Source organism: Heterocephalus glaber, unplaced genomic scaffold (genome assembly GCF_053883595.1).
Source record: "Heterocephalus glaber isolate CG9 unplaced genomic scaffold, H.glaber_assembly_v1.0 deba00001673, whole genome shotgun sequence".
NCBI lineage: Eukaryota > Metazoa > Chordata > Mammalia > Rodentia > Bathyergidae > Heterocephalus > Heterocephalus glaber.
In genome coordinates, this window is record NW_028258410.1 from 2,807,354 (window position 1) to 2,879,442 (window position 72,089).

At 35.3% G+C, this 72,089-nt stretch overlaps 2 protein-coding genes and 6 pseudogenes across 3 annotated transcripts in view; 3 read left to right on the forward strand and 5 right to left on the reverse strand.

Moving 5' to 3' along the window:
- Positions 1–3,891: 3,891 nt before the first annotated feature.
- On the forward strand, positions 3,892–6,271 carry LOC101714007 (olfactory receptor 1165-like; annotated as a pseudogene).
- A 7,207-nt stretch (positions 6,272–13,478) lies between these two features.
- LOC106009071 (olfactory receptor 5D13-like) lies at positions 13,479–14,428 on the forward strand. Its single transcript, XM_087197550.1, is given in 2 exon segments — positions 13,479–14,205; positions 14,208–14,428. Coding segments are annotated over 2 exon segments (948 nt in total).
- An 8,313-nt stretch (positions 14,429–22,741) lies between these two features.
- On the reverse strand, positions 22,742–28,861 carry LOC101714690 (olfactory receptor 5D3-like; annotated as a pseudogene).
- A 1,030-nt stretch (positions 28,862–29,891) lies between these two features.
- Positions 29,892–33,278, reverse strand: LOC147822088 (olfactory receptor 5D3-like; annotated as a pseudogene).
- A 3,628-nt stretch (positions 33,279–36,906) lies between these two features.
- LOC101715046 (olfactory receptor 5D3-like) lies at positions 36,907–37,850 on the reverse strand (annotated as a pseudogene).
- An 11,281-nt stretch (positions 37,851–49,131) lies between these two features.
- On the forward strand, positions 49,132–55,844 carry LOC101704949 (olfactory receptor 4P4). Its single transcript, XM_004874758.2, is given in 3 exon segments — positions 49,132–49,281; positions 49,283–50,047; positions 55,809–55,844. Coding segments are annotated over 3 exon segments (951 nt in total).
- A 5-nt stretch (positions 55,845–55,849) lies between these two features.
- On the reverse strand, positions 55,850–56,845 carry LOC101705317 (olfactory receptor 4P4-like; annotated as a pseudogene).
- A 13,391-nt stretch (positions 56,846–70,236) lies between these two features.
- The window catches only part of LOC101716100 (olfactory receptor 4P4-like), a 9,344-nt pseudogene continuing 7,491 nt past the window's right edge, over positions 70,237–72,089 (reverse strand). The window contains exon 2 of the transcript XR_015446014.1: positions 70,237–71,284. The product of XR_015446014.1 is annotated as an olfactory receptor 4P4-like (transcript). The remainder of the gene's footprint in view (positions 71,285–72,089) is intronic.

Sequence of the window (72,089 nt, forward strand, 5' to 3'; positions counted from 1 at the left end):
TCCTGGTATAATTTTACTGAATTTAAAGTTATATATTTAAACATTATGTTATATATAGTATTTAATGGTTTTAAATTGAAATGTTGAATGTAAGTCTTGGTCCCCTGAAATTTAATCAACTCATAAAAAATAGGATAAAAGGCATAGTTATAAATGACACATGAATAAAAACTTTGCAAATCATTTTGTAAATATAATGATATAGGTGCAAGGAAAATGGATTAGGAGAAAAAAAAGTGATATTTGTAATATCCAGAAATATTTTCTAGAAAGAGCTATATAGGAAACTTATTTTTCAAAGAGGATATAATACAAAGTACTAGAGAGAAATGGGACAATTCCAGTGGATTAGAAAAAATAAATGTTTTACAGAATAAAATTTTAAAGCGATGATGTTAATTGGGCATTATATTAGTGACAAAATATTTATACACTACCTGAATGACATTATAGAAACTCACATAAAACATATTTCAATTGCAATCAATGGTGTTGGAGTGCTGCCACAAGCTCTTACGTTACAGTATTCAAGACTAACGAAGAGTCAGATTGATGCATTGTGAGGTACTAAGGACCACTGTGTCTAAATGATGGCTGGTAACTGAGGAAATAGAGGAGAGGGGCTATTTTGAAATTTTTTATTGTTTTTCAATTTTCTGACCATAACCTCAGATTATTATAACCACAAAGAACAAGATAGTGATGTTATATTGATAGGAAAATGAAGACAACATATCACTGCATTCAGTATAATCAATTTTGAAATTAAAAAATCAAAATTAATTCATTTAAAACCAAATCTAGGCTGGGGATTTAGCTCAGAGGTTCCGCCGTATGCCTTGCAAGCACAAGGACCTGAGTTCAATCCCCGGTACCAAAAATTAAAAAAAAACAAAAAACAAAATCTAGGGCTGGGCATTTAGCTCAGTGGCACTGTGCCTGCCTTGCAAGTGCAAGGTCCTGAGTTCAATACCTGGTACAAACAAACAAACAAACGAAGCCAAAACTATTGTGGAATATAAACTATAAGATATCTTTTTCCTTTTCTCATGCCATAAATATAAGTATAGCTCAAACCCAGTATTCTCCATGCTACACAGGTTAAGGAGCTCCAAATAACACAATGACTGTTTTTATTAAATTATCATCATGACATTATTTTAGCAATTACTGAACTCTGTTTGCATTCTTCAGTACCTTTCCTAGTTCTAAAACATGAAATATATGGTGAGGACTTTGCTTTCCACATTGAAAGATACATAAAAAAGATCATCTTTAAATTCTTTGAACTCATTTTTGAATTATTTGTACTTATAAATTAAAATCATATGCTAACTACACTGTAATTTTCTAGAGAGGAGAAGGAAGGAAATTTAATAAAGGATCAACAAAATGCCCAAATCATAATGGTGTAGATAACAGCATAATGGTCACTAGAGTAACTGAATATTTAGAGTAACTGAAATAACAGTGAAAGATTCCAGCCAGAGAGCAATGTGATCCATCCAATTAGGATGAAAGGACATTTGATCAGCAATTGGAAATGAGAGAATCAACCAGGGAATGACATGTAACAGCAGATGCACAATCTTTACCTATGTCTAAAAATTGTAAGCATATAATCATAGAGTGCATGGCTTTTCAGTAATCCATGGAAAATTTTTCCATAAATTGAGTAAAGTACATTGAGCTAACTTTATAAAGTTAACCTCAGATTCTAAGTCAGAAATAAAGCAAATAACAGCATTTAAGTGAGTTCATTCTGTCTGAAGTTGGAAGATTTTCTTGGAATCCAGAGCCTGGGTCTTAGTACACTGGTATCTCAATTTACAACTTGATTTGCTTAGGATTTTGGGGAAGATGGCAGCATTAGTGTTTGTGCAGGGAAGGTGGCCATGGTCATATTTTTCACATGATACAGAGCTTGTGAACTGAAGTAAAATTTTTCCAAGTGCTTTTGTTTATGAATCAAATTGTTTGCAAACAGATGCTTTCATGAACCAATTTGCTTCATCAGCTCAGAAAGATGAAAGTTGTGCCAACATGGTGTTCCAATAAATAGACTTTGCAAGATAATTTTTAATCATGGTAAGTCATAAATGACAGAACAAACAAAAAAGTCAACATTTTACCAAAAAGGAAGCAGGAGGCCAAGACAAATGTCTGAAACTCTTGATACTCTGCACTGTGAAAGTAAAGTATGCTTTAAAAAAAGCAAAAACAAAAACAAAAACTTCCCAAACATAGGTTCCAAGTCCTAAACTTACAAGGAAATTCAATATTATTGACAAAACTAAAGATAAACTTTCCAATATAGAACTGTGATTATGCTGTGGTTTCTTTCAAAGATTATTAGATATACAGAAAGGAACTTTAATGTATGGAATGGACAATACAGATTTTGCTCATCAGGATTGAACAGAAGACCTATAAAAATATTTGGAAATTCTTTCCTCTCAAACTGTGCCCAGTCATATGGTTTAGAGGCCCTTAGAATTGCCACTGTATTAATATTAATACAGGATCTGATTGTTCAGAAACTCTGTCTCCATGCCAACTAGCAGAGCCTTACTGGTGCCAGGGATCCATCAAGGTTCCTGACAGTAGACACAGGTTTTTGCCACATTCTCAACCCATGTGGCTGTAGCCCAATTAAAGCAATCTAAGTACCTGAATATAAGGACAGGACTTCTTTTATCAAAACAAATGACAAACCGAGTAACATTCACAAAGGTCCATCTGATCCCCCTGCAATCGATTGTGTGATCGGGGAGCCAGTGCTCTGTAGCTGGGGATGGTAGTGGCAGATTTCACTCACAGGGACTCTCAATTGCTACAGACAAGGCCACACATTGTGTCAGTTCTCAGATATGCCCAAGACAGACACATCATATCTATTGAGTCTTCAAAATCACTTGCAGAATCAGTGATTTATTCAGATGTGAAAGTTCTAATAATCAGACTCCTGGTGGTGTACGAAACCATAAAACTTATATATTTCAATGATATATACTTTCATTCATGCTTGACCACCACACCCAATCTTGTAACATGAAGAAAGATATTGGTTGTTTTATAGGAGATGTTAGTATAATAACTCTTTATATAGTTTATGATGTCTCATAAATTGTTTATTTCTGCTTAATATTATATGGACTACTAGCCAACCACAACCAACAGAATGTGATAAATATTAAGCTTTTAAGGACATCTCCAAAATAGTTCGTTACATTATAATATTTTATTGAATATTTAAAGCCTATCAGTAATCATACAGTAGATATAAAATTGAAGTAATATCAATATTATCAAAAGTATTAAATAAAACACCTGCAAACCCTCTTAGGAAGATATTTTAAGAGTGCTTTATAATAGTATATGTCTAGAAAGGGTGAAAATTCATTATATCCCTACAGACCTGGGAATATCTAACAAGATATATTTGTCCCCCCTCATTATTTATCATATTTTTACATGTATTAAAAATATTTGATCTTTTCAAAGACTCCATATCTATAATCATATGGCTACTATGATTGGCTTAATATCTGAGTTTGTTCTATGTCTCCTCTGATTTCTTCAAAATACATTTTACCCTAATACTCTTAAATACTACTTATAATTATTATTTTATATATAATAATGTTTATAATAGTATCTTATTATAGAAAAGAGCAATAAGTTGCTGATGAACAAAGCTAATTACCTGGAGCAAAATGTGGCCAAATAACACCCCAAAGTGATGCAGAACCTTTGTGGATGCCAGCTGACCGACCACACTTATTTTCACTGGTTTATATTGAGCCTCTGCCCAGATTCTGCCAACTCATTTTCTCAAGTTCTGCTGCTCAGTTTTTCTTCAACTTTATCTCCTTTTCCTAATTAATTATTATGGTGCTTCATTTGAGAAATCAGAGCTCTGTAACCCTGTTCAAACTGGTGGCCTTCTCAGATTACCCTCCAGCTCCAGGCGGCCCTCTTCCTGGTGTCATTGACCATCTACACGTTCACTCTGGTGGGAAACTTGGGAATAATTGTGGTCAGAAAACTCAATCCCAAACTTCATATCCCAGTGTACATTTTCCTCAGCCATATTTCTTTTTTAGATACTTGGTATTCGAGTGTGTTTACACCCAAACTCTTAGAGATCCTAATAATGGAGGAGAGAATGATCTCCTTCAGAGAGTGCATGGTGCAGTTTTTCTTTGGCTGTGCCTGTGTGCTCATGGTGATGTTCATGTTGGCAGTGATGGCCTATGAACAGTTCGTGGCTGTCGGTAAACCCCTGCTCTACACAGTGGCAATGTCTCCTAAGCTCTGTGCTCTCCTGGTGGCAGTAACTTACATGTGGGGTGCACTCTGCTCCTTGACAATCACATATTCTCTTGTGCAGCTGTCCTACTGTGAGTCCAACATCATCAACCACTTCACCTGTGAGTACTCCGAGGTCCTCGCTGTGTCCTGCTCTGCAGCCAGATGATATGTTTAATAATTTCTCTACTGAGTGAGCCCTGCAGCCTCCTGACCACCCTCAACTCCTATGTTTTCATTTTGGTGACTATCATCAGGTTGTCCTCCAAGGGTGGACTCTGAAAAGCCTTCTCCACCTGCACCTCCCACCTGATGGCCATCAGCATCTTCCACAGTGTCATCCTTGTCCTCTACTCTACTGTGTGCCTAACTCCAAGAGCTTCTGGGGACTAGTCAAAGTGGCCACTGTACTTTCCAGGCTGAACCACCTCATCTACAGCCTGAGGAACAAGAATGTGAAAGAGAACATCAGAAAACCTCAGTTGCCCATGAATTAGCACAGACAATCAACAAGTGGGATCTCTTCTTATTAAAAAGCTTCTGCACAGCAAGAGAAACCACCAGCAGTGTGAAGAGGCAACCCACAATGTGGGAAAAAATCTTCACCTGCTCTTCCCCAGACAAAGGTCTACCATCTCAAATCTATAAAGAACTTAAAAGGATCAGACCTCTCAAATTTAAAGACCCAATCCGAAAATGAGCATCTGAAATGAACAGACATTTTTCAGACAAAGAAGTAGAAATAGCAAATAAATACATGAGAAAATGTTCAACATCACTGGTCATTGGAGAGATGCAAATGAAAACAATGCTGAGATTCCACCTCATTCCAGGAAGAATGGCTCCTATCATGAAATCAACCAATAACAAATGCTGGCGGGGCTGTGGGGAAAGAGGAACACTGCTCCACTGCTGGTGGGAGTGTAGACTGGTGCAATCACTGTAGAAATCATTATGGAGATACCTCAAAGAACTAGGACTGGAAGGCCCATTTGACCCAGCTATTCCACTGCTGGAGATCTTCCTCAAAGAATTAAAAGAATCATACCACAGTGATATATGTGCACCCGTGTTCATAGCAGCACAGTTTGCGATAGCTAAAACTTGGAAACAGCCCAAATGCCCATCAACTGGAGACTAGATAAAGAAAATGTGGGTTTTTTTATAAAATGGAGTACTACTCAGCCATAAAAAATGAGAAATTAGAGACCTTTATAGCTAAGTGGATGCATATTGAGGCAATACTCTTAAGTGAAATAAATAGGACACACATGTATAAATACCAAATGGTTTCTCTGGTGTGAGAAACTGAAAGTGTAAATAAGGATTAAAATGTATAATAGGTAATATGAAATAGGAAGAAAAGGGGCAAAGGGGAAGGAAGTGGGAGGGCTATGAGAAAGGTTAGAAGGGAATGGGATTAATATGAGAAAATGGAAAAATAGGAACAAAATTTTTGTAAATAGGGAGGAATGGAGGTGTTGAAGGGAGGGCTGGGCAAGGGTGAAAAATAAAAACCAAGAGAGACAATGTAAAGTTGCAAATTTCCAATGATGAATGTCATTACATTGTATACCTAAAATGTACCGATGATTAGAATGAATAATCAATAATGCAAAATAGGAAGAAAAGGTCCAAAGGGGTAGGGGTAGTGGGAGGGGCAGTGTAAAGGAAAGAAGGGAAAGGAAAAATGCTGAGAAATGGAAAAAATGGAAATGAAGTCTTTGTAAATAGGGAAGGGTGGAGGGCATGAAGGGAAGGCTAGGAATGGGGAAAAAATAAGAACCAAGATGCATTATATAAAGGTACATTTCCCAATGAGAAATGTAATTGTGTTGTATACCTACAATGAACCAATAAAATAATTTAATAAAGCACAAAAAAAATTAAAAATAAATAAATACACAAAGAGACCGTCAGGAGGCTAATCAACTCCAAACTGAGTTCTCAATCCATGTAATTCAAATAGATCCTTGCTTATTTATGTATTAATCATATCTCATATTTTCATATTCCTTATTGTTGATACTTTAGCTTTGAGTGAATTTTTTATTGTACTATAACCAATTAAATTTTTGAATATGTGATGGTCTGCAGTGCTTAGAAGGAACTCATTTTTTTCTCTGGCTTGATACAGTATAATGCACTCTTATCAATTTCAACTGAATTTCTGAATTAGTTAAATTTCAAAATTTCCCAACTGGACAGTATGGATACCATGGACACCATGAAGAAATGTGGATGTGGGAATTCACTCCTTATGTTACAGTTCTACTCTGAGCTGTGCTTCATGAAAGTTCAGGGAACACAGAAGATAGCTGCCTTTACTGGATTCATACTGAAGAGCACATATCTCATAATTTTACTCAGCAAATTTCAGAAAACACAAATTTCAGTTTATAGTAATGCTATATTTACAATCAAATGAATTTCTTGGGCCTTTATTATGAAAAATTGGCCTGAATTTCAGCAAACCAAGTTTGAAAATATTAGCTACTATCCATATGTGTCACTCAGTTTTTTCTTATATTTCAATAATAGCTGTTCAAGTACTGCTGATTGTCAGGTAAAAGGGCTGAAGACCAAGACCAGACCAGGCCACAACAAGCCTTTATTAGGGGAATAGATCTGCCAGGCTGTCTCTGAACAAAGGAGAGACAAAACCAATATGGCCGGGGCAGGGAGAGTCTTTTATAGAGACTGGGGTGGGGTTTGTAGGGGCAGAGGTGGGGTTGAGTGAGGTAGTGACTAGGCAATGGAAGAGCCCATGATGTCACTAGGAGGTAAGAGGTGAGCGAGTATTAGGTTACTTTTGAGGCAGGAACAGGAGCATACTGGGAAGAAGGGTTTATTCTTTGGTGGGAGCAACCATCTTGGCATGATGTCACACAGGGGAGGGGGCAAGGCACCATAGGAAGAGGGCAGCTACTATACATAATAGCTGCTGAGGTGGTGGCAGACCTATCACTGATATGCATGGATAAAATTCAGTTCACTTTGCATTATACTTATGCTAGTAATTAATTTACTAACACGAGACCATAATCACTTAATTTTGCCTTTTATCCCACATTCTTCTCATGAATTTATCTACTCTTTATCAGTAAGTGACTTTCATATCCCCATATTTGCTTTAACAAAGGAGAAACTGTTGTATATAATCCATAGCTTCTCACAAGCATATCACTAAGTCATATTGTTTACATCTACAAAATTGACTATTTCTTCATGTTTCTGTTCAGTGAGCCACATAATAAAGTTGATCCAGAATAGTCCATCCAAAATTAACCTATTAGGGCCAGGGATTTAGCTCAGTGGTTTCGCTGCCTGCTGCACAAGCACAAGGACCCAAGTTCTATCCCCAGTACCAAAAAATATAATAATAATATCCATTTTCACTGAAATTCTGTAAATAATAGTAGATTATCCAATATATTTTTTAAAATGTAATATCCGTTTATTTCTCTCCCTAAGTTATTATTGTTTCTATTTAAATAGTTACACATATGTGAAAATAAATCTCACTGAAAAATGTGAATTTGACTAACATTTGGTGTCATCACTTAAACTTTAAGTATATTTTAAAACATTTTCTGAATGATCATTTCACTTTCAAGTAGATCAATAGATAGGAAATTTCTACCCCTCCAAAACCTAAGTATCACTTGCCTCCATCTCTCAGCAATAGCCAAAAAAGATTTTATATCATATTAATACATTTATTTATCTAAAGATTTTTCTACCGAAAATGTCCATCATTAAAAGGCACTTACTTGCTATTGACAAGCTAATGGAATGAAACACCTACTATTTCACCTATCATACTGTATCAATTATCAATATGACTTTATTAAAGTTATATATATTTCATAGTGACATTAAAGTTTCTCCTGTTTAATATTTCATCATATAAGTATTCCAGAGTCTCTTAATATGATTATTTTTAATTATTAAATTTTGGTCACAGTGCACATAGGTATTGTTGGATCACCTGTGGGTATATTTATCTCTCAATTTTTAAAAATTATTGTATTAATTTACACATATTTACACACAAAGTTTTAAAGTTCCAAAGTTAAGATGTATTTTTCCTCTTCAAGATAATATTATCAGACCATATTGGATTTACTTATTTTCTAATTGTAGCATATTTCACTGTAGCTTAATTTTGATATTTATTGATTTGTGTCTTTAGTGTGTTCATAAATTTTTTCTTTTGTGATAACTTTAGAAATTACTTTTGAAGATATTTGCAATTTATAATTATTTAAAATTACTTATAGATTATAGATATTATATATTGGTTGTTATATATAATGAAAATGTTTTCATATTTGCTTTACTTTTCACTCAATGTCCTTTGATAAAAAGCAAATTAAATGTCATATTAAACATGTACATTACTCTTCTAATGATTTTATAATTGATTATCCCTATTTATCTATCCCTGAGGTCAGGGAGATAGTCTCTGTTAAATTCAAGACTTTACTTTTTAATAACATATTTCAATTCATCTTTGTAGAAGGTGCCAGGGTTGAGACTATGACAGGGTCCTATTGTTTGGAATTATTGTACCCTTGTCATTGTGGTGTTTCCTGTAGGCAGACAGAGGATTTTCTTCAGACAGTGCACATTGAGTGAATGTGTGGTGAGTCACTGCATGTAGCCCTTTAGAATCATGACATTCAACACGGTGCTGCAGTTGGTGTCTAGAGAAGACAGCCTGACTCTCACTGTTACATGCATTAACAGTGCCTTGAGAAGATTCAAGAACTCAAATATCTATACGTGCACCTGGAAGAAGGAAGGTTTTGAGCAGTTGTTTTGCACTTGAGGCAATCACAAGAGTAATATCTTCAGACCTCATTTCAGTCACCTCAATAGTTTCCACACTGACTGTTTCAGGAGTTGATCTTACTGCATTTCTCATGGATACCCACATTATACCAAAGAGCTAGTGATTAGAATGAACCATTAGAAAATATATGTATATATGTCAAGCACAAGTACAGTAGGCCATGTTTGACAATAAATAATGTTTCCATAGAGAGGAGGATATTTCCTTCAAATGTTTCCATAGAGACTCTACAGGAAAAATGCATCATTTATTAAAAAATACTATTATCTCACCTAAAATGTATGTGGATTGTGAATTTTAATAAATGAAACCATTAGAATAAAAGTTAAACCAAAAGGACACCATACAAAATATGTCTGCAGTATGATCCTGATCCAATTTGAGAAATAACCAGAAAAAACTCCTCAGATATAAGATATAAGTACCTTTTAAATTTGGGAAAGTTTATATTTTTATAAGATACCCAGCAGAGGAATGGTTTAAGTGAAATAAATAGGACACACATGTCCAAATACCAAACAGTTTCTCTGGTGTTAGAAACTGAAAGTGTAAATAGGGATCAAAATGTATAATAGATAATGAGAAATATGAAGAAAAGTTCCAAAAGGGAAGGGGAAGTGAGACAGGTAGGGAAAAGAAAAGAATGGAATGGAATAAATGTGAGACCATGAAAAACTGAAAGCAAAGTCTTTGCAAATAGGATGCAAGGAGGGGAGTGGTTGAAGGGAACGCAGGAAAGTGGGGAAAAAATAAGAACCAATGTATAGCATGTAAAAGTGCAAATTCCAAATGATGAAAGTCATCATGCTGTATACCTAAAATGCACCAATAAAATTAATGAAAAAAAATCTAAACACTGTTACTACAAACAAGTATTAATAAAGATAAAATTATAAGTAAAGTTAATAATAATTATTTAAAAAGAAATACAATAGACATTTCTCAGAACAGTACCAATAGGCAATAAATACATGAAAAAAATATTTAAAATCTCTTACCTTTAGAGAAACATAAATTAAAAATAACAGTGAGATTCTCTCTTACTCCAGAAAGAATATCAATCATGTCAAATAATTACAGTCTTGTGAGACTATGAGAACAAAGAATCCTCTATATGTGCTATATATACAACAGGATACTACTCAGTCATAAATAAGGACAAATTTATTTGTAGAAAAATTCATACAACTTAAGACAAAATTTATTTAAATAAATCAAACACACAAGTGTAAATGCCATGGCTTCTCTAATATGAAAAACCCAAAGTGTGAATAAAGACCTAAATAAGTGGGAGGGGTAGGGGAAAGGAAAGAAGGGAAAGGAAAAAATGTGAAAAAAGGAAAAATGCAAATAAACTCTTTGTAAATAGGGAGGGGTGGAGGGGTTGAAGGGAGGGCAGGGGAAGGGGGAAAAAATAAGAACCAAGATACATCATGTAAAGGTACAAGATCTCAGTGATGAGTGTAATGGTATTGTATACCTAAAATGTACCAATAAACTTACTGAAAATAAAATAAAATAAAATAAATGATCAAAAATAGGAAATAGGAAAATAGATCTTTGGCAAATGAAAAGGGTACCAACAGACAGAGGGAGGAGGAAGAGAGTAGAAAAGTGGAAATTAAAAATAACTAAAATGTGTTAAATACATTTACTAACTCTCCATTATGAATATTATCATTGTGTACTGTAAACATGTACTAATGAAATTTTTTTATAAAACTTTTTTAAATCTCACACAAAGAAGGAAAGAAAGATGGAACAAAGAAAAAAGAAAGGAAGGAATGAAGGAAGACAAGCAAAAGCATGAGAAGCATTGGTACATTGCTATCACCAGACTTGGGATTTTATTTGGGTTTCCCTGCATCTTGGGAGGGGAGGCTGCCCCCTGGGGCCATCTTGCTTTTGGGATCCCGAATCACACCACCACATGGCTTGTAGACATTGGGTCTCCATGGTCCTCCCTGGCCTGGAACAGTCTCTACTGCCTGGCTTGTCTGCCCCATCTGAGGCAGCCTTAGGGAATACCAGCTGTATATATCCCATAGAGCATCCTCTATCAGGATTTTCTTGGTGCTATTATCATACAGAACTGGGATTATGCTTGTTGTAGGAAGAATATCAAAGAAGGAAATAACTTTCTTACCACACCAAATAAAGGGGTACATTTCAGCCATTTCGTGTCAGTAGCTGTGGTAACTTTCATCCTTTGGTTAATGTAGCATTTACCAGAATTCTCCACTACATACCTGAATTTGAAATTTAAAAGGCAGTTATTATAAAATATCTCTAAATTCTTGATGTTGTCTGTCATTTTTTCAAACAATTAAGTCGATTATTTTCTTCAGTGAGTCAAAATGAATTATTTCAATAATTCAATATGTAAAAGCAATTAATGGAATAAACATGGTAATATAATTATTTTTTTACTGCCTCAGAAGAAAAGCATGTATCACAATGACACAAGGGACAATGTTACAACTAACTACATATTTTCCAGCCCTCTGAGGGAGCTCCCATTTTAATTCTCTGATGTTTATATCTCTGTAGACATGAGAGATATATTAATACCCAGAGTTTGCCAGAGTAAATCTGTAGATTCAGTGGTCAGAGTTTTCTTGGTAATCCTTAAGATTTCTTCAGTCCTGGACATAAAATGTCACTTTTGTGGCACACACATTGAAGTCACTTCCACTTTGGTTACAAATCTTAAGTATAATGCTATCATAAAGAATGGGAGATTACTATGAATAATAAGGCCTCATGTTTGTTAATCTTAAGAAGACATTCTCAGTCAATTAATCAAGAGCTTCTGGTTTTAGGTCAGTTCATTTATCTTTCAGTATCTTCCCACTCAGTTTGAAAATGTTGTGTCCAGCTGATAAAGATTAATCTAAAGATGAACTAGGTCTCTTATAGTCAGGGAAAACTATTTTCAGTAACAGGAAAAGGAGAGTTTCTCAGAATTGATTTTATGTGTTGTACCACCACGGGGCAATAGAAAAGTCAGAGTAAATTTATGAAATTTTTTCTTGGTGTTGAAGTCTTTTAGACCAAGTTTTTATTTGAGTACAAGTCTCATTCCAGCTCATTTGTTCATATAAAATCCATTGGAAATTGGTAAGGTTTATAACAACTTTTTCAGAATAACTCTTGTTATTGACCTAATAACTGTGCCACATATACAGAGCCACAGTAATACATTTTCCTAGTATGTTGAAATGTTTATTGAAATAGTCTGAAAAATAATAGAGGTTTCATATGTGTTCAGCAGGACATGTGCTATTAGAAAGAATGCACCCTGTTGGATGCTCCATGTCTGAATTTGTGTGTGGATCCTGTCCAGGTAGGACCTCAGAGAGCTGAGTACATAGAGTGGTGCTTCTTCTAGGTAAAGTTGAAAATCCAAACAATCAGAGAACCATTTCTCCTATAGCCTCATGTCTATATCTTCTTTCACTCTTCTCTTATTTCAAGGCTCCTCCTTTTATATCCTTACTGCTTTTCCTTCCCTATCTACTCTAAGACTGTTTCATCATAAGAGAGAGATAAACTTAATTGGAAAATCATAATAAATTACTAACAGCTGAATAAAGTGTCAATAAAAGACCTATAAAAATACTCCAGGAGGCAGTGTGGGCATGGATGCAGATACAGATTTAGTTATGTGAATATATCAGATGAAACTCTGAAGCAAATGCTAAAGTGTTAAATGGAAGGCATAGACTAGGTATACTTTAATTCTTTTTTAACCTCTCAAATTCTATGGTCATTTAATTCTGTATCATGCCTAGAAAAGGTGAATAATACATATTATTAATACTTATATTTACATTTCATCAGTTGTTGTGTCAAGTCATCTCTACAATCCTTATGCAATTCTTCAGACCATAACAAAGCACTCTTCTGGTTTTTGTCTTCCATTTATATAATTATTTTATGACTTAAAGTTATATTTCAGTCCTATGTTAATAATTCTAACAAAAGCTGTCTATTAAAAGAGTGATTAATTGCTATTTTTTACACTGGTGATTGTCACATTTTAACAATCATCAAAATCACTTGGAGTCTGATAAAACACAAAGTGTGGATATCATCCTAGAATTTTTGATTCAGAGATTGAGGGTGAACCTGGAGAACTTGCAATACTGAGAAATTCCAAGGAGAAGGTACTGTTGTTGGATTGCATGATACTTGGAAGAAAAACAGTACTATATTACACCTGACACCAACACATAACAACTTTTGTTTTTCCTTTCAGTTCCATCTGCTATTCAGGAATAATTTTCTTTTTAATACAACAAGGATCATGATGTCACCTGTAAGAAATCAAAGCATCAGGCCCACCTTTATTCTCCTGGGATTTTCAGAGTACCCAGAACTGCAGGTTCCACTTTTCCTAGTTTTCTTGTCCATTTACACAGTTACTGTGGTGGGAAATGTGGGAATGATCGTAATCATCAAGATCAATCCAAAATTCCACACCATCATGTACTTTTTCCTTAGCCACTTGTCCTTTGTAGATTTCTATTTTTCCAGTGTAGTGACACCTAAACTGTTGGAGAACTTGGTTGTGGAAAATAGAACCATTTCTTTCACTGGTTGTATTATGCAATTTTCTTTTGCTTGTATTTTTGGAGTGGCAGAAATCTTTAGGTTAACAGAGATGGCCTATGACCATTTTGTCGCCATTTGTAACCCTCTGCTCTATGCCATTACAATGACTCAGAAGCTGTGTACTCTTCTGGTGGTGGGGCCCTACATGTGGGGCATAGTGTGCCCCCTGATACTGACATATTTTCTTCTTTCACTATTTTACCATGATTCTAACATCATAAATAACTTCATCTGTGACCATTCAGTAATTGTTTCTGTCTCCTGCTCAGACCCTTATATCACTCAGATGCTATCTTTTATCATTGTTGTGTTTGATGAGGCAAGCAGCCTGATGATTATTCTTACGTCTTACACACTCATTTCCATTACTGTTATGAAGATGACTTCAGCAACAGGGCATTGGAAAACCTTCTCCACCTGCGCTCCCCCCTGACAGCCATCACCATCTTCCATGGCACCATCCTGCTCCTCTTCTGTGCTCCTAATGCTACAACTTCTTGGGTGATAGTAAAAGTGGCTTCCGTGTTTTACAGGGTAGTGATTGCCATGCCGATTCCATTGATCTATAGTCTTAGGAACAAAGATGTAAAAGATGCACTCAGAAAATTCGTTTTCATAAAATCTCTTTGTCATGTGACCTAATATCTCAGACTTATTATTTTATCTTTGAAAAATTGATTTACTATACTACAAACATATCGCCCAACTATTACAGTGCAACACATGATTTAAATCATTTAATCAATAGGCATTTCATTAATATGTCTGCAGGAGCATATTTTATGATAAGTTTTGCATACAATAGTTAAGAAAATAGTTTTAAAACACATGTAAAACAGAAATTTTAAGACTTTAAATCTTAAACTGTTTGTTGTAATATTTTTCTCTTTCATGAAGAGCTTTTGATAAACCAATGAAGGATAACCAGGGGAAGGCAGGTGCCAGAGACTCCTGCAGTAAGTCTCTAGTCCCCTCTGCATACTTTGCAGAGTCAAAATCCTCTCTGTGCCTAGCAGCTTGCTGTATTGCCTTTTGATACTGGGTGACAGTGCTGCTCAATTGCAATGTCTCCATCAGCAAGGCAGGCTCCAGCAGCTCCTGGGGTGGAGGACAGAGTTCCTCCTCCTGCACATGAGGGGCACTAGAAGCATCCTCTGAGATCAGCACTTCCCCTGCAAGGAGCATGTTTGCTATGCATGGAATGCAGCAAGTTTGGTGGATGTTTTAGAAGTTATCAAGCTAGGTTGCAAAGGTGCCAGAATGGAGCACACCAGAGTCCCAGAATGGAGCACACCAGAGCCCAAGTTGTCTCTGGTGAAATAGTTTTTCCTCTCTGTTGAGCAGCATGGAAGTTTTCTATCACATGCTGCCAAACCTATAAATCTAAGGTTTCTGGTTTCTGCCCACCAGGATCCCAAATTGTATTCCCAAACATCTTTTACCATTTTTTCAATGCTGTGGACTGACCCAGTATAATATGCTTGTTTAAAAAGAGCATGGAGCACATGGATGTAACTTTGTTGCTTGACTGAAAAAGATTGCTCCATATTCTTTTCTCTTTCTCTTTCTTTCTTTCTTTCTTTCTTTCTTTCTTTCTTTCTTTCTTTCTTTCTTTCTATCTTTTCTCTTTCTTTTCTTTTCTTCCTTTCTCTATTTTATTAAAACCCAGTTAATTATAGCACTTACTTCTTTTCAAGGTTTATGCTCCATGGATGTCCTTTGATGACAGGAGCCACTTGGTTGCTGATTTCTTTTCATTCTTTTTCATCCTGTGTAGCTTCACTGAGCAGATGGTTGCTTGTGTGTCAAGGCCCATATTGGGTACCAATTCCCAGAGACTCCTGCAGTGAGTCTCTCATCCCCAACTGTCCAGAATGTGACCCAAGTTTGAAGAAAAATTTAAGGCAGAATTAAAGAGAAAGTGTGAACTGGAATGGGCAATGCTCCTTTGGCAAAATACACTGGCCCATCTCATCCAACGAATTTTATTATTCATCAATCAGGATAAAGGTGCATGTATAGATGTGCAGTATGTGAAATTGCCATGAAAAATAATGCAGGCAAGCTTTAAAGAGAAGTTAAAGCATTTTCAAATTAGAAGCAAGATAGACAAAATATATGGTTGTAATTACAGCTTTGTCCTTCAAGATATGAAGGCACTAATTGTGGGTATGAAATTTGGGTATGATTTCTCTGACCTCAGCTATGGGTGTTACCTCATATTAGCCCCACAGCTTTGTAGGCCATTACTCTGGCCTCAGCTGTGCCCATTAGTAGGGAGGTCATGTTAATCTACACACTACCACAGTGTTCATGAGATGCTTCTGTGAGTCACGTAACTTCAGTCAGGCTCAATTCATAAAGAAAGCAAACTGAGGTATTTCACTCTTTGCAGCCTGCATTGCTTACAGCATGTTGGGGACACAATCAATATTGCAGGCTATGGCATTTCTATATTTATAATCAGTACAGTCAGTCAATAAATGACAATAAAACATGAAAGGATACTAAGTGTATCACAAAGTGTATCACCCTTTTTCCCTAGTCAAGAATATTTTAAAGATGTTAGACTGAAGAATTATCTGGGTTTATTGGAATTTTTCAGAACAATTGCATCTTTGAAAACTCTTGGATTGGGCTGGGTTTGAGAAGACACTGGAATTGCCTAGACAATTTGGGTGCACACATTGCTTAAGCCTTTGTGTTGTTATATCATTTTTATGCACACAAATTTTCATTTACTCATTTTGTGCTAAAAATAAATTAACTGAATTAAGACAAATACAAAGGAATATATTATTGTGACTTACAGTCACTAGCAGACTTCACTACACATGGGGAAATCTATGTGTCTTGAGATGATTTATACTAATATTCTTCATGTGCATAATAACGATCAACTTGGGGCCGGAGATGTAAGTCAGTGGTTCCGCCGCTTGCCTTGCAAGGATCTGAGTTCTATCCCCAGTACCAAAAAAATAAATAAATAAATAAAGATCAACTATTGGAAAACACATGTTGCTTTCAGGCAAATGATTTCAAGTGAAAAGCCAAATTCTATTTATTTCAGAAATAAATTTGTGTACTGTTAATAATATTTGGGAAGTGCAGGAAATGGGAATAGTCTATTTATCCCAAACTTGTTTCTTTCCTTCTACTTTTTATTAAGTGTCTCCTTAGCTAACAGCCTGAAAATATTTAACAACACATATTTACAGTTCCACTGCTATTGCAAATCTGTGTTCTAGGGATTGTGTGAATGCAGAGACATTCATACATGGTAATTTAAGAAAACACATAAGAAAGAGCATAGTAGGGGTCATGGATAGTGCATAGTGCAAAATAATTGAGATTAATGTGTTTGGAATTGAGTTGGGGGAGAGGAATCAGACAATGATTAATAAAAAGTCATCATGGTGTAGTGCCACACTTCCAAATGGGATAGGAAAGAGTAGTGTTTAGAAATAAACATGATAAAGAAACAAAAGGACACCAAATGCATGAGGTCGAGGATGTGCTTCAGTTTCAGTAGATGTCTAGTTTCACTGGGAAAGGGTGCGATGCATGATCTGGTCGAGTTTCTCACAGTGATCAATTCAGTGACACCAGGGATGAATGAGGACTTTAACCTTTGCCAAAGTTGTTACAGGATTCCCAGGGCAACCCTGAGACAGGAGGGTAAACAACCACGTCTGAATCACAAAATTCACAGAAGTCAGGGACTTATGAGATTTATTTCCCAATAGGAACTGGGTAAAAATAAATGCGATCTGTGTATGGTTAAGGTAACAGCGGTGAGTACTGAATGTCTTTGTCAACTCATTTAGGCTTTTCAGTGACTATATTGAAACAATACAGGAAAAGTAAAACATTACTTTTTGGGAGAAAGAGAGGAATTAAAATTGAGACATGTGTTAGTAAATGATTTAATGCTTGCTTACTCAGTTAAACACATTCGGCAACCTAATATCCAGTGATATTTTATTAGACTTATGTGAAGTTGACTTCATTTTTCATTTGTTTAAGCACTGTGAAGTTTTCACTTTCACAGTTTATATATAAACAATTCCTTTTCAAAATCTTTCTACAAGTAGTATGCTTCATGTGAATGTAAAATTTGTTCTTGTTTTATGGAAGTGAAAATAATAGAGGCAACATATTATATGTACTAACATATACCAACTCGTCCATATAGACTGCACCTGTAGTTGTTAATCTAGAGGAAAGATGAGCTCGATGATTTCATGAATCAGTAAGATACACACGCACACCAAGCAACATGTACACAGAAATGTGTATAAGAACATATTAAACTGAGGCTACTATGTCACAGGAACTTGCACTATTTCTTTTCTCATTACAATTTTTGTGAAAAATTCACTTAAAAGCCAACAATAAGCACAGGTGCATGTTGCAGACTGTTGTTCCACTTCTTTTTATTCCTTCCTTTTGGCTTTTCCAGGGATTCGTCCTTGGGAACTGGGTAAGTTACATGAAAATCTTCTAAAAGTTCTGATATGACATGGATGATTAGGAGCCAAGTGGTCCAATTAAACATGTTACTTTTCAGTGAAACCTAGGGACACCAGGGAGTACCATAATAATTTTCTCTCATTAGCTTATATTCAATATGATGTCAGTGAGAAAAAGTACAGTTTCTTAGGCATTGTGATCCATGCAATCACTTTGGGAACTGCAAGAGATGCTTCCTTTTACCTTCTGCCTTGAAGTTCTAACTTTGGGAACTGCAAAAGATGTTTCCTTTTACCTTCTGCCTTGAAGTTCTAGCTCAGGGGTTTGTTTCATGACTTTCGATCTGGAACTAGCTTTTAGTATATTCAAATTAGAGTCTGAGAATGGATGATGTACAAAAGGCAATTAATAATTATACATGTTTTGAATAAAATTTCATCGAACCCTCTTTGTAGATATAATGTTTCTTTTTTGATATGATATTGCTTCTTTAGATGGTCACTTGTTTCTGCTGTTTCTGAGGATAAAGAAGACAACTGACATATAATTCACATTCTGTTTCATAACTATTACAGTTTGGATATATAGGAAAATAAAATCCTAATATAATTTCTCTTTATTTTTCTTAAAATTTAGAGGAAGGACAAAGAAAAATGGATGAAGGAAACTGCTCCTCATTAACTGAATTCTTTCTCCTAGGAATAACCAATAACCCTGAAATGAAAATGCCCCCATTTGCCACATTTTTAGTTGTGCATCTCATTAATGTCCTGGCAAATCTTGGTATGATCTCACTCATCAGAGTGGAATCCCAAGTTCACACACCGATGTACTTCTTCCTCAGCCACCTCTCTTTCTTTGACCTATGCTATTCCAGTGCAGTTGGGCCCAAGTTGCTGGTGGATCTATTACCAAAAGCAAATCAATTCCCTTTGTTGGCTGTGCTCTGCAATTATTCTTCTTGTACCTGTTTGTAGATGTTGAGTGTCTGATTCTGGTGGTGGTGGCCTTTGATTGATTGGTACAAGGCCATCAGTGACCCTCTGCTCTATGCAATGGACATGTCCAGCAGGCTGTGCTCTGTACTTGTGGCCAGTATCTACCTGTTGGGAGTTGTAGATTCTTACATACATCATTGGCATTCCACCTGTGTTTCAGTGGGTCTAATGAGATTTATCATTTCTTCTGTGATGTCCCTCCTCTCCTCTTAATATCTTGTTCAGACACACAGATTAATGAATTAGTGATATTTACTATTTTTGGTTTCATAGAACTGAGCACCATCTCAGCTGTTCTTGTCTCCTATTGTTATATTATCTTGTCAGTCTTAAAAATCCACTCTGCTGAGGGGAAGGTCAAAGCTTTCTCCACCTGTGCCTCCTACCTAACTGCAGTTTCCGTTTTCCAGGGAACCATGCTCTTCATGTACTTCTGCCCGAGTTCTTCCTCCTCCTTAGATCAGGACAAAATGATCTCACTGTTTCACACCCTAGTGATTCCCATGCTAAACCCTCTGGTTTATAGTCTATGGAACAAGGATATGAAAGCAGCCACAAAAAGTTTGAAAAATAAAAATTTTCTTAGGTTAATTAGTATATACTTAATTAATTAATTAGGATAGAATTAATATGTGTTCATATACACACAATGTGTATGCTTGGTTTCGTCACATTATATTTATAACAGATAGTTTTGTCAATAATCTCCAGTATACCAATATATAATCTCTAATATATCTATATCTATACCTGTCTATCTATCTATCTATCTATATGTTTAAAATCCCCTAAATTTTTTATCCATTATTGTATTTATTCCAAAGACTTGGAGATATTTATTTTTGTAAATATTTTCAGGCTTTTTTTTAATGTGTAAAAGTGTAATTAATTTGATGTGTACTGTTGGCATTGATTTTATTGTAAGACTAATTGAGTGTTCAGTAAGTGCCCATTTGTACCTGTGTGTTCATTTAATTCATGGTGAAATGAGTGTCACGCTATGGAACCCAATAATGTATTGGCAATTAGAACATTAAATAGCTAAACATACAAATAGTAGATAATAAAGTGTAAATTAGCATGAAGTAAATTCAGGACACTTTATGTGAAAGTAAAAATATCTAAATTTGGTCTGTAAAGAATAAAACATTCTGTGAAATAGGGACACTTAGTTACAAAGCTAAACAATGAATGAAGACATAATGGAGAGGTGCTGGGAGAAGAAAATGCTTTAGGTGACAACTTGGATGTTAGAAACTCTGAAATGGTCAGGAAAATGCCCTGAGAAGGAAAGAAAGTCCAAGTTTCAAGACCAAAAGGGTTGAGTAGATTTTCCTAATGTTTAGTAGGTTGAAAATGTCTTTATATACTTCTGCACAATTTAAATGTCTTCTTTTGAGAAATATCTATTTGGATATTTTGTACTCTTTTTTTAAACAAGTATTTGTTTTGGAAGGATTTTTATTTTCGTTTATTATTACTTGAGTTGTTTTGTGTTCTAGGAAGAAATGGTTCTACTGCATGTCAGGATGAGTATAGTAACTCATACTATATTATTTATTTTTATATAAATATAAGAAACAATTTTTATTCTTGCAATGTGAAGAAATGATAAATATTTGAAAGGATGGATTTCTCAATTACCCTGATTATATCATTACATAATGTATATATTACTATTCATTCCACCCACAAAATTGAGTAAATTTGTAACTATTCAAATGAATCAAAACAAAGCATAATTGAAAAGTGTAGGGCCCTTGTAAAGTCTACTCTACAATTCTCAGTGGAGTCATTTCTACTCTGTTTTTTCCACTTTTATTGTTCATATATCTTGTTTTAATTTCCACCTTTGTGATTCATAAATAATATTCTCCTGAAAGCATTATTCTACCTATAACTCTATGTTAAACGATCTCTGCATACTCTTAAATGAAATAAATAGGACACATATATGTAAATACTGAGTAGTTTCTTTGGTGTGAAAAACTAAAAGTGTAAATAAGGATCAAAATGTATAATTGATATTGTGAAATAGGAACAAAAGTTCTAAAGGAGTAGGTGAAGTGGGAGGGGTTGGGGAAAGGAAAGAAGGGAAAAGAAAAAAATATGAGAAAAGGATAAAAAACGGAAACAAAGTCTTTGTAAATAGGGAAGGGTGGAGGGGGTGAAGGAAGGGCAGGGGAAGCGGGAAAAAATGAGAACCAAGGTACATCATGTAAAGGTTCAAGGTCACAATGATGAATGTAACTGTATTGTATACCTAAAATGTACCAATAAACTTGATGAAAAAAACACTATGAATATTCTGTGATGGGCACAAAGTTTTCTGAATTTGATTCTAGCACCTGAACTGTGGCTGAGATACAAATTGAAAAAGTAAATTAGAAATTGAAATAAACTCTTGTAGAAATATTTTCAGGGGTTATCAAATGGTCAATAATAATTAACTAAGTGCATGACACGCATTTTGAATATAATTCTGGATTCTAAAGTAGTCAGTCTACAAAGATGTGCACATTATTAAATAAAGAACATTCATCTAAGTATCTAATCAATATTTAGTTAATCATCTGGCTGCACTTGAATTTGCAATGGAAAAACTCTAGAAGAACCTTGCTGGGCATATATAGATATTACCATATATTTCAGCAATGATACAACATTCTGTGAAAATGTTAATTATCTATTAAAACTGTACAAGTTAAAAGACACTGAAAACTTTTGTTTTGGTGTGTGCAATTACGAATAAATCATCCTTGTGTGAAAGCATCACATAAAGAAAATCAAGTCTGAGAATCTCTGTTGGTTTTCACAGTGGCATTTTTAGACAGAGTTGCAGGTTTGGGGAAATTATGATGATCCAAAAATGTACAGGGAAAATACTTCTAGAGACCACATTATAGGTTTCTACTGCCACATACTCTGAATTTACACAGCCCTTTTGTTGAGCACCAGGACAATGGAAACATTGTTTAAAATAAAAAATTCAGGTAAATTGTAGGGTTCATGTGTCACCAAGCAATCCAGGATTCTTTTGCATAATTTGAGTAGAAAGCATGAATCAGCAAACTGCAGGTCTGCTTTGGGCCCCAAATTTTAATTGCTAATAGCCCTGGGACTTCAGTGCTCTGGGTTCCTGTAACCCACAGCTCATAATGGTAGAGCTCTGGGCCCCACATTTCCAGCTCCTGAACTGTTGTCTGCACTGCTGACTGATGCTGCCAGTTGCTATCAGTCCATGCTGGTAACCTGGTCAATGCTACCATTTACTGTCACTCACAGGTTGTCAGTGGTCGTCACCACTGGCCACCACTGCTGGGTACTGCAATATGTATCATTAGGTTAATATGGATTCATACACTCATCATGGAAAACAGTATGGAGGTTCCCCAGTGCGTGACAATTATAGTTACTATATGACCCAGCAATCTCACTCCTGGGGCTATGGCCAAAGGAAATGAAATCTATATGTCTAAGAGACCTATGTCCCACCACATTTATTGCAGGACGCAGCTACAATGGCACTGTGGGCACATACAAAGTTATGTATGAACTTCGTCCCACAAAAGGATAAGGTCAACAAAATGCATATGAATATTAAGGAACAGACTACAGCCCAAGAGTATGAGGCAGCTATCTGCAAAGAACACAGCTTTGTGGACATCACCACTGTGTAGAGGAGAGGGTTGCAAACTGCCACAAATCAGTCATAGGCCATCACTGCCAACATGAATGTTTCTGTCACCACAAAAAGGCAGGCTAAGAACTGTAGGATGCATCCTGCGAATGACATGGCTCTGTCTTCCACAATCAGGTTTTCTGGTACCTTGGGAGTCACTATGCTGGAGTAACAGAAATCAACAAAGGACAGGTGACTGAGGAAAAAGTACATGGGGATGTGGAGTCTGGGATTGACCCTGATGGTCAGGATCATGCCCAGGTTCCCCAGCACAGTGATGGTGTAGATGGCCAGGAACACCAAGAACAGTGGCACCTGGAGGACCGGATACTCAGAGAAGCCCGATTTTCCTGGGTCCTATGGACAAAAGAGAATAGTTCTTACAAAGAAGTGAGAGCCAAGATTTGTAACTGAAAAGACGAAGAAACAATGGCCATTTTAGGGCTCCATTGAAGAAATTGGCAGAAATTCTTGTTTTCCTCTTTTAATAGTATTTCAAAAGATAATGTTAACTTCTCACATATATATATGACTTTTTTAATGAATGAAATAATAACAAAGCTAAGTCAAGAAAGATTAAAGGGAAAGTAGCACGCTGTATTTGAAGGTACAGGACTCAGTAGCATCATATACACTTGGCGTCATAGAATGGCCACTCATTTTTGCCTGACTCAGATTAATAAAAATACTTTCACTAGAGAAAATGCACATAATAGTTCCTACAGCTTCCCTCTTGATGTATTTTTTAATCTGTGAGAATTAACTTAGAACATTCAGAAGTTGTATAATATAATCGTCTTTACCAAATGGTGACTGCAACTTTTTATTGGTTGTTTAATTTTTCTTTTCCATGTTCTCAATTTTCTAGTAACTTAATACTTAACACATTCTGCCATTATGCTTTAGCAGTATGCGGAGCACTTTACTCATGTTTCACAATTTTTCACAATAGTAATGTAGTATGTTTAGTATGATATTTCATTATTTTGAAAATATCAGAAAATATATGTGTCTTTAATAATAAAACACTTCAGGGAAAATTAATGAAAGGCTGTTCACTTTTCAACGTGACAAATTTTAGGTCGATGTGTCAAAGATAATAATCATGAAAATAATAGACAATTCAAATAAATCTTAGACCATAGTAAAATGTTTTCTACTTTCAGCTATGGATCAAGTTTAATGCTTTGTAATGTACAAGAGTAAAAACAGGGAATTATGTTAAAGAGCATATCATAACATTTCTTGGATATCCTTGATGGCATGAAATATTTCCTAAAGGAAAATTGAAAATAGTAGTAATATAATACTCCATTCACCAGAATAGAAGTAGAAATATTGCTAATGAATTCAAGTGTTAAAATAAATAATATGACATGCGGTAGACAAACACCTTTATGCTTATTCTGAATATTATAATTTTTTTAAATGTTTGCGTAGATTAGAAAATTAGGCTCTATGTTTTGGTTTGAGTCTGTAGGTCCCCCTGAATCCTCATGCAGCCATAAGTGGGGCTTTTTCAGAGGTGTCTAGATCTATAGTGTGTGATGTTGAGATTAATCATGGTGCAGTGGTGGGACCAAGGTCACTAGCATTGAGGATGTGTGTCCCAACAGCTGTAAGTATCCTGGATAAGATATAAAGGATAGAAAGAGCTGTGGTTATTCCTTGTTGCTTTGCTACCTTCTACCCACCATGAACTTTTTTTTTTCTCTGTGATGCCACTCTGCCATGGAGACAGCCAATTATGGACTAAAACCTCTACAAACTGTGAGTTAATGAACACTTTCCTCCCTGAACTTATGTGTGTTGGGTATTTTGTCTCAGGAGTGGGAAAACTAATTAACATGCCATAGCATAGACATATATCAATAGGCAAGTATGTTTGGGAGTTTTTCTTCCTTACACAATAGTAATGCTGTTGAACTTCTCATTTCATTCCTAATCTAAGATCATCACTACATTTTCCCATTCTTCTGTAAATTTTCCCATTACATTATGTCTTCCAGGGGCCGGGGATTTAGCTCAGTGCTTCTACCACCTACCTTGCAAGTGCAAGAACCTGAGTTCTATCCCCAGAACCAAAGAAAAAAAAACCTGTATCTTCCTCTGATTACTATAGTCTCATGCCTATAGGATATGTACCTTCCAGTAAGATCAATTCCTCAATATCACCTCTGCAAAAATTATAGTTTGATCAATATAATGCAAAACTGTGCACTTATTTCTCAGTCACAGTCTCATAAATGTTAAATATTCTGTTCTGCATTATAATGTAATTTTCCCATAATTATTCTATGGTGAATGTAGGGGCATAATTGGCATTCACTATATTCTATTACTTATAAATATTACCTCCCAAAAGCTTATGGAAAGGCTTTTGCTAATTATTCTATATTGCAAAAGTGTTGATTTTATTTTTGAGAAAATAAAGGAATCTCAATGAAAAAAAAATGAGGATGGTATGGAGAGATCTGATCATACCTCTCTGTTTTAGTCAAAATAAATGGGTTTTTGGCTATTAAGTTTTACACACATGCTTGAATCTTATGGACATTACAAGAACTCAAGATTTTTCTTCTAAAATTAAATAAAAGAAATGCTCAGTAAACTCACCTAAATATAGAAGCACTTGAATGGCTCATTTACTGAAGAATTCTTTGATAAGTTTAATGAACTCCACAAATAAACTGGTTTAACGTTTAATTAATAGAAATGAATATGACTACCAGAGTCCATGGTATATTTCATTGAGTATTTTGTATGTTACATTTTTTTCCAACCTATTAAGAAATCTCAGAGATGACAGACACAAGATTACACCTAAAATTTATCTTCTGGTGCCAAACTATGTTATAAGTAATGTCATCAAGAAATTGGGGACTTAGAAAATTAAGACTCTTTAAGGTATTGCCTTGGAGTATTCACTTTGAACAATTAGATGTAAAGAAGTCCCATGTGACATCTTGGTTGTGTATTGTTTTTTAAGGCTTTGGAGCATTTGTATTACCACCTTTACTCAACCTTAATAATTACCACATCTTAATTTCTCAAAGATACAGAACATGAAAGTAAACAAGGAAAAACTCACACTTTATAAATAGTCCAGAGATTGATATTTTATTCCATGTTGATTTTGGTGGTTTTTTTGTTATTAAGAAACATTTATGTTGCTCTATGTTCAAATGCATATCTGCCCCCACAATAATTTTCATTATGTTTTCCTTTGCCAATTTAAGCTGTATTGTAGAGATTATTTTTTATTCAAACTCTTGGTTTTCATTCTAGAAAATAATTTGTATTGGCCTTTCAAGTATGGCTAAGTGATTTTCAGATATCTCTATTTATTACTAAGGAAAATAATTATAAAAATTATATTTTTTATTAAAATTCTTATGAAAAATGTCAGTTTATCAAACTAATGTTCTATTTATTAAATTTGGCAACTCAACTCATCAGAACTTATAAATGCACATAAAGAATAGCAGTCATAATGTAAGAATACATTTTTTTATAACTAGTGCAAAGGCCAAACTACATTTCTAAATATTTGGCACCAACCTCTATACAATCAAATAATTATAAGAATTTGAGGGGGAAAAAAACTCTTCAAACAATGGTGTTGAAAATTTGGATATACAGATTCACAAAACCATTGGTTGAACACACACACACAAATAAATAATGACCAGATAGCTTAAAATAAAGCAAGAAGAAATAAACACACTTAGTTTTTAGTAAATTCTAAGTAAACATTTGTATATCTTTAATGATGAAGGTAGACCACAAAAGACAATACTATTAGCAAAAGCTCTATACACACAATGAAACCACATACACATTATATACTGTGCATAGCACATGCTACTCTAAAACATTGACTCTCCTTCCACATCACAATACTGAAAATGCATGTTGGTAGGTTTTGTTCTGTAAAGCCTATGTACCACAGTTATTATTCTGTGCCAAATTGTATTTTTAATCATTGGGTAATTTATTTGAGTTTCATTTCTATGTTATTTTGAACTATTGTCTACAGGTGTTTTGAAATTGTTCATCATGTGCTATGGTTTAGGTCTCAAATGTCCGCCTGAATTCTCATGCATGTGGAAGGTAAATTGACAATGGGACACGGTGCACACCAGGGCATTAACCCACTCATGAGTGCAGAGTTGACCACCCTGTTAGGAGGGGAGTCTGCACAGAAGAGGCAGGCCAGCGGGACTGAGACCTGGAAGAGTATGAATTAACAGACTCACAATTTTGGAGAAGCCAGAAATATAGCAGAATTTCCAATCTATGGATTTAGGGTTGGGCATGCCTAGTTACAGTCTGCAGTTGGGCTGCAATCATGTTACATGGAAATTTGCCAGCACTGCATTTTCAATGACATATCTAGCATGAGGAGCAAGTGACCATAGAAGAGATTCAAATCCACATCAATTTATGGCAAGCTACTGTCAAAGTAGGACAATTGCATTTATCTGAAATACAAAAAGATATTTTCTTTTTAACCCAAAGTTACCTTCAGCTTAGGTATATTTAAACTATATGGAAACTTATGTTTCTTTTGCCTCTGTGTCTATTCTCTTTGCTCTATAATGTTTCTGTTCTATGGGAGATAGGCAAACAGTCTGAACTAATCACTTCTGGCTCAGCTATGTGGTGCACATTGGCCAACAGAATGTTAATCATGACATAGAAGTAGGCTGGGCTAGTGTTTGATTTTGTATCTCCTGTGATTTAGCCCTTGATATTGGAAGAAAATACTTTATCTGACTTACTGATTCAAAGAGGACATAGGCACAGAGAGCAAAGCTGCCAAAACAGTTTGAACTCCAGAGTGGAAATGAGTTTATCAGACAAACCCACCTAGATCAGCTTACTGAAGTTGCTCAGGCTGATTAACCCTAAGGCTTCCTAACCACTCAATCAGAAATAAAAGCATATTTTCTAATGTTACGTATTTCTAAAATATCACATTATTTTGTTATGCATCAATATAAAAAAAATCCAAAATTGGCATAGATTTCAAATTTAGATTTAGAAATATCTATGTTAATATCTTTGTTTTTAATGCCTTATATACTATGCTAAATATATTCTATATTAAACATTACTTAATAAAATAATATTATGAATTTCATGAACAGAAATGCAATTTATGTATTTAGAATAAACCAATGCTCCTTATGCAAGAAAAATGAATGTGTATTTGAATTTTCTCTATCAATTTTGACCAGCTATCTGCTCACTCTGGCATCTCATGTATCTCCATAATGATAAGGTCTAAGAGCAGATTATGATCCTATTCCTCTATTATAGAAAAAGGAAGAAACATTTCTGTTAGTAGCTAAATGGAAATGTGGGCTAAATCTGCAGTTTTACTGAACACACTTTGACTTTAGAAACAATTTAAAGGATCAGAGAGGAGGCTATAGGTTTTTTGTGTTTGTATTTTTGGATTTTATTCTTTTTTGATTTAGAGCCAATGTACGAAAACTAAATTAAACCAGTGTTGCTTAATCAACTAAGTTTTACATTAAACATGTACTGTTTACTTTTTGAAAAATGAAGTTTCAGTTTGTTAATCATTCCAGGAATTCTGGACAATTTTGTAAAATTTTCTTTACAATGCAAAGGTAAATCTCACAGACCTCATTCTGTGTGACATAGTAATTTGGACTGGATGAATTTCCTGACTGTGTCTTTCATGTCTTTGTTCCTGAGGTTGCAGATCAGGGTGTTCAACATGGGAATGACCACCGTGTAGAAGACAGAGGCCACTCTGGTCATGAGCCATGAGCTCTTGGCAGTAGGAGCACAGTAGGGGAAAAGGATGGTGCTGTGGAAGATGCTGATGGCCGTCAGGTGGGAGGCACAAGTGGAGAGGGCTTTACCACGACCCCTCCGGGAGGGCATCTTTATGATTGTGATAAAAATGAAAACAAAGGAAGTCAGAATAATCAACAGGCTGCTGATTTCATTGAATGTGGCAAAAGAGAAAATGATCTGCTGGTTAATGTAGGGGCCAGAGCAGGAGAGAGCAACAATAGCACCTTGCTCACAGACAAAGTTATTGATGATGTTATTTCCCCGGAAGGATAATTTCAGTAAGAAGTAAGTGAGTGTGAGGGAGCATGTTAACGCCCAAGAGTATGATACATCCACTAACAAGGAACACAGCTCGTGAGAGCAACTTAGGTAAGATATATAGTTTCATTAAAGCATTGAACAGTACTCAAATTTATTTAGAAATACAGTAAAATGTGGAAATTTAAAATAGAAACACTTAGAGGGTGAGGTGAGTCAACAACAATACATATCTCCCTATTCTGACCTGGTAAAATTTAACTGTGATTAGCAAAACAGAAGGATCAAAATAAGTTTTATATGTAACCTGGATCATCCAAAGGGTTAAGGCAATCAAATCACTAATCAACTTTTATTAAGCTTCAGGAAAATCAATCACTATCATGAGTGAAATACATTTTATGTTACACTTTTTTTGCCTAGAAATTTAAGAATGCAAAATATCCCATGAAGAATTCAATGTAAATATCTTTATGATATTTAGCATTTTATATTGAATAGCTTTCAACATATTTTTACATCATGACATGAAATTTGCCATTCTATGGCACAATTCTTAAGATCCTCTCACAATTCCCAGATTTTGAAACATACCAAATTGAACTAAAAGTTTTCCAGGTAATGCCATAGGAAGTATACCAATACAGAAAAATTTGTGTTATAATATTTCCTACTAAGATGTAATTTAAATGGTCTCAGTATTAATTTCCAATAAGATTTGTAATTTGAAGTTTAACTTATCAAATATTAGCATAAATAAAAAATCAGAATGCTAGGTAAAGAAATAATAAATATTCTTGCACTGATTTGCTAATGAAACACAGCAACATTGCTCTGAAAATTCACAGTATCCCTGGAATCAACTTTTATGACACAACAATTTGGTAAGGAGTAAATTCCTAACAGTCTCCTTCACATCTTTATTCCTGAGACCATAGATGAGTGGGTTAAGGATGGGGATGACTACTGTATAGAAAACAGAGGCCACCTTGACCAGAAGCCAAGAACTTTTGGTGGTAGGAACAGAATAAAGAAAAATGATGCTACAATGGAACACAGTAATGGCAGTTAGGTGTGGGGAACAAGTGGAGCAGGCTTTGCAGAGGCCCCCAGTTGAAGACATTTTCAGGACAGCGATGAAAATGAAAATATAAGAAGTAAGAACAACCGATAGGCTACTTATTTCATTGAATGTGGCAAAGATAAAAATGATCTTCTGGCTAATGTAGGGGTCAGAGCAGGATCAGCTACAATGGCACCATGTTCACAAACAAAGTTATTTATGAACTTCGTCCCACAAAACAGAAAGTATATGAATATTAAGGAACAGATTACAGCCAAAGTGTATGAGACAGCTACCAGCAAAGAACACAGCTTTGGGGATGTCACCACTGTGTAGAGGAGAAGGTTGCAAACTGCCACAAATCGGTCATAGGCCATCACTGCCAATATCAATGTTTCTGTCACCACAAAAAAAGGCAGGCTAAGAAGAACTGCAGGATACAGCCTGCGAAGGAGATGTTCTGTCTTCCACAGTCAGGTTTTCTAGTAGCTTGGGAGTCACTATGCTGGAGTAACAGAAATCAACAAAGGACAGGTGACTGAGGAAAATGTACATACAGGTGTGTGGTCTGGGACTGACTCTGATGGTCAGGATCATGCCCAGGTTTCCCATCACAGTAATGATGTAGACAGCCAGGAACACCAGGAACAGGGGCACATGGAGGTCCAGATATTCAGAGAAGCCCAGGAAGATGAAGGTGACTCCAGAAGTCTTATTTTCTTGGGTCCTATGGACAAAAGAGAAAAGTTCAAACAGAGAAGTGAGAGCCAGTATTTGTAACTGGAAAGAGAAAGAAACAGTGGCCATCTTAGATCTCCATTGAAGAAATTGGCAGAAATTTTTTTTTTCTCCTTTAGTATTATTTCAACAGTTAATGTTAACTTCTGTAACATTTATAGAGCAAAGAAGACTTTTTTGTACTGGAACAATAACAAACATAGCTCAAGAAAAGAATAAATGGAAAGTAGCATGCTGTATTTGAAATTACATGACTCAGTATTGTCATATTCATCTGGCTTCATAGAACAACCTCTCATTTCTGCATGACTCTAAGATTAATGACAATACTTTCACTAGAGAAAATACACATAGTAATTCCTACAGCTTCTCTCTTGATGTATTTTTTAATCTGGAAGAAGTAACTTAGAGTATTCAAAAGTTGTATAATATAATCATCTTTACCAAATGATGACTGCACCTTTTATTGGTTGATTAATTTTTCTTTTCCATGTTCTCAATTTTCTAGTAACTTAATACTTAACACATCCTGCTGTTATGCTTTAGTTCTATATGGAGCATTTTATACATCTTTAACAATTTTTTACAATAGTAATGTAGTATGTTTAGTGTGATATTTCATTATTTTGAAAATGTTTATCACAGAAATATATGTGTTATGTCCGCAATGATAAAACACTTCAAGTAATAATTAATGAGCTGTCCTTCACTTTTCAATGTGGCATATTTTAGAAGGTCGATGTGTCAAAAATAATAGTGATCAAAATAATAGACAATTCAAATAAATCTTAGCCCACAGTTAAATATATTCTACTTTCAATTTTGAATCTAGTTAAAAGTTTTGGAAAGCATAAGTGTAAGAATAGAGAATTACATTAAAGAGAATTTCATAACATTTCTTCAATATTCCTTAATAGTATTAAATATTTCTTAAACGGAGAATGAAAATTGTAGTAATATAATATTCATATCACCAGAATGAAAGTAGAATATTTACCAATGAATTCAGGTGTTAAAATAAATGATATGGCATGTGGTAGACAAAGAGCTTGATGCTTAGTATGAGGGTTATCATTTTGAAAAGCTCATAGTTGAGAAAATTAGGCCCACTGTTATGCCTGTGTTTGATGTCTGCCCAAAGCCCCATGCACTCATAGCTAGAGTGTGCACAGTGCTAGGATCAAGAGTGTGTGCAGTGCTAGGATCAAGGGCACTAGGATTAAGAGTGAGAGTGCTGCCCACTCTAAGTAGCCTGGATAAAAAATAAGGGATGGAAAGAGCTGTGGTCACACCATGGTGCTATGCTACCTTCTACTCACCATGAACTCTTTCTCCTCTGAGATGCCACTCTGCCTTGGAGACAGCTGATTACGTACTGAAAACTTTACCAACTCTGGAGCTAAAAGAACATTTCCTCCCTTAACTTGTGAGGGTTGGGTATGTTGTCTCAGCAGTCAGTGAGAAAATTAATTAAGACACCCTAGCATAGACATCTATCAACAAGTGAGCAAGTTTGGGAAACTTTCTTCCCGATGCGATAGCAATACTGTAGAACTTCATGTTCCATTCCTCATCTAAGATCATCACTACATTTTCCCATTCTCCTGTACATTTTCCCATTACATCTTCTGCCGATTCCTGCAAGCTGATGTCTGTAGGAAATGTATCTTCCAATAAAACCAATTCTTCAATATTTCCTCTGCAAAACTTTTTAATAAAGTCTGATCACTGCAATCCAAAACAGTGCCCATATTTTTCAGTCACAGTCACATCAATTTAAAATATTTCACACAGCATTATAAGATAATTTTCCACGATTAACTTATCATGAAATTAGGGACATTAGAGATTCCAAATGCTATTAATTAGTGAATGTATAAAATCTGTACAGTTCAGCCTAGCTTTCCCAAAATTTCCCAGATTTAGATATCCAATTTTCATTAGCCCTATTGCATTCTTCTTCAATCATGTTGTATTTATTCAGCTGTCAAATTAAGTTTGTTATTTTCACACCATATTCTCATCTTTTATGCATTATTTTACCATCTGCTATTATAAACATTGGTCATTATTTACTCTTCTCTACATATTCACAAATTGTAAAGTTCATAACTGATAATTACCATGAAATATATTGTACTATTGACAAATATGTTTATTATCACTTACATCCTAAAATATTATGCGAAGATTTTTGTTAATTATTCTACATTGCTAGTGTGTTTGTTTAATTTCTGAGAAAATAAGGAAATATCAATGAAAAAACAGGATGGCAGGAAGACAGATCATAGCTCTCTGGTAGTCAAAATGAGTGAATTTTTGGCCTCTAAGTTTTACACATATTCTAGGCTCTTCTGAACACTACTAGAAGATTTTTCTTCTAAAATTAAATAAATGAAATGCTAGATAAACTCACCTAAATACAGAAGCACTTGAATGACTCATTTACTGAAAAATTATTTGGTAAGTTTAATGAACTCCACAAATAGACTGGTTTAACATTTAATTAATAGAAATGAACATGGCTACCACTCTGGTCCAAGCTATATTTCATTGAGTATTTTGTATGTTACAATTTTTCCAACCTATTAAGAAAACCTAGAAATGACAGACACAAGATTACACCTAAACATATCTCCCGGGGCCAAACTTTGTTAACAGTGATATCAACATGACCTTGGGGACTTGGAAACTCAAGACTATCTTTAAGGTGTTGTGTGAGAGAATACAATTTGACCAATTAGATTTAAAGCAGGCCTTGTGACATCTTGGTTGTGCATTATTTTTCTAAAGCCTTAGAGCATTTCTATGATCAACTTTGCTCAATCTTAATAATTACTACATCTTAATTTCTCAAAGATACAGAACATAGAAATAAACAAGAACAGTCACTTATTAAAAGTAGTCCAGAGATTAATATTTTATTCCATGTTGATTTTATTTTTTTCCTTTTGTTTGTTTGTTTGTTTGGGGGTTTTTTTGGTACCAGGGATCGAACTCGGGTCCTTGAGCTTGCAAGGCAAGTGAGGGAACCACTGAGCTAAATCCCCGGCCCTCTTTTTTCCCTTTTGTTATGAAGGCTCATTTATATTGCTATATGTTGAAATGTACATCTAGTCACACAATAACTTTTATTATGATTGCCTTTGCTAATTTGATCTGTTTTGTAGAGTTTATTTTCTAATCAAACTATTGGTTTTCTTTATAGAAAACAATTTGTGTTTGTCTTTCAAATATGGCTAAGTGATTTTCAAATGTCTACATTTATTATTGCATCTGAAAAAATAGTCATGTTTTTATTAAAATTATTATGGAAAATGGCACTTTATAGAACCAATGTTATGTTTATTTACTTTAATAACTCTATATATCATACCTTTAAAAATACATATGAAGAATACCAACATCATAATGTAAGAATAGCTTTTTTTGTAACTAGTACAAAGGCAAAACTACATTTGTAAATATTGGATGCCAACATGTATTCATCCAAATAATCTTCCACAGGGATTATAAGAATCTGAGGGGAAAAAAATCTCTTTAAAAACATTATTGCAATATTGGATATACATATTTGCAAAATCGTTGGTGAAACACACAGCGATACACACACACATACATGCACACACAAGGGAATATTATTTAGCTTTTAAAAAGAAAGAAATCTTGTCATATGTGACAGTCTTGATCAACTTGGGGGTTATTATGTTTGCTGAAATAACAAGGTTACAGAAGGATAACTATGTAACGATTAAACTATATGAGGTGTCTGAAATCACCAGGACAATTATCTAATTAGGCAAGATGTAAAAGTTCTAGAGAATACAATGTTATGTATAAACTGCTTACAAGTACTATGCATTTTATACTTAAAATTTTGTTGATGGTGCTTCTTAAGTTAAGAGTTCTTAGCACGATGTTTTTAAAAACAAGCACGGAAAATACTTAACATTAGTATTTTCAAATGATAGATTATATGTAGATACGATTTAATGAGATAAGAAAATTTGAACTATTTTATTATACTTGGAAAATAATAAAATGAAATTTGAAAGCAACAAAATAGAATATAAAAAGGAGAAATAAATTTTAATGATCTGATAGCTTAAAATAAAGCAAGAATAAAAACACAATAGCTTTTAATAAGCTCTAAGTAAAATGTTGTATATCTTTAATTATGAAAGTAGACCAAAAATGACAATATCAGCAATAACTCTGACCACACAAACCGAACCACAGATAGATTTATACAATGCATATATCATATTCTACTTTAAAAGATTTTGTCTTATTCCAAATCACAATACTAATATGGATGTTGGTAGGTTTTGTAAATCACAAATAATGTACCACAGTTATTATTCTGTGTCAAACTGTATTTTAATTATTGGGTAATTTTATATAAATGTAATTTATTAGAGTTTCATTTCTATGTAATTTATTCTGAACTATTGACTACAAGTGTTTTCTAATTGTATATCATGTGCTATGGTTTAGATCTAGAATGTCCTCCTGAATTCTCATGCATGTGGAAGGCGAATTGATGATGGGACACTGTGCTAGCCAGTGCATTAATCCACTCATGAGTGTACAGCTTACTGCCCTGTTAGGAGGGGAGTCTGCACAGATGAGGCAGGGCAGAGAGACCTGGATGTGTGTGAATGAACAGCCTTACAATTTAGAAGAAGCCAGAAATATAGCAGGATTGTCCAACCCATAGCCTGAGGGTTGGACATGCCTATGTACAGTCTGCAGTTGGACTAGAATCATGTTACATGGAATTTTACCAAGACTTCACATTTTCTATGCCATGTCAAGCATGAGGAACAAGTGAACATAGGAAATATTTTCATTTAGTTGACAGAATAAAATGTATATCAATTTATGGAACTCTCCTGTCAAAGTAGGACAATTGCATTTATCTGAAATACAGAATGATATTTTCTTTTTGACCCAAGGTTATCTTCACTCTAGGTATATTTAACATGGAACCTTATGTTTCTTTCCCCTCTGTGTCTATTCTCCTTGCTCTGTAACATTTCTGTTCTATGGAAAACAGGCATATATTCTGAACTAATCATTTTTGGCTCAGCTACGTGGTGCATATCATCCAGTAGAATTTTAACCATGGCATAGAAGTAGACTGGGCTAGCTTTTGATTTTGTACCACCTGTTCTTTGGCCCTTGGTATTGGAAGAAAATACTTTATCTGACTTACTGGTTCAAAGAGGACATAGACCCAGAGAACAAAGATGCCAAAATATTTTGAATGACAGAGTGGAGATGAGTTTAGCAGACAAACCCACATAGAGCAGCTTAGTCAAGATGACCAGATGGAATATGCATGGGACTGCCTAACCAGTCAATCAGAAATTAAACATTATCTGAAGTTACGTATTACTGAAATTTCACATAATTTTGTATAACATATATGTGTAACATATATACACAACACAATCCAACATTGGCTTAAATGACAAATTTAGATTTAGAAATTTCTGTGGATTTTGCTTTTGCTTTTAATGTCTTATATAGAATACCAAATAGAATTTATGTTAAAACATTACTTAAAATAATATTACGGATTTCATGGAACAGACATATGATTTATATACTTAGAGTAAACCAATGCTCCCTATGCAAGAGGAAATAAATATTCCTTTTGAACTTTCTTACTATTTTGACTAACTATCAGGTTGCTTTATGGCGTCTGATGTATCTCCATCATGATAAGGTCTAAGAGCAGATTATCATCCCATTCCTCTGTTATGGAAAAATAAAGGCAGGTTTCTGTTAGCAGCCAAATGAAAACGTGTGCCATATCTGCAATTTTACACAACAAATCCTGAGTTTAGAAACAGTTTAAATGATCAGAGATGAAACTATAGTTTATTTTATTTAGAACCAATGTCCTAACATTCAAATTAAACTGCTGTTGATTAATCAACTAAGTTAGGTTAAGTAAGTACTGCTTACTTTTTGAAAAGTGAAGTTTCCGATTGTTAGTAATTCTCCAAATTCTGGACGATTTTGTAAAATTTTCTTTACAATGCAAAGGTAAATCTCACAGACCTCATTCTGTGTGACATAGTAATTTGGACTGGACGAATTTCCTGACTGTGTCTTTCATGTCTTTGTTCCTGAGGTTGCAGATCAGGGTGTTCAACATGAGAATGACCACTGTGTAGAAGACAGAGGCCACTCTGGTCATGAGCCATGAGCTCTTGGCAGTAGGAGCACAGTAGAGGAACAGGATGGTGCTGTGGAAGATGCTGATGGCCGTCAGGTGGGAGGCACAAGTGGAGAGGGCTTTACCACGACCCCTCCGGGAGGGCATCTTTATGATTGTGATAAAAATGAAAACAAAGGAAGTCAGAATAATCAACAGGCTGCTGATTTCATTGAATGTGGCAGAAAAGAAAATGATCTGCTGGTTAATGTAGGGGCCAGAGCAGGAGAGAGCAACAATAGCACCATGCTCATAGACAAAGTTATTGATGATGTTATTTCCCCGGAAGGATAATTTCAGTAAGAATTAAGTGAGTGTGAGGGAACATGTCAACCCCCAAGAGTATGATACACCCATTAACAAGGAACACAGCTTCAGGGACATCACCACTGTGTAGAGGACAGGGTGGCAAACTGCCACAAATTGGTCATAGGCCATCACTGCCAACATGAAAGTTTCTGTCACCACATATATGCTAAGAAGAACTGCAGGATGCATCCTGTGAAGGAGATGGTTCTGTCTTCCACAATTAGGTTTTCTAGTAGCTTGGGAGTCACTACGCCGGAGTAACAGAAATCAACAAAGGACAGGTGACTGAGGAAATAGTACATGGGGGTGTGGAGTCTGGGACTGACACTGATGGTCAGGATCATGGCCAGGTTTCCCAGCATGGTGACACTGTAGATGGCCAGGAACACCAGGAACAGGCGGACCTGAAGGTCTGGATACTCTGAGAAGTATGAAGGTGACTTTGGAAGCCTGATTTTCTTGGATTCTGGTAGAAAAAAGGAAAGTATGTTCACAGAAGCAAGTAGACACAGTAAAATGAGGCAATGTTTAGAGTTTTAGTGTTTACCCATAAAGTATGTCATATAAAATGATTTCTATTTGTCATTCAAATGATCAGACTTGTATCTTTCCCGGGCGCCAAATTCATGAGAAGTGTCAGCCTAGTTTTTGCATCAATCTCAGTTTACCGAAAATTTTTTTCTTGGATAGAATAGTCCTCATTAATTCCAACAAGCTTCCCCTTCCTCATGCGTTTAACTCTGAGAATTTTTAATCTATATAAGAAATTTACTGAAAGAGTAATAAAATTGCTTTTTAAATTGTTTTTTCCATGGCTATTTCTGAATTTCACTTTCCAATGAGTTTCACATTTTGTCACACATTTCTTTCTACATATTCTAGATCTTTCCTACAGAAGAATAATTCATAGTTATTGAAAAGTATAAATGATTGTATCTATTCTCTGTGTATTACAGTTTAGATATTCAGGATAATTTAAATTGTGACAGATTCAATTACAGCATGTCCTAACTTTGTTTTATATGTTGAAGTCTGTACCACATCATCTTCAGGTGGTCATGTTTGTGTACTTCAAAGCTTCCAAAAATGAGACATTCCTTCCTGGCCAATTACAATCATTGGTTAGTTTTATTTCTGCACTGAATTGTTTTATAAACCCACAATAGTTCTAATGCTCTATCCTCCTAGTTTCTTTATTTTTTCATTAATTTGATCACCACCTAACTCATTCTCTTAACCCTGGCAATGCCATTAAGTATGCCATTATAAATATTTGGTAATCCTGAAAAATATCAATTTCATATAATATCTGCCATATAATATAGACTCCAGTAACACACACTGAGTAAGTGAATGTGTGGGTAGGTAAACAAATGTGTTCTTGACCTGTGTTATATGTACATGAGATGAAAGCCTATTCTAATGCTGAAAATGTTAAATTTACTGCGTGATCAAAGCTGCAGCGTAAAATCAAAATGCAAGGAGACCCATTTTGAGTCTTACAAACACGTAGCTGTTTTGAAACCCTATAGGATATGATCATCCTAAATTGGTGTAAAGTAAGGACATTTACAAACATAAAAAAGGGATGCAATGGACTATTTTTCTCTGACCTACAGGGTAATACAGAATTGGGAAGTTTGTTTGAGGAATCTGTTTTTGGCATTTGAAGGGTCTCAATCATTTTATATCTCATCAACCCTCTCTTCTTTTCTTTCCTTCTTCCTGTCTTTACCATTGCCCAAGTCAACCTCCTGTTATGCCACTTCTTTATTTTATTTATTCATATATTTATTTTTTGGTTTTGTTTATAAAAGAAAATATGAAATTTAACTTTCTGAACAGGCTTATTTCAATTAACAGGATGATCTTGATTTCCATCCATTTTCCTACAAACAACATGATTTAATTGTTTTTATGGTAGAATACTATTCTTTTGTGCAGGTGCATCACAATTTCTTTATCCATTTACCTGGTGATGGGCATCTAGACTGCACTCCACACCATACACATGTGTGTACATGAGTCAGTCCAGTATGATTCCTTTAATTCATTTGGAAATATGGCAAAAAGTATTACACCTGTGTCAAGTGGTATTTTTACTTTTAGTCTTTTGAGGCAACTCCAAGTGATTTCCAGAGTACGTGAACTAGTTTACACTCCCTCAACCAATGAAAAAGAATCCCTTTTTTCCTCATCCTCACTAGCATTCCTTGTATTCTTATCATCATTTTCAATTTTTAATGTTTTATTGGCACATGTTTCCAGTACTTGTATTTCCTCATGGCGAGTTGGTAATACTCATACACACCTTAATTCTTTTTACATCTCCCTCCCTTCCCCTCCCCAGCCTCTCCTTGCAAGAGATGTATCTCCCTATGTCCTAATATCTGTCTCTTTTGTATTCCTGATGATAGCCATTCTGAAGGGGGAGTGTGGAAGCTCCAAGCACTTTTGATTTGCATTTCCTAATGACCATTGGTGCTGAATATTTTTTCACATACTTATTTGTTGTATGTACTTCATCTTCTGGAAGTTTCCATTCCATTCATTTGCCCATTTTGGAGAGCATCATATGTTGAGGATTAAAGCTTGAATTCTTTAGTTCTGAGTTACTAAGTCTTTGGCTGGGTTATTTATTTTATAGATATTGATATTCTAGGTATGAGTCCTCTATTAGAAGAGTAGCTAGCAAAAATTTCTCCCTTTCTGTACAATGTGTCTTCACACTGTTACTTCCTTGTTCTGGGGATTTTTAAAATTTTTCTATGATAATATGTATTGATTCTTGATATTAATTCTTGTGCTATTGGTGTTCTATTCAGAAAGTCTTTTCCTGGGCCTAGGTTTCAAGTGTTTCCTCCATACCATCTTCCGGCAATTTTGAAATTTTTATTAGTACAGCTAAGCCTTTTGTCTATTTTAATTTGATATTAATACAGAGCAAGGGATAGGGATAAACCTTCTGCAAATGAAATCCAGTTTTCACAGGACAATGTGTTAAAGAGGCTGACTTCTCTCCAAAGTATGTGTTTGCCCCCTTTGTCAAAACCTAGATGGCTGTATTCGTATTCTATATTTTGCTGAATTTCTGCATTTTCAGTTCTAATGCATTGGTCTGCTTGTCTTTTTTGCCCCAGTTACCTTGTTGTTTTTGTTACTATAAAATACAGTTGGGACTCCAGCATTGTGATACCTACCTCCTGTATTGCTTTCTTTTCTTTTTTTCTTCAGCATTGCTTTGGCTATTCTGTATCTTTTCTGACTGCATATGATTTCTATGAATTTTTTTCTAGTTCAAGAAAAAAGTTGTTGGTATTTTCATAGAAATTGCATTACATAAAAATATTACTTCTGTTAATATTGCCATTTTCACAATATTACTTCTTATCCAAGATCAAGGGTGTCTTTCTATTTTCTAAAGTTTTCAATTTCTTTCTTTGGAGACTTGCAATATTCATTGTAGAAATCATCAACTTCCTTGGTTAGCTTGATACCTAGAAATTTAATTTTTTGATGCTACTGTGAATGGGATTGCTTTCTGATTATTTTATTGATGGCTTCAATATTGGTCTACAAGAACACAATTGATTTCATTGTGATTTTGCATCCTATAGTCACTGAATTTCAAACATTATACTGAACAGACATGGTAACAGTGAACAGCCTTGTTTTATTCCTGATTTTGAAAGAGATGCTTTTAGTTTTTCCCCATTCAGTATGAAAGTGCCAGTGGGATTGTCATACATGGGTTTTAAGAATTTGAGGTAAGATTCTTTTATACTTATATTCATCATGAAGAGATGTCAGGTTTTGTTGAAAACTTTTTCTCCATGTGTTGAAATAATTCTGTGATTTTTATCCTTGAGTCTATGTAGTATCCTATATGTATTGATTCATGTATGTTGAACCATCTTCCATTCACAAGAAAATGACTGAATCATGACGTATATTTTAATGAATTGTTGTAATCTGTTTAAGAGACTCTTACTGAGAGTTTTTTTCATGTATCAAACATGTTAGCCTGAACTTGTTTGAGTCCTTATTGGGTTTTGTTATCAAGGTAATGCTGATTTCAAACACTGAGGTTTGAAAGCATTCTCCTTTTTTCAATTACATGGAAAATTATGAGGAGAATTAGTGTCTATCCTTATAGAAAAGTTTGGCAAATTCAGGGGTAATTCCACTGGGTCTTGGATTTTCTAAATTTTTAGAAGTTTTTTCAAAATAATTTCTAATAACCATATAGATTTTAGTAGTGTCCATTTTGATTTTACTGTTTTCATCTCTCTTTTTTGTAATTTGGGCTTTCTCTCTTTCTTTTGGTAAATTTGACTACGGATTATTCAATTAAAAAAACAAATCTTTTTTTATTGATTTCTTGTGCTGCTTTCTCAAGTTTCAGTTTCATTAATTTCTGCTCTGAGTTTTTAAAATGTATTTCTTACTTGTTTAGGGATGGGTTTGTTCTTGTTTTTCTAGGACTTTTAGTTGCATTACTATGTTATTACTTAATATCACTCTGTTTATCTAATATTCATTTCCTTTCTTTCTTTGTATTCTTTTTTATATTTATATATCAGTTAAAATAAAATTCATTTAAATAAAAATAAAACATAAAAGAAAAGATTCAGGGAAATGTTTTATCTCAGAGATAAGGTTCATAGTGGATTCCCTGGGCAACAGGTTAGCAAAAAAATGAACAGCCAAATACATCATAAAAGAAATGTCAATAGTGTTAAGATTTTTAAAGTTTTATTCGATTAGGAAATTTACATTTCACATCTATTTGTAACTCAGAGTTTTCTGTTTTTCTTCTTCTGTTTGGAGTTGTGTGCATTAGGTCCTTTCTTTCCAGGTCATCCATTTTTTCATAACTATTCTCCTAGTAAAATGCCAGATGGTGTCATGTAAGTATCGATGTGTGCACAGTGAAAAAATGACTTGTGTGATGTATCTATTTTTAGACCTTTGAACAACATTAAATGTGTTCTGCTCTACTTTGGTCAAATTATCCCAAGGAAAATACCCAGATTCACTGAGATGCCACATCACATTTCTGCATATACAGTGTCTCCCAGGAAACACTGTTTGGAAATCATTAGGAACCATGAGTTTTCTTGGCCTTCATTTTCCCTGGAGTTGCTCTTTGAGGAGGGGCAAAGTATAGTTGCCAATATAAATGATGAAAATACCAGCTTCTTCTTCTCTTGACTATTAGGATACAACTGGGTAAGGACTCAAATTTCTTTTAAAAACAATTGGATAGCTTTCCCTTTGAAAATAGGTAAGTTCTAAGAATGCATGGGAAGAAGTATTTATTTATTCACTGAAGGTATTGGTTGATTCTGAGTTATGATATTCATGGAACATTGCCTGTATCTTAGATTTAAATCAACCACCCAGTGAATTGGACCCAGGTTAAATTTCATTTAAGCAACCTGCAGTTAATCATTATCTGAAGAGAACTAAGAATTATAATTGTTAAACCTCATTAAAATATAAATTTAGTGAATATTTACAAATGTTCTATTTATTGAAAACTTCACACACAGTAAATTTACAACAAATAATTATTAAAACTATTATTCCATTTACTTAATAATGCAGACCATTTCTTCACATTTTTGCACAATCTACATGTGATAATTTATCCTTGAAAACTGCTAAGTCAGTTCCAACAGCGATAATTTTTTTCATAACTTCAAGAAAAGGAGATATAAAAAAGAAATTTGTGATCTGTATTTCCAAGAAAGATATCAGGAAAACCTGACAAGGAATACTCAGGAAATTACAGCATGTGAGAAATGGATTTGTTCTGACTCCCTGATAATTGTCAGAATGCATATTGGTAATTTGTATTTCTTATTTTTATATTTAAATATTGTTTTTTTTTCTCTTGTAATTCAGCAAAACCTGGACTCTCTGTTAAAATACGAAATCAGTGAAAACTATCAGAATATTCCTCCATGGTAGGTCAAAGACTGAAGAATAAGGAAAAACACATTTGGGGAATCACCCAGAGAGGAACCCAAAATGATTTTAGGGAAAATTTTACTGAGACGTGGTGCAAGTATGAATTGAGGGTTTCATGCGGTCACTCTACTGTTAATACACAGGACAATGGTAGAAACTAGGATGACTATTCTAAACTATGACCTAGGTATCTCTATCATTTGACTATAATTATCCTGTGTTTTTAAAGTTCCTCAATATGGAAAATGATTAAGAAAATAACACTATATATTGAAACTGAATTCCATTTCATTTTTTTTCAAATATCAAAACTAAAGTAATTCATTAGTTAAGTAAATGCATGTAATAATTAAAATATCAAACTACAGTGCAATAAAATAAAGAATGGAAGGGAATTAATATTTTAAAGTATGATGCTGTCAGATGCTATCTAATTGATTAAATATTAATATATATTAATTTATTGACTCCTTCACAACCTTGACTGAATTAGTCTTTTATGATCATACTATGAAAAAACCAGGTTATTATCTTACTAAATAGAAATTTCAGTAAAGCCTCAGTGATTTTCCTCTTTTGCCCACCAAGCACAATACTTCCTACAGAGCATTCAATGATTAATAAACAAATTAGACTTTACACAAATCGACAGGAGGTAACTTTTATTTTCTTTACTAGACAAATAAAAATGTGATATAAAGAAATTTTGCATCATTTGTTCAAAAATCAAACACTCAAGATTCAACACAAAAATAGGTCAAACAATTTTGTTTTCTGTTTTTTTCCACCATTATGTCCAAGATAAGGAAAAATTAAGGCTGTGGTCCTCATATTAACCAAGTTACATTTCCCTTAGAGAATGACTATAGCATGTAATAATCAACAAAATAAATAAGCAACATAAAGAAAAATAGGTAGTTATAAGAATCAAAAGATGTAGAAGTTTTGATTATATACTATACTGTGGAGTGTAGTTGTCAGTGAAACCTATATTTGAAAACAGTAGCAGTTCTGGTAGAATTTTAAATAAGTCTCAGTTACAAATGGCAAAAAGTTCAGCTCCTGTAATGCAGTGTTAAGGAAAGCTGGTGAGAGGTGCTGAAGTTTAAACTGTAGGCACTGTGATTTCTGAGAACATGGATGGCATAAAGTCAAAAATGCTTAGGGAGTTTAAGGTAGCAAGCTATGAAGGAGACTGAGAGGAAAGCCGTTTTGGTGTGGTCTTAGTATTAGAAGACTTTAGTGTCAGGGAAAATAAGGAATCAATCTCTGTGTGTAGTTGTAAATTTATTAGATGTCTTTGTAAAAACGGTGACCAGCCCTCAGCCCCAGCTGCTGACCCACTGTTTTGTACATCATTAGGTCAGATCCAGAGGAAGTTCTTAATGATCTACTTCACACTCAACATTTATTTATACTTAAGTAAACCTTGAAATCTGCAAAAGGGTATGATATATTTACCACCTCTGAGTGAGGCAGGAGTGCAGAGAGATGGAAGAGATTAAGTTTGCTGTTGTTGCCCAAATAGCTCAATATTTTAAAGGATATCTAGTGACAAATGGACATTGTGATACATTTAAAAATGTGGAAATACATTGTGGATTGTCTCTTCACACTGCTGGTGGTTTCTCTTGCTCTGCAGAAGCTTTTTAATAAGAAGAGATCCCATTTGTTGATTGTTTGTGCTAGTTCTCTGGCAACTGAGGTCTTGTTCATAAAATCTTTTCCTGAACCAATGTCTTCAAGGGTTCTACCTAACCTCTGTTCCAACTGGTTCAGAGTTTCTATTTTAATATTGAGATCTTTAATCCATTTTGATTTCAGTTTAGTGCATGGTGAGAGATATAGGTCTAGTTTTAATCTTTGGCAAGTTGAAGCCCAATTTTTCCAGCACCATTTATTAAAGAGGCTATCTTTCCTCCAGTGAGAGTGTTTGGCTCCTTTGTCAAAGATGAGATGGCTGAGTGTGTCTGGTGTTCTTTCTGCATCTTCTAATCTGTTCCACTGGTCCTCAAGCCTGTTTCTTTGCCAGTACCATGCTGTTTTTATCAAGGAACTTTGTAGTACAGTTGCAGGTTGGGGATTGTGACACCCCCTGCCATGTCTCTGTTACCTAGAATTGCTTTTGCTATTCTGGGTCTGTTCTTGTTCCAAATGAATTTTTGGATTGTTTTCTCGAGGTCTATGAAGTATGCTGCTGGGATCTCAACTGGAATTGCATTAAATCTATATAGCATTTTTGAAAGTATGGCCATTTTCACTATATTAATCCTTCCTACTCAGGAGAAAATCTTCACCTGCTCTTCCTCAGACAAAGGTCTAGTATCTGGAATCTATAAAGAACTTAAAAAGATCAGACCTCCCAAATTTAAAGACCCAATCCAAAAATGGGCATCTGAAATGAACAGACATTTCTCAGACAAAGAAGTAGAAATAGCAAATAAATACATGAAAAATTGTTCAACATCACTGGTCATTCGAGAGATGCAAATGAAAACAACACTGAGATTTCACTTCACTCCAGAAAGAATGGCTCCTATCATGAAATCAACCAATAATAAATGCTGGTGGGGCTGTGGGGAAAGAGGAACCCTGCTGCACTGCTGGTGGGAGTGTAGACTGGTGTAAGCACTGTGGAAATCAGTACAGAGATACCTCAAAGAACTAGGACTGGAAATCCCATTTGACCCTGCTATTCCACTGCTGGGGATCTTCCCCAAAGAATTAAAAGAATCATACCACAGTGATATATGTGCACCCATGTTCATAGCAGCACAGTTTGTAATAGCTAAAACTTGGAAACAGCCCAAATGCCCATCAACTGGAGACTGGATAAAGAAAATGTGTTTTTTTTTAATAAAATGGAGCACTACTCAGCCATAAAAAATGAGAAATTAGAGACATTTATAGCTAAGTGGATGCACATTGAGGCAATACTCTTAAGTGAAATAAATAGGACACTGATGTGTAAATACCGAATAGTTTCTCTGGTGTGAGAAACTGAAAGTGTAAATAAGGACTAAATGTATAAAAGGTCATGTGAAATAGGAAGAAAAGGGGCAAAGGGGAAGGAAATGGGAGGACTAGGGGAAAGGATAGAAGGGAATGGGATTAATGTGAGAAAATGGAAAAATAGGAACAAAATTTTTGTAAATAGGAAGGGCTGGAGGGGTTGAAGGGTGGGCTGGGCAAGGGTGAAAAACAAGAACCAAGCGAGACTATGTAAAGGTACAAATTTCCAATGATGAATGTCATTATATTGTATACCTAAAATGTACCAATTATTAGAATGAATAATCGATAATGTAATATAGGAATAAAAGGTCCAAAGGGGTAGGGGTAGTGGGAGGCACAGGGGAAAGGAAAAAATGATGAGAAATGGAAAAAATGGAAATGAAGTCTTTGTAAATAGGGAAGGGTAGAGGGCATGAAGGGAGGGCTAGGAATGGAGAAAAACTAAGAACCAAGATGCATTATGTAAAGGTACAATTCCCAATGAGAAATGTAATTGTGTTGTAAACCTACAATGTACCAATAAAAGTATTTAATACAAAAAAAAGTGAAAATACAAAATGGGTCTTACAGACACTAAGGAGTCATGCTTCTTAGATTTCTAAAGAGGCCTTCAAATATGGGATGCAATACTTTCAAGTGATTCAGGAGCATGGATTATAGTTATTGAGCCATGCACCATATGGGCTTTGCATAAAATTTTAAAAATAAATAGTAGGTCCGTTTCAAATGCCCTCTCATTATAATAAACTTGATTTGGTTAACTTTTATGATTATCCTATTTAAATAATGTTGTGTTTTATCAGATAAAATACTCAAAATGCACTTCTGATAATTTTAAAATTTTTCTATTAATTTTCCACTTTCAGTCTGAAAAGAAACTGTTCCTTGATAAGAATCTGAAAGAGTGAAGCAGTGGATTGAATTACATGGGTTTCATTAAATTAAATGTCTTATTTGAACACTATGAATACCTTTCTTTATATTTGGTATAATAAATGCCTAAAGGTAATTCTGTAGCAATTAATTTCAATTCTGAAAAGATGGATTTTTATGTTTATGTACAAAATTTAAATGGTATATAGACTAAAGGGAAAAAAATTAGGTAAAAATATTATACACAATGGAGGACAACTCTGTCATAAAGACAAACTTGAGCACTCATAGATAAAGGAATGAAACTTGATATTAAGTAAAATAAGTCAGACACACAAACTGAAATGTTGCATCGTTTCTCTCATATGAGAAACTATATAATATGTATAAAGCAAAATAAAAGGTACATGTGAAGTAAGGAGATCATTTTCAAATTGATAGAAGAACAGGATGGAGTGAGAGGGAGAGAGGTGAGGGGAAAGGGATTTTTTAAAAGAATCAAAGAGGAGGGAAATGATGAAACTTGAGCCTTTGCAAATGGGAAACGGACCAAGAGTTGGAAAGAGCAGGGAAGGAAGAGAGGAATGGAATGAAAAATAAAAATGAGAAAGGAATTAAGACACATTGTGTATATGTACCAGCTCCCCAAGATGATTACAATCATTCTGTAGTGCAAACATGTACTAATAAAAATAATACTAAAAAGTAAAATTTAAATATATCAAGGCCAATATTAGAAGTAGTGGATATAAAATATTTTTAGTACCAAGGGTCAGTGTTCTCTATTTTTGGAATAAAGAATTTAAGGTGGGATTTAATCAAGTGATCAGAAGTTTGTTTCTCAACAGTTCTTCCTCATTCTTCTGATCAAATGATGAAAAGGTCTTTATGGTTCCCAAGGGTTAACAGTCATTATCACAAGGATGTTAATTCACTTAGTATGACATTACTTTATCACTGTGGCAAAGAGGGGTTGAAAATAATGGGGATAAACATCAGAAAATTCAGCCCCAAACACTAAAATAATAACATGGAAATGGAAAGTAATGTGCACTTTTCCAATGCTTAATTAGAAAAAAATGGATAATTCATTTCTATCAATTTATAAGAAGTTAATTTATTCAAGTAAGTAATGCATTGGACAAGAGTAAATCTAAAATAAATCAATTATTATTATCCTGCTAAATGTCAAATAAATAAATATTTTTTCACCTCTGAGATGATAATACTTTGATAAATGGATTTCATATTCTTCTTATACCTTTGGTTTGCTGTGACACATAATGAACTGATTGTAAATCAAGTACACTTATCAATTTGAATGAATTTGTAAATTAAGCACAAGAGAAACCTCATGATAGCAAATGCATTTTATGATTTCTCTATATAACATTTCCACATAAATTACATGGTGGGAACTTTCTTGTATTACCTACGTATTAAGATTCATATATTTGTATTTTAAGTATCTTCACTATTAACGTTTAATTTCTGTGTATTTTAAAATTATAAACAGACAGAAGATCTGATTTTTCCAAACCAAAGGGTAAAATTCTTTAGTTCTACTGAGCACAATATCCAGTTATGTTTGCTAACTAAAGCTCATAGAATGGCTACACACATACACACACACAAACACACACACACACAAATTCTACAAAGCTAATCTTCATTTCAGGGATCAAAAAAAGTTACTAATGATTGATATTTTAAAGAAAATGACAAAAACCCCTCCCTTCAGTCTTCCTAAGTGAAAATAAAATTTTCTTCCACCTTTGAATCTTATCCAGTATAATCTGCTCCATGCAAGGGGACGACATCTCTTCCATATTTAAAAGCATCTCACAGTGATGAATAATTCCTCTAATTTCAGGTGGCTGCAAACTGCTCCAAGTCATGGAAGAAAGGAATAATATCACAGAATTTATTCTTTTAGAACATTCTCAGTAAAAGAAAATAAAAGTCCTCTGCTTTTTCCGGTTTGTGCTCTGTTACTTTGCAATCGAGATTGGAAACTTGCTTATCATGGTTTCCATCGCCTACAGCCTACACACACACCCCGCTTGTTACCCAGCCCATGTGTTTCTTCCTGAGGTACCTCACCCTGTCAGGCCTCTGCTATACCTCCAAGGTGACACCCAAACTAATCACTGATCTGCTGGCTACTAAGAAGTCCATTTCCTACAGTGGCTGCATGACCTAGCTCTTCACCATGCGCTTCTTCAGGGGCATCAAGTTCTTCATCCTCATAGGGATGGCCTTTGATCGCTTTGTGGCCATTTGCAGGCCGCTGCACTATGTGGTCATCATGAGCAGGCACCAGTGTGACCTGCTAATTGTAGCTTCCTGTGCGGGTGGATTCCTGCCTTCCTTTAGTCCGTTCATCCTCGCCATTTTACTCTACTGTGGTCCCAATGAAATAGACCCCTACTTCTGTGATGCATATCCTTTGCTGAAGCTGGCCTGCATGGACACAAGCAAAATTGGCCTTTTGGTCATTGCCAATTCTGGCCTGATGGGCCTGGTGACTTTCGTGGTCTTGCTGATCTCTTGTGCAGTGATCTTATACACTGTCAAGTCCTGCTTTGCTGAGAGTCGGCACAAAGCCCTTTCCACCTGCAGTCCCCACATCACTGTGGTGGTCCTCTTTTTTGCTCCTTTACTATTTGTTTATATTCGACCAGCAACTACTTTTCTGGAAGACAAAATGTTCACTCTGTTTTATACTATCATTGCCCCCATGCTCAACCCTCTGATTTACACTCTAAGAAATATGGAGATGAAGAATGCCATCAAGAAATTCTAGTGCCATCATGAGAAATGAAAGAAACAGTCTGAAAGACATCCCCACAGGTCCCTGCACACCGCCCTTAAGACTCCACTCTTCCCTGAAACCTGGAAACATCATAAACCTTGCATATGTGACTTCCCCCTAGGAAGCATATGTGTAGGACCCTGTCTGCATAAAATGTACTATCCTCTTGGCTTTTTCCAGGTTTCTTCTCTATCATCTTTCCTTTCCTGCTTTCTTGTTCCTGTCTCCTTTGTCCACTGCTCAGTTCTCTGGGTGGCTCCTTTTGCTCTGCCACTGCAGTGTGCAGTGCGCGGCATAAACAGTGTATGGCACACATGCAATGTGGCCCCACAGAGCTCACTATTGCCTGTGACTCTATTCAGGGAATCAGCTCCTGGCTCCAAGAATAGCTACAAAGCAACACCAGTTCATACTTAGAGCATATTTTAACACATCTAGAGGGGCCATAGCAGCTCTCCTTATCAACTCCACCTCACACTCTGATAGTAACCCATAGCATTCTAAGTTTTCTTACATTTCCAAACCGAAGATAATAACCCCTCTTCTGTTCATTAGCCCATTCCTTCCAGCTCTGTTCATAACTCAATCAATCACACCTCTTGGCTTAATTCTAGCACCATATACAGTGGACCCTTCACTTACAAACTCAATTCATTCATGGGGACTGGTTTTAACTCATGTTGGTCAATTGAAGGCTCAGGCTCCTTTACACAGCCTTCAAAGGCTCTCACCTGTACACAGCCAGATCTCAGTGTCCTTAGAGAGACATTGGCCCAGAATTTCTCAACCTCACACAGGAAAGAATGGTGTAATGTTAATGTTCCTTTCAGAACAATTAAGGGTTAAATCTGTATGTGTGATCATCTGGAAGCACAAGAGGCTGGCACTGGGGTTGTAACTCAAGACTTTGATCATAAGTTAAAACTAAAATCCCTGTCATAACCAAGTTGTTCATGTGTCAGGTTATAACTCAGGGTCCACTGTAGTGTGTTGATTGAGAACTTCAGTTTCAAAAGCAGAATTGTTTACTGACTTTTCAAACAGGGCAACATTATGGTCCCAGTACCTTCTTCAACATGAAGGTATAGTAACAGCACGACAGTTATTATGTTGTTCACAGTTACATGTGAAGGGCTACAAATCTGCCTATGACATAGGAAAATACATAGGAGCATTCTACTGTCTCATGTCTTGTTAGGATGAGTAAAACAACAATTCAGATAATGTCTTTTGAGGAAGGAAAAAAAATATCAAGGAGCACTCATATTAGTGTCAAGACCCTGTGAAAGGACATGTTAAATTTTATTTTTCTTGGAGTAGGCAAGAAAATAGGACTTTTATTACATCAGCTTTTGTTTTTGTTTTTAGTATTATAAAACTGAAAAAAATGTGTTGGCAAATTCATCTGATAGAAGAAATGCCTGAGATCAGAACTAGGCCACTGGATAGTTGGTTCGGAGTGGAAGACCTCAAATCTTTTAGGAATCTCCATCAACATGAAAAGTATTATAACAGAATTTATTTTCAGGCTAACAGTAAAGAACTCCTAAGAAAAATCAGTAGTTGTTCAAAGTTAAGATGGCTGGAAACTGAGAACATAAAGAATATAGTGCTCCAATTCTGTTTAAACTGCTCAACAATTAAAACTGAAAATGTTACATTGTAAAAATGTTTTTGAAAAATGTCTTCAAATGCATTTCTTGGTTTTCTGACCTCATTTGTGACAATTATCCTGGTCCTTCTGAGTAGGGCTTAAGCAGCACACATGAGGAGACAGTGCCATGGTACATTCAAATGAGGAGAGTCTTTCTGCAAGGCAACAGGTCTCGGTGAGAAGACTAGCAAAGCCTTCAATTAACTGTGCCTGTTTCAGAGGTATGTTTGTAAAATAAATGGGTTAATTAAGACACTTGAACTGCTTGTTCACCTCTTTAAGCCTCAATTTCCTCTAAACCATTAAGATAGCATTACATAATTTAGAATACAACAAGGAATCCACAAGGCAATGGGAAATACCCCAGGGTCATACAGAGCAACAACAAATACTTTCCTTTTGTGTTCTCTCCTCTTTGAAGTAGTACATTAGCAACTAGTGAAATTTTCATACACATGTACAACCAAGTCCAAAAACACTAATAAAGAAAAGGTAACCTTGCACAAATTTAACAAATGAATCTGGTAACTTTCAATTTTGACACTCTGTAGTAAACAAAATTAAGATAACCTATTGATTGGTTATTTTAAAACTCTAATCACTTGTCTATATTCTGTTTGTTTGCTTTAATACTTGCTTACACCTTTGAAAATGTAACCAAATGTGTGCTTTATTTCTTTGATAATACTACATAAAATATCTGCCTGCCTATTGAGTTGTGAATACAATGAAAACTCTTATATTTAAAGTATAGTTCCACCATTTTCTTAATGTAAGAGAATGTGACATGTATTAACTTTACCTTAATTAATTCGGATACAATTAGTGTAAGACGGTAGGTATACTGAACAAAAAGCTCTTCAAAATATTGGCAAACGTAATGCAGATATTCAAGCAGAAACTGAGCTGTTTCAATGAAATCATACTCGAGCAGTCTGGCTCTTGTAAACAGAAGGACTGGGTACTTTATAAAATGAACAAACATACAGGTTTGGGTGGGTTTGTGACAGGCATAATATTTTAGACTCTGTTTAGATTCAGGAAATTTATATTTTCAATGCTATTTAATGATAGCTATTTTATTCCTGGCATTCAAAGGTAGATGTTATATATTGAGCTCATTTTTAATTTAATGCATACAAAGGCACAAGTAAAGAGATAGAGAAACATAAATATTTCTTCATTCAAAAGTAAGTGTCCATATATAGTTAAGTTAATTGTAGCAGTTCTTCCTGATGATTAACATAAAAAAGTCAATCCAGTGATAGCAAAAATATCCATAATATCCCCAGTCTGTGACTTTATTTCTATCATTCTTCAACAAAAACGAAATATGACTACTAAAATGACCTATAGAAGTGCCCATGATAATTACATGAGTTTCAAGAATTGTGTAGTATTATAAAGTAAATAAGAACTTCACAAACAAACAGTGGGGGCAAGTCAAGAGAACAAGGCACCCCTTCTAGAAATCTTCCCAAAGGAGTTAAAGGTATCATACCACGATGATACATACACACCCATGTCTACACCAGCACGATTCATAATAGCTAGATCTTGGAGGCAGCCTATATGTCCACCAACAGATGAATGGATGATGAAAATGTGATATTTATATACAACGGGTACTGCTCTGCCGTAACGAAGTACAGAGGACTGTTATATTGATTATGCCCAAAGCAGACTGTAAAGAGTTAACCCCACAATTGGCTTATTTGTAGAAGTGATTCTGGCCAAAGCCTACATGCAGCAGTCAGAGTAACTCATACCCAAATTCGTTCCCACAACTAAACCTTCAGACTAGAGGGACAATGTTCTAGTTTCAATCATAGATTTTGTCTATTCTATTCCTAACGTGAGAATCCTGTCTTGTCCTTTATGAGCCTTGTTTCCATTAATTTCCATAGAAATCACACATCACCTTTACCCCAATTGATTTCCAATAAAAGTCACTGCCTAGGACTGTCCAGTGCCTTTGTCAGTTTCCCCAACATTGGTTGTCCTGGAACCCCACATTCTGTCTCTTAGTTTTGTCTCTTAGTGTATTCTTTTTGTCAGGCCTATGTCACACATTGGCCAGGTGGGTACTGGGACCTGACTGCAGTGGTCTCCTGCAATGAAGGATTAACTTGAGTCATTTGTAGGAAAATAGATCTACTTCATAATATTAAGTGAAGTGACTCAGACACACAAGCTTAATTATTGTGTGGTTTCTCTTCTATGAAAAACTCAGCACATATAAAGTACAAAAGAAAAGACAGATAATAGGGAAAAAAAGAGAGAGAAAATAAGTTATTTGAATCCAGCACGGACAATGTATCTACAAGTGTACTTAGACTTAATTCAATTGTCTCACATGTTTTATATGTTCTTTGGCCTGTTTGTTTGGTTCTAATCTGTGCATATGATAATTAACTTCATACAGTCTTATAAGATAAATGAGTCTGATGCTGGAAAAATAAAATGGGGTGTAGCAGGAAGAGGAGAAAGGAATTTAAATGTGTTATGTATATGTGCCAATTCCTTACAGTGAATGTAATTATATATGAAAAAACACATATTAATGAAAGTTTAATTTAAAAGGTTAAAAAAACAAAAAGAATACAAGTACCCCCGAATGTATTCCAAAATGCAAAAGATAGCATAATTTTGATAGCAACACGAATTATGTAGCATGGGATTGATATATAAAGTATAAATGTAGGTTTCTCTATAATAAATGAATGATTGAATATGCTGTCAACTGCTTTATAGAAATTCTCTTGAATTTTTAATATCTATACCAAACATGTCTGTCTCCGACATGTCTCACAAGCAGCTCTTGCCTTTGAAATTCAGTAAAATGTTTCTCTGCATACAGTGCAATATTTAATAAGTCTTTACATTTATGGACTCATTTAAATGTTTACTCTGTTTTTTCTCTAATCATAGTATAATCTTATTTCCCATATTCATATTATGTTCCTGAAAAATAAGTCCTATTTTGTTAAACAATCAGATATTTAATCCTTTGGAAATATCTTTGAATTCTAGAGAGATATGTAAATATCCAGATGCATAGAATTTATTTAGGAAATTTTTTATATGTAGCCTTTGTGTTGATGGTAATGAATGAAACCAATTCAGGCATACTCTGGATCAAGCTTCTCTTGTTATCTCTGTTTCCAATCTCATTACATCAAATTATAGGGCAGATTCCACAGTCTCCCAGTCATAATTATTTTAACTGGGATATTCATGCTTCCCACTCATTTCCTGGTAGCTATACATACGGGTCACCATATATAATCCCACTTTGTGTCTCTTTTTTCCTTGTAATTTTACACCCAAGTTTGGCTCTATTTAGAAAAACTACATGGTTATTTTACCTGTAACCAATACCATATCTTCTTACTATATAAAATGAATTTTTATAGAAATACATCTATAATTATTAAACTTTTGTGATTTTTATAATAATCTCACTAAAATGTTTAAGAAAACTTTTCCAATTTCACATAATCTTTATCACTTCCATAAAAATGTTTTTATTTTTATATGTGTATGCATTAATAAATCCCTTTTTGCTTTTAAAATTTTTGGAATAAATATATAATATCTTCAATAGAATAGGAAAAGATGACAATGAATTTTGGAATTTTTTTTGAGAATGCTGAAAGGAAATGAAGCCCAAATGGACCCTTTAGGTCTGGCATAACCAGTATGAGTGTGGCTTATGTATTTCTGGAGGTTTACTGTGAAGAAAAGTATAAAGATATTGCAAAGGTGAGTTCAGATAGCACCCGATTGAAAAGCCCAAATGATATAACATCAAACACAAAGTGACTGCACTCAGGGAAGAAAATGATGGCACAAAAATCTGGAGGAAGGTGCACCTAAGAAACAAACGGAAGCAAAATTGGAATAAGGTATAGTGATGCCCTGGATCATGAACAACTCAGTTTGCAAACAGAAGCATTTGGGAACATTTTGTTTCCATTGGAGAACTCTGCATCAGGTGACAAATAGGATTACAGCCATCTTCCCCAGAATCTGAACTGAGTTCGTGAACTGAGGTGCCACTGTATTTCAAAGGACATTACAATATTAATAAACTGACTTTAAAATCTGTTTGTTTTTAAAAGGAAGTTCATGCTTTAATAAACTTAAGATAGAGCAAATGTCACTTGGGCAGTGTGCATCATGGACAGTAGAGTGACTTTCAAATGAGCTGCCTTCCAATAAAAAAATGATTTCTGGCAACAAATCTTCCTCATGTCATCCTTCATCTCCATGTTCTGCAGCATGTAGATCAGTGGGTTGAACATGGGAGCGATGATGCTGCAGAAAAGAGCAAACACTTTTTCCTGTGGGAAGGTGGCTGCTGGTCTCATGTAAATGAAGAGGACAGGCACGAAGAACAAAACCACCACTGTTATGTGGGAGCTGCAGGTGGAAAGGGCTTTCCTGCAGCTCTCTGTAGGGTAAGCCCTGATGGTGTACACAATCAGCACGTAAGACAGCATCACAACCACAAATGCCACCGGTCCCATCATGCCTGAATTGGCAACCACGAGGATCCCGGCTCTGTGTGTGGCCATGCAGGCCAGTTCCAGGAAAGGGAACACATCACAGAATTAGCGGTCCATTTCATCGAGGCCACAGAAAGGCAAGGTAGTAATGAGGAGGCACTGAACAAAGGAATTCAGAAATCCCCCTGAGCATCATGCAGTGACCTCTGCATTGCACCTGGGCCTGCTTATGACTACCCCATAGTGCAGAGGCCTGCAGATGTCCACACAGCGGTCATAGGCCATCACTGTGAGGATGAAGACCTCGATGCCCCCAAAGAAGTTCATGGCAAAAAGCTGAGCCATGTAGCTAGTGTAATAAATGGTGTTCCTTTCTTTCAGCAAGTTGGTGACTGGTTTAGGTGTCACTGTGGAAGAATAGTACAGGTTTGAGAGAGCAAGGTAATTAAGCAAGAAATACATGGGTTGGTCAATTAGCTAGCTACAAGTGATAGAAGTCATTACGAGTACATCCCCCATCCAAATAGGTATGTAACAAAATAAGAACAATAGAAAGCACAGGTTTTTAACTTTCTTGTTCTGGAAAAGTCAGAACAGTATAAATCATGTGATGTTATTTGTATTTTCCATGATCCAGTGCATTTAAAATTCAATATATTTGGCTGAGAAAAAAAAAAAAACAGGTCAATATGAGAAGCATTGATTTAGAATGGTATGAATCTTAGTATAATAGAAATAATTTAATATATTTCACCTCCCTTATTATTAATATTAAAGTAATTAAGCCTACATTTCCTTTGAAGAGGCAAACCATATAATTTACCATCCTAATCACTTAACATTGTGTATTGAAAGTAAGTTACACTTGCTCCGGGCACAAAGATGCACAATGGTCTGGCATATGTAACACGAAGGTGCACTCCAGAAGGAAGCCATACTAGTAGGGGACTCACTTGCCTCCTTGCTATGTTGGAAGAGTCAGACTTAGGGTGAAGCCAGTAAGGGGCTTTGGGCAAGTCCTAGTTGGAAGCTCATCTTTATTTAACATTTTCATATTTTTATTGTGAAATTTTCACTTTAAGAAATACACTAACCTATGTATATTGCTCATTCTATTGTCTGCACCCATACTGAGTATGGGATTTGCCTCATCCAAGTCTTGATCTTGGGTAGAAAAACGTTATATATTTCTCAATGCCACAGAAAACAACAAAGAACATATAATATCACAAAAGGCAAAGTAACTGTGATATTCCTTTTGATTTGCCTAGACGGATTAAAAATAATACTCATTATATACAAAAAGTTGTCAAGTGAATGTTGTCTGCTAGAGGGAGGAACATCAATGTTTCAAGTCCCATGTAACAGTGCACATAAGCCTGCAATCATTTCCAAATAAAAGAATGATTAGATATACTGACTTAAAATGATTTTATTGTCTTCTCAGTTTTTAAGTGTGATTAAATTATTTTAAAAATAACGATGATTTTGTAAATAGTGGGATGTAAGAAATATTTTTTCAGAATATCACAATATTTTTAGTATTCTATAATCAAAAAAAATTCAATATTTTAAAAAATAATCTTGGTTTAGGTTATCAGTACATGAATTTTCAGTGAAATTCGCAATATATTTTTATAGATGCAAGCATAATTTAGGATCCTTTCAAAGGGTCTTGGGTAATATTAATTTAATATTTTGGTTACATAGCTTTTGAAGAATAACAGTATTCATAAATGTAAGAAACTGATATAAAATGAACTCCAAAGAATTCCATTAGTTAATAGGCAGGATGATTTGAAAAACTCTCTTTCTCCCATTTCTTTCTCCAAAGCTAACTAGCTTCCATTCTGACCAAATAGGTAAATAGCTAAATCATTTGAGGATTTCCATCCTTCCTTGGTTTAATGTTCTTGGAAAACTGGACCTTGCTGTACTAATTTATGCACCACAGGATCTAATTCTTCTCTGGAGTCTAAGTTTCCTGCTTTTACATTCAGGAATGGTATCAAGGTGTGTGCGTGTGTGTGTGTGTGTGTGTGTGTGTAACTCATTAAATTCTGATCTTGGTTGATAACTGTTTTTAAAATATAATTGAAGGATTATGGGGTAACAGGCTGTTTTTTCCTTGTGTTATTTGCACAACCATGTAGTTTAAGTAATCTGTGGAGTTGAGTTGGCACTACTGGCTTCTTCCTTCCCTGAGTCCTTCCCTTCAGGATAGTAAAATGGCACTGCACAGCTGCCAGGCTTCCCTACGGGGGTGCGGCAGAGATAGTTCATCCTGTTAAACTATAGTAGCTTTCTGATCCTTTCTAGATATTAAGTATATCATCCTATCATAAACTTTTAAAATGCAGTTCTTTTCATTCCAGTTATGTCAAATTACCAATGCCCCTCTACCTCTAGGAAGCTTTCCTTTGGTATTTCAAACTATGGAGATTTTTATGTCCTTAATTCTCCCTGCAATACTTCCATTTATCTCATTACTAGCACTTATTTTGAACAGCCAAATTGTTTAATTTCTGTTTAATTCTTTCAAGGTAGCTGTTGGTGTGGGCAATTACAGTGTCTTGCCTTCTTTATGTACTTCATAATTTGGTAACAGATGGTATGTCAGTGAAGGAATTTTAGACTCAGTCATTATTTTAGGCAAATGCTTTCTCCATTTCATCTGGAAAAGATAATTAGCTTGCCTGAAAGTTAGTCCCCTCCCCCATTTTTTTGTTCTTCCCCTTTTAATGTGAGCATTTCCATTCTCAATTTTAGATTTTGCAGGTTGAATTATCTAGTACTCAGTGGGTCACAAGTACAAATTCTCTTTTATTTTGCTTTTCCTCACATGCTCTTACACTGTTTAGGGGCCTCATATACAATTAAAAAGAAAAGAAAGAAACAGAAGTATACTGAAAATGTAATAGAAAAAAATGAAAGCTATTAACATTCCAGACACAGTTATTGTTATGGATTTATTCTGTGAGGCTTTGCACTGACCTACAAGAGAAACAAAAATAATACTCAATACTTACTTGGTGTCTACTCTGTAGTGCTCTAAGCACTTGAGTCTAACAAGGACATAGTGATCATGTTATTGTCTATATTTTATAAAAGAAAAGAAAATATATTTATAATTTGATAAAAACTGATTGATACAAAGTATCATTTTTAAACATACAGGTAACAGGTCTAAATTGTTGTTAGAATTATTCTAGGGATATGCTTCCTCTTTTATCTCTTTCTTATAACCAAGTTTTTTGACTCAAAAAGTAGAAGTTGAACTGATATTTTTCCCTTCAAACATTGGAGATTTTTTTTATAGACAATACCAAATCTCCTGTTAAATAATTGTATTTCCTTCCTTGCATACTTTCAACCTATTTTAATATCTACCCATTATTTTTATCCAGGTTTTTTTAAGTCAGCTCTTGGTCACTGTGACAAGATACCTGAGAATAACAATGTAAAGAGGAAAGTTTTATTTTGGCTCACAGTTTCAGACATCTGATCCATGGTCAGCTAATTTCATTGCTGCACAACTGAGATGAGGAAAGCCACCCTGGCAGAAGAGCACAGTGGAAGAGGGCTGTTCCCTTCATGTCATTCAGGCATCAGAGAGAAAGGGAAAGAGCAGAGAGGAAGGTGCCAGGAACCAGCTAATGTCTTCAAAGCCAGGCCCCCATTGATTGCTTCTATAAGTTTCCATTTTCTTCTGGTAATGCCATCAAATTATGAAGCCATCAATGAAGTTAGAGCCTGCATGATCCAATCACTTCCCCAAAGTCCATTAGCTGGCAACCAGCCCTTCAACAAAGGTTCTAGATCCCAACCATTACACATACTGATGACCAGGATCCTCTGATATTATAGTATTCCAGATGAGAACATTCGACACACTTCATTGCTCACTATGTATTTATTACATATAGAAAAGAAGGCAGGAAGAAAATGAACCTCCACTCCAATACATTCCATTAATTTCTCATCATTTGTACTTCTTTTCTGTTTATTTTTCCTCTTCTGTATAAAGTGCAAGTTAATTTAATCACTAATGCCTTTTATTTTTCTTTTACAGACACTAGGTGGGACATTGGATACTATTGCTACTTCCTCCATGGTGCAAAATTGCATAAAGCCTGGTGCTTGCTTCCCTCTCTTTGCCTACACAGAAGTTATCTCTCTATATCTACAGAGTCTAGTGTCAGAAGAGTTTGCAGATAATGCAAAACATCTTTCTAATTCTTGTCAGTGCATCTTTTTAATCTTTTTTTTGTGTGTGTGTAGGGCTGGATATAGAACTCAGAGTCTTGGCACCTGATAGACAAATGCTAGCCAAGTGCACTAAGCTATAGCCAATTTTGTTCTTTTTTTCCTTCTTCCTTCTTTCCTTCCTTCCTTCCTTCATCCATTCCTTCCTCCCTTTTTTCCTTCCTTCCCTTCCTCCCTCCTTTCTCTTTCTGTCTTTGCCTCTTTCTTTTTTTTCTTTTTCTTTTTTCTTTCTGTTTTCTGAGACAAGGTCTCTCTAAGTTACCCAAGTTGGCTTCAAACTTGCTAACCTCATGCCTCAGCCTCACAAGCAGCTGGAGTTACAGGGTGTGGCAGCAAGTCCTACTTCATCTTTCCTATTTTGGATTACATCCAGTTTCTGTGATATATCATGTTGTGACTCTAGCTCTTTTGAAAACTTTTGTCCATGGATAGGAATTCAGACTGATATTTTCATGGGGGCATCAGTGCAGAAATGTGATAGTGTGCCATTTTGCTTATCTACTTTTGCCATAATTCCACAGCTTCTTAAGTCAGTAAGAGGGACCTGGGAAAATAAGATGCTAAGATTGTGGCAGTGACATTTGTGGGGAATCTGAGAGTTATGAAAACCCAAATTCCTCAACGCCTCCTGATAAACAGAGTCACTTTGTTACAGGGGAAAACAAATTATTATTGCCTGGTGATCACATAATAAACTCATCTGAATCTGTTTCCTTGCAAAATTATGCCTATTTTCTTAAAATTTATTTTCATAGGCCTCATTTGACTGCCACAGCCCTGGTGGAAATTAGCACATTTGAAACCTAAAAGTTCCTACATTTCATTATAGTGCATTCCAAATCGTTGTTTTCTACTGTGCTAATTAATAATCACTGGTATTCAGTAAACAATCATTAGGCATCTGTGTGGAATTCAAAATCATCTGAATTTTGCCTTTTCAAAACTCAGGTTAATTTTCTCAAATTACTCATCTGATTGCAGTAACTCAAATTGGAGTATTCTCTTCACATGTACATGTGAATTGTTCTGTTTAATTTGTATCTTTTAAAAAATATCATACTTTTACCATTTTACACTGGTATCTGGAGGAATATTCCAGCTTATTTTCTAATTGACTAGGTATGTATCCATATCATATATTTTCTTCAACACAAAACTTGTTTATAATTTTAATTTATGTATCTTAAATAAAATAGTAACTATGTATGTACACAGTGTGACAACTCATTAATACAGATCCCTTTATAAAACCACCATCATAAAAACAGAGCATCTGAAAAGAATGTGTATTCTGATTTTGTGGGGTGGAACACTCTGTAAACATCTATTAAGTCCATTTGTTCAATAGCTTGGTTCAGTTCTAGAATTTCATTGTTAATGTTTTTCCTATATGATCTGTCTATTTGTGATAGAGGGGTGTTGAGGTCCCCCACTACAATTGTGTTATTATTTATTTGGTTTTTCATGTCCATTAATATTTGTTTTGTATAGTTGGGGGCATTTGTATTTGGTGCATAAATATTTAGGATTGTCTTCTCTTCCTCTTGGATTGTTTCCTTCACAAGGATGTAGTGAACATCGTTGTCTCTCTTAAATGGTTTTGGTTTGAAATCTACTTTTTCTGCAAATAATATTGCTACCCCTGCTTTTTTCTGGGATCCTCTCACATAGAGAACTGTTTTTCACCCTTTTACTTTCAGTCTATGAATTTTCTTTTGAGTTAAGTGTGTTTCTTGTATACAGCATACTGCTGGATTTTGATTCTTAATTCATTCTGTCAGTTTGTTTCTTTTGATTGGTGAATTGAGGCCAATTACATTGATAGTTATAATTGAGAGATATTGACTCACTCTTGTCATGATGTTTTATTGTTGTTGGCTCTTTTCTTATTTTTCCCCCTTTCCCTTTAGTGCCTTAGCTCACATGGTGTCTTCTCCCTGTTGGCCCTCATGGAGTTGTAACCTTCATTGTCTTTTTCTAACATATTGCATAAAATTGTTTGGAGTGCTGGTTTGCTGTTCATGAAATTTCTCAGGTGTTCTTTGTCATGGAAGTGTCAGATTTCCCCATCAATTTTGAAAGATAATTTTGCTGGATACAACAGTCTAGGTTGGAAGTTATTTTCTTTTAGGGCTTGAAATTCTTCACTCCAGGCTCTCCTTGATTTGAGGGTTTGGGTTGAGAAATCTGCTGTGATTCTGATGGGCTTTCCTTTGTAGGTAATTTGTTTCTTTTCTCTAACTGCCTGTAGAATTTTGTTCTTCTGTTGGGTTTCTGGGATCTTGACTATACACATTCTTTGCAGCTGCACACGGGTCATTCTCCAAAATAGATCACATGCTAGCTCATAGAGCAAATAGAAGTAAATGTAAAAGAATTCAAGTTATTCCCTGTATATTATCAGACCATAGTGCAATAAAATTGGAGATCAATAACATAAGAAACCGCAAAACACCCACAAACACATGGAAATTGAATAACACTCTCCTGAAAAACCAATGGGTCACAGAGGAAATTAAAGAAGAAATTAGATAGTTTCTACAAGTAAATGATAATCCCAGTACAACATACAGGAATCTGTGGGACACAATGAAAGCAGTTCTATGTGGGAAATTCACAGCAGTGAATGCCCATATTAGGACATCAGAGAGAACTCAGGTAAATAATCTAATACAGGACCGCAAGCTCCTAGAAAAAGAAGCATATAACAAACCCAAATCTATTACAAGAAAAGAAATTATAAAGGTCTGAGCAGAAATCAATGCAATGGAGGCGAAGAGAATGATACAAAGAAATCAATGAATCACAGAGCCGGTTTTTTGAAAGGATAAATAAAATTGATAAACCTTTAGCCAACTTTATCAAAAAAAAAAAAAGGAAAGAAAAGGCTCAAATCCATGCAATTCAGATGAAAAAGATGAAGCCACAACATATCCAGCAGAAATTCAGAGGATTGTCAATACCTACTTTTAGAACCTGTACTCCAATAAAATGGAAAACACAGAAGAAATGGACAGATTCCTAGATACATACAAATTGTCAAAGTTAAATGAAGAGGATACAGAAATTCTAAACATGCCAATAACAATGAGTGAAATTGAAAATGTATTAAAAAATTTACCAACAAAGAAAAGCCCAGGTCCTGATGGGTTCAATGCTGAATTCTACAAGATGTTTAAAGAAGAACTATCACCATTACTCTTTAAACTCATCAAGGAAATAGAAAAGGAAACAAGGCTTCCAAAATCTTTCCTGGAAGCAAGTGTTACTTTGATTCCAAAACCAGGGAAAGACCCAACCCAAAAAGAGAACTACAGGCCAATCTCCCTAATGAACTTAGATGCAAAAATCCTCAAAAAGATACTGGCAAACAGAATACAGAGGGTCATCAAGAAGATCATACACACTGACCGAGTTGGATTTATCCCAGGGATGCAGGGATGGTTCAACATCCATAAATCAAAAAATGTAATACACTATATTAACAGAGTCAAGGACAAAAACTATATGATCATCTCAATAGATGCAGGAAAGGCATTTGACAAAACCCAGCAGCCATTCATGATAAAAATGCTACAGAAAATTGGAATAGATGGTCCTTATGTCAACTGGATTAAGGCTATCTATGAAAAACCAACAGCCAGCATCATACTAAATGATCAAAAACTGAAAACTTTCATGCTAAAATCAGAAACAAGACACAGATGCTCACTATCACCATTCCTGTTCAATGTTGGTCTGAAAACATTAGCCATAGCAATTAGACAAGAGAGAGAAATAAAAGGAATAAACATAGGAAAGGAAGAAGTGAATCTGTCATTATTTGCTGATGATATGATACTTTACATAAAAGACCCCCAAAACTCTGTCAAATGCCTTCTAGACCTAATTGACAGATTCAGTAGAGTAGCTGGATATAAGGTCAACACTCAAAAAACAATAGTCTTCTTACACGGAAATAGCAGACCCATAGAGAGAGAAATTCAGGAAATAATTCCTTTTACAGTAGCATCTAAAAAAATGAAATATCTAAGAATGAACCTAACAAAGGAAGCAAATGACCTCTGCACCAAACACTACAGCACTCTGAAGAAGGAGATAGAAGAGGATATAAGAAAATGGAAAGATATCCCTGTTCCTGGGTAGGAAGAATCAATATAGTGAAAATGGCCACACTTCCAAAACTACTATATAGATATAATGCCATAATGATTGAAATTCCAACAATATATTTCACAGAACTAGAGAAAACAATTCAAAAATTCATTTGGAATCAGAAGAAATCTAGAATAGCAAAAGCAATTCTAGGCAACAGAGACATGGGTGGGAGTATCACAATCCCCAACTTGAAACTATACTGCAAAACTACTGTGATAAAAACAGCATGGTATTGGCAAAGAAACAGACCTGAGGATCAGAGGAATAGATTACAAGATGTAGAAACTACTCCAGACATACTCAGCCACCTCATCTTTCACAAAGGTTCCAATCCCCTTCATTGGAGAAAAGATAACCTTTTCAATAAATGGTATTGGAAAAACTGGATTTCAACTTGCCAAAGATTAAAACTAGACCCATTCCTATCACCATGCACTAAACTAAGATCAAAGTGGATTAAAGTGTTAAATATCAAGACAGAAACAGTAAACTTGCTGGAAGATAAGCCAGGTAGAACTTTCAATGACATTGGCATAGGAAAAGACTTTATGAACAAAACTTCAGTAGCACGGGAGCTTACAGAAAGAAACAACAACTGAGATCTCATTAAAAAGCTTCTGCACTGCAAGAGAGACTACCAACAGAGCTAAGAGGCAACCTACAATGTGGGAAGAAATTTTTAGCAGCTGTACCTCAGACAACAGTCTACTATCTCGAATATATAAAGAATTGAAAAAAATCAGACCCCGCCCAAATTCAAAGACCCGATTCAAAAATAGGCATCCAAAATGAACAGACTCTTCTCAGACAAAGAAGTGAAAATAGCAAATAAATATATGAAAAAATGTTCAACATCACTGGTCATTCAAGAGATGCAGATGAAAACAACACTGAGATTCCACCTCACCCAAGAAAGAATGGCTGCTATCAAGAAATCAACCAATAACAAATGCTGGTCAGGGTGTGGATGGAAAAGAATCCTTCTCCATTGTTGGTGGGAGTGCAAACTGGTGCAACCACTGTGGAAATCAGTATGGAGACACCTCAAAGAACTAGGACTAGAGGTCCCATTTGACCCAGCTATTCCCCTACTGGGTATCTTCCCCGAAGAATTAAAAGAATTATACCTCAGCAATATAGGTGCACCCATGTTTATAGCGGCACAATTTGTAATAGCTAAGGTTTGGAAACAGCCCAAGTGCCCATCAACTGGAAAGTGGATAAAGAAGATGTGGTTTTTTTATAAAATGGAGTACTACTCAGCCATAAAGAATGAGAAACTAGGGTCATTTATAGCTAAATGGATGCATATTGAGGCTATACTCTTAAGTGAAATAAATAGGACACACATTTGTAAGTACCAAATGGTATCTCTAGTGTGAGAAACTGAAATTGTAAATATGGATTAAAATGAATAATTCATAATTTGAAATAAGAGAAGGTCCAAAGGTGAAGGGGTGGTGGGAGGAGAAGGGGAAAGAGAAGAAAGGAAAGGAATAATTATGACAAAGCAAAAAATGGAAACAAAGTCTATGTAAATGGGGAAGCTTTGTGGGGGTGAAGGGCACATATGTAATGGGTGAAAAAATAAGAACTAAGATACATCATGTTCAGGTACAAACACACAATGATAAATGTAAATGAATTGTATACCTAAAATGTACCAATTAATATATAAATAAAAAAACAAAAAAACAGAGCATCACCCATGCTTTCCAATATTCTTGAAGGCCAATTTCCCAAAATGTCCCCTTTCCCACTCAAGTGGCCCTGTCCCATCTTAGAAAGATTCCAATGAATGTGTACACCCACCCAAAATTTATTTCTACAGTTCCTAAATGCATAAGTAAAATAGTCTTTCCCAGTGAAGATTACACTGCTCATGTTATCTTTTTGAGCTATACAATAAGCAAATTTAAGCAGGTGGAATATAATTTTTCTATGAATATAAAGTAACCAACATGGCAGCTCATCTCAGATGGCTTTGCAATGATCAGGATGCATTCCAACTTGCCAGATGCAGGCACTTTCATTTCTGTATTATCCTTCATTTATTGTGTCAGTTTTGCCTAAGAAGGTGGATGTGTCATGGATGGTAACACTGTTTTCTCTTAAACCATTCTGGTTTGACTTCCATTTAACTTTATTATTTCAGATGAAACAGCTGGACAGAGAGAAATTCCTTTAGGTGTCTATGGACTGAGCCTTCTGGGGCATAAGATGATGGCCTCACCAAGTGAAAGACAAGATGCTTTGTCTAGTACAAAAGAAGTTTATTGAATGAAGAGTCTTTCAAACTTAGGAGTCAGCATTTACAGTGCCTGAGTTTAATGCTCTTACAAGTTGAGTAAAGTGTGCTGCCACCAGCTATGAGTGCAAGCAAGTGAACAAGTCCTATTTGTTGTGTGAGTCTTATAATACAGAAGACCCAAGTAGTTGTGCAATCCAAGTAGTTATGCACTATGGAACATTAGCAAAACCTTTAAGAAGAGAATCATAACAGTTATATATAAAGTGTTGGAGCAAAGTGTAACATCTTTCTGCAGATAATGATTGCTCTTTGCAGAAATTGCTCCTAAGGTGATACTAAGTTCTAATTGATCCCTAGCCACAAACCAAGGGGCACCAAATGTGAATTTAGTGTTGGAGTGCTGGCATTGTCTACTAAGTGTGGGGTTAGTAGCAGTGCTACATCCTCAAGATGAAACAATACCTTCAAGATTTGAACTGTTAGGCTTAAGAAATGTTCCTGAAGCATTTCTGCCAAACTCTCTTCCCTCAGTCAATGCTTGTGGCTTCATGTGGAGCTGACTGGAGAGGAAGTCTTGAATTAGGTTGGTTTACATCTAGCTTTACATGAACACTTGAAAATAGAAAGCTATAACATTAAAGGTCAAAAAAGAATGTGCTAAAAAAATACCGGATTTGAGAAAAATCTCAGTTAACACAGCTTTGGTCAGTTAACTTTGTATACTTTGTATAAGCAAAGGGATTACCGAAGACATAGACACATATTCCAATTCCTGGCAATTGCTAAAGGATTCAATGCATGTTCTGAGTCTTTGAAGGTATGATAAAGATATAAATGGATAGACCATTTGGACAAAATATAAAAATTTTCAGATCATACAAATACTCATCTGAGGCTATCCTCTGCAGAGATTTTGTGATGGTAGACACTGTGTTTGGTGGATGGCAGAAATGATCTCTTCTCAACTCTTACTGATGTGGTTATAAAATGGCCATGTGCAGACATCAGAGCTATTGTCAGGGCTTTATGGTATGGAAATTCTCTCCCCCAAAATTTATCTAGCTGCTACTATCACAGAAAGCACATGGCTCTGTGTACCAGGACTTCAGATCTAGTGAGGTGCAACGTCTCTGCTCCCCCATGTCTAGAGCAATAGCTGGGAAAACTCCAAAGGCTGATGGCAGCTCACTAACCAGGGCGTGAAACCCACTGGAAGAATCCTCAAAGTGTGTTGAGTGATTGTGGATTTGGGTTGGAAGCTCAGCTTACTTGCGGACCAGAAAAACCCAAATTTAACTTCTACTTATGGCCCCAGTGTTTAGGTTTGTATGGACAATGAAAGATAGATTTCATGCATGAAGACCTCCACAGAAACAAGGAAAAAGCGCATATTTTAAAAATATCTCACCCTGAAAGTCCAGAAATTTCCATCTACTATATTGTATTGCTTGATGTAGTCATAAAAGTCCACTCAAGCTTAAGGGAGGGGACCAAACACCTCAGCAATTTATGAGAATAGTGCCAATGTCACAGTGCAGGAAAAGCATGTGGAACTTGATATGAAGGTACATACCTACAGGCCAGTACTCTGGGAGGCTGAGGCAGGAAGATCACAAGTATGAGCTCTGCCTAGGCAACTTTGTAAGAGTGTCACTCTGTCTCAAAAAATAAATAAATAAATAATAAATAAATAAATAATGGCTGAGGAGGTAGCTCAGTATGAAGGCCCTAGGTTCAATCTCTAATACTATACACATACACACACACAATTTTAAAAATGAATAAGAAAGAATAGCAATGAAATGGGAAATATTATTGTGACCATGTTTCAAAACTACTACCTGTCACCAACATTGAGTATCCAACATGCATTCGTCCACAGGGAGACTGCTCAGGCCTGGGGTTGCAGGGTGACCCCATGGAAACCTCCCGGCATGAAAGGGATAGAATTTCTCCACAGAGAAATAGACAAATGCATAGAACTAGATTTACTTTGTTTCTCCCAACAACCCATGGCCTTATGACTGCCCTATTCATCATGATGTTACCTCACCCAGCACTAAGCCTGCTTGCATAGTGTATTTCACGAAGAAGGAGCCATGGTGGTGGACAGGACAGCTCGCTCCACGCTCACTCATTCTACCCTGTATATCCATTCCCTCCAAAATCATATGTTGAAGCCCTTCCTCACTTCTGTATCTCAAAGTGTCTCCTCGAGAATGGGTCTTTACAGAGATAATCAATTTTAGATGAGTCTGTTCGGATGGACCTCATCTAATCTGACTGGATGTATTATGTAAAGAGAAAGTCTGGACACACAAAACAGACAGCAGAGATGTGCTCACAGAGAAAAGACCATAGGAAGGCCCAGGGAGGTGGAGGTGGACAGAAACATACATGTGGATGGTACCTAAAATCTCAGACCAATGACAGAAAGGATGGCTGTAGCAATGTGTATTTTCATATCCATGCATTTTTTGAGATATCTACTCTTAATTTTCTCCTTTCTTATATTTTATCATTATTCTTTGGTTATATAATATCAAGGAAAGATCAGAACTTGGGCTAGAAGAAATACTTGCAGTGAAATTAACATTGTCCAGAAGGTTTTGGGTGTAGTATTCATTTAGAAGAGGAATAAAATGAGACTATCTTTGTAGAAGGAACTTTTTCAGTTGAAAAATAAAAGTCTTTATTTTAAGGTAGATTTGAGTGCTGTATATATAAACAATTGTTTATAAAAGTTAGAAGGGAAAGAAATTGAAATTGCCATTCATCTCTTAACATCAGGTGAAAAATCAGTTTTCTGTATTTTCTGAAACCCTGGAAGAAGAAGTGCATAAAATGTGTCTCCTTCACCACATGCCTTTCTACTAGTTTATGTCAAAAAAGTGACATGCCAGACTTAGATTGGAAAGCAAAACACAAGATGAACTAATTAAGTAACATTCAAAATAGAGAATTAAGGGGAATGTGAGCAGGTATGTGAAAATACAGAAAGGACAAACATAAAAATAAAAGTTAACACCCACTTAGGAGAGGTGTGAGCAAATGCTAGAAAGACTCAACTTTGGAGGGTGGCTGACTCTGGCATGTGCAGTATATGCTTTAACAAATTGATTCTTGCTAATTATATATATATTTATGCACAGAGTGTGATACTAAATTACACACATACAATGTGTAATGATGGAATCAGAATAATTACCATAACCATCACCTTGAACTTTTATCCTTCCTTTGTGATAGGAATTTTCAAAATCCTCTCTTCTAGCTCTTTTTAACTATACAGTGAATTAACTACAGTCATCCACTGTGCAACAGAAAACTGCAACTTATTCCTCCCTATCTGTAATCTTGTTTTCAAATCATTCCATTTCAATTCTTAGACTGAACAGTGAGCAATAAAATAAAATTCTAAATTTGCTTACACAGTACTTCCTTTCCCAAAAATTTTGGTGACAGCACATTTTCCTGATGGCATCCTTTGTTTCCAGGTTTCTTAATATGTAGATCAGAGGGTTGAACATGGGAGCAATGATGATATAGAAAAGAGCAAACACTTTGTCTGCAGGAAACGTTCTGTTTGGTCTAATGTAAATGAAGAGCACAGGCACGAAGAACGGCACTACCACCGTGATGTGACAGCCACACATTGAGAGCGCCTTGGAATGGCTCTTAGCTGGGTACACCCCAATGGTGCACAATATCAGGATGTAAGATGTCATCAAAATCATGAATGTCATCAACGCAATCAGGCCCTAATTAACATGCACCAAGAGACCAACTTTGCGTGTGTCCATGCAGGCCAATTTCAGCAAAGGGTACACATCACAGAAGTAGTAGTCTATCTCATTGGGCCCACAGATTGGTAGGAAGATGGTGAGGAGGAACTGACTGGCAGAGTGCAGAAATCCCAAAAACAGCAGGCTATGATGATCCAGTTACACCACTGCCTGCTGATGATTACACTGTAATGCAGTGGCCTGCAGATGGCCATGTAGCAGATAGGCCATCCCCATGAGGATGAAGATCTCATTGCCTCCGAGAAAGTGAATGATGAAGAGCTGTAGCATACAGTTACGGTAGGAAATAATTTCCCTTTCTGCCCATAAGTCACTCATTAGCTTGAGTGCCATCATGGATGTATAGCAAAGGTCAGAGAGCAAGAGATAATTGAGGAAGAAATACATGGGTTAGTCATTTGGCTGTGTGCATGTGATAGAAATTATTATGAGCACATTTCCCATCCAAATAGCAATGTAACAAAATAAAAATAATACAAAGCACAGGGCTTCAATCTCCTTATTTTGAGAATGTCCCAGGAGAATAAACACAGTGACATTATTTCTATTTCCCATGGCCTGGTGCAGCAAAAATACATTAACAGCCACCTGAAAAGACAAAAGCTTAAGTTAAAGCCATGCATTTTATGAAGAATGTTGATAATGGAATTTATATTATGAAACTAACTTTAATGGACAAGATACAAGGCAGGCATGGTGCCACTGAGCTAAATCTCTGGCCCAAGTCACAGAAATGTTGATAACTACATTGTTAATGAGTACAACTCTTTCTAGTTCTGCTGAGAGAATTAACTCCCTTTTAGATAAATAATATTCAGCATATCACAGGGGCTCAATAAATAATTATATTGAATCTATTTGTTTTTATTGCTTCTCAAATACCAAGCTACTATTACCTTAAAAAATGTTAAATATTTCTTGATAATTAAGAGAGGAAAACTTTAAAGATTTAAAATAAATGCAGAAATAAATTATTCAATAGTGGAAATCAGTTTTGTAACAATTACTGCAACCAACAGGGATAAGCAGCAAAATAAATAGAGATAAAATAAACTCATACTCAAGTTTTATTATACTTCCTGTTTTTATTTAGTGACATGGCTAGGGTCTCTGGTTCAACTTATTTTTTGTTTTTCATTTCTCTGATGACTACAGATCAATCATCATGGTTCTGCCTCTTTCAAGAATCTTATTTATTCTTGTGATTTGTGTTTCTTTACTGTATGATTGTTTCTTAATACCTTGCTGACTTTCTACTAAAAGTTTTAAACATTTTTTTTTCTGATTTGAAATTCGCCACCCAAGTGAGCATTAAGCTCCTGTACACATGTCACTGAAATGGCACATCACACTCATAATGGGCAACTCCTTGAATTTACTGCCACTCTAATGT